This window comes from Dermacentor silvarum, chromosome 7 (genome assembly GCF_013339745.2).
Source record: "Dermacentor silvarum isolate Dsil-2018 chromosome 7, BIME_Dsil_1.4, whole genome shotgun sequence".
NCBI classification, from domain to species: domain Eukaryota; kingdom Metazoa; phylum Arthropoda; class Arachnida; order Ixodida; family Ixodidae; genus Dermacentor; species Dermacentor silvarum.
Window position 1 is genome coordinate 65,886,423 of NC_051160.1, and position 61,471 is coordinate 65,947,893.

The 61,471-nt window shown below is 45.4% G+C and overlaps 1 long non-coding RNA gene across 1 annotated transcript; it reads left to right on the forward strand.

The window, feature by feature from the left end:
* The first annotated feature begins 18,760 nt into the window (after nucleotides 1-18,760).
* On the forward strand, nucleotides 18,761-60,284 carry LOC125946784 (uncharacterized). The gene is made up of 5 exons (XR_007467877.1): nucleotides 18,761-18,971; nucleotides 35,121-35,257; nucleotides 35,321-35,410; nucleotides 59,104-59,190; nucleotides 60,079-60,284. It is a non-coding gene; the product is annotated as an uncharacterized LOC125946784 (long non-coding RNA).
* Nucleotides 60,285-61,471: the final 1,187 nt, after the last annotated feature.

Here is a 61,471-nt window from a genome sequence, read left to right on the forward strand (position 1 = left end):
AAAACAAGCATTAGGCTTCGAGTGCGGTCAATCCCCTGCGCACACAGAGTGGCCGCGTTACTCTTCGATGTGCTGAGTACTCCTACACAGGACCATATTTCTGAAGGGACCATCCTGCTTAACGGGATGTTGCCCATGACGCGTGCACAGAATAGTGGTGAAAGGGTATTTTATTTTTAGATTTGGATAACGCTCGCAGCCAGTAACCCAATTATCTGTATTGAAAGGAGCAAAAGAACTAACCGCAGCTGGTCAAAAATAATCCGGAGTACCCAACTACGACGACGCTCATAACCATGTCATGGTTTTGGCACGCATGGCCCCAGAATTTATTTATTTAAATATACATGCGGCAGTCTCAACCAGACAGAAGCTTTGAAATCTCAGGGATCTTCCGCAGATAGCTACCTGTACGGCTCTTCAATGTCATTGAACGTGCAGTTCATCTAATAAATGTGTCTGTGCGAGGGTTGGAGTGAAGGGGGTAGGCATGCGGTGGGACCACTTTTTGGAGTACGCATTTGTTTCCTCCAAACCAATACTTACCGCAGGCTGTTGACTGCTGACAGGTAAGATTATGCGGTTTGAAGCTTGGATATTGAGCAAAACGTAATTAAGTGTGCAGTCGTGAAGGGCTGCAAAAAGCAAATAGAAAAAACAAGAAAGTGGCTGTAGCCATGTTTGAAGAGCAAAAAAAATTCAGAAATTTTGAACACTGAAAATTTCTATGCTTACTGCATAGGCAAAATTTGCATAAATGATTAGTCGTCATAATTGTCTGTACATTGCGGTATTCCTTTTGACGTGGATTATGTTGACATAACACATAGTATTCTATAAGCTTCGTGGTCTGCTTGTTACAGAAGCAGGGACGCAGCAAAGAAGCTCCACAAATTTAGGTACAGAAAAAAACTCAGTCTTAAAACCTTAGCGGTAAGTTGTCTTGGCCGTCTAGTTCATTAGTAAATAGAAAATCAATCTCGGAGCTCCCTTCTTTACAAGCCTGCTCACGTGTGCATGCTTTACGTGCTTTTTTATGCCTGATTCGTTTGTAGTTTCTTTAAATCACTGATTGAACAGGGTGATTCAAAACAACTGGGACGAGAACATTGGGTCCGAATGGTCGACTGTACAGGCAGCCAGATGACGTATTTTTTTACAAAGTAAAGATTAGAAGTATCTTATAACATTAATTGAGTAACTGTAACTTTCAAATAAGTAGAGAACGTTGTATCTTACCCCTGGAGAGCTGCACTTTAATTTTAATGGTGACAGTGCTGCATTTCATTATCCTATTTTCCCCCATCGTGCAATTTCCGAAATTGGTGTTACCATACAATAAAATCAAGATAGCATGGGCACCTTCAATGGGAAGCCACGCTTGCCTTCAGTAAGCCCTTTTCTTTAGCGAAGAGTTAAACATTGCAATATAAATATGTAGAAGAGAGCAGCCAGTCGTCTCACCACTATTTTGCTGGAATAATAAAATATATATTCATTGGATACTGTCCTGAAATGCCGCCACGTGCCTAACCCTGGCGGAAAATTGAAAACCTACACAAGCGTACTGCAAGAGTATAAGTATAAAAAAAGGTAGAGAAAAAACCAGAAAGAAAAACAGAAATAAAAAATAAAAAAGTAGCATGACTAAAAACTGAACATCTACTTTTTTTACGTTAAGCATAACTCTCTCGTTCTCTCCGTTGTGTTGCATTTTAATTAGAACTCCACTCGCCAAGAGACATGCGAAGGAATTTATGAAGATAAATTGACAAAAATCAGTGCTTGGACTGTATGTGATCATAAAGCCAAGGGACAGAACAGCCACGTAAGCTTTGGCAGAGGCTTCTAGCTCATTATCAAAGTAACTCATTAATTATATTTGTTGAATAACTTACGCTGTTGACAGCAGCATTAATAGAGTAAGTTAGTTGGCAATTAATTATGAATTATACAATAACACGATGAATATTTAAATGAGGGCGTTGCGTTTTGTTTAAAACATACAAGGAAGAAATGTTAGCAATGAATGATCCAATGAGCCCAATTACCGGCTATGTATGCCAGGCTAACCCCGCTTGATTCAACATCATCACCTCCACCACCACCACCTCCAAGGTTTGTAGATGTGTTAATTTTTGTATAAGCCTACCGTAGTTACTGCTGGTATGATTACGTGTGTAATTGCATAAAGCATAATCCTCCTTGTTGCTCTTATCATTAAGTGAACAGGGTAGGCCTTATACCTCCCATGAATTTTAGCCTATGTACGCGACCCTTCTTTTAGGATCTGCTAGGCTTAAAGGAATGATGTTAGTATCACTGTATTCAGCTGTCTGCGTTCTCGTTACTGAACTATAATTATTGTTATATATAGTTTAGTTCTTTTTTGCTCTTGGTTGAGCAGACCCTCCCAATTTTCAAGCTAAAATGGACAATAAGCAGGTTGTCAAACAAAATTGCCTGCTATAATTTCCATAATTCTAGTTCAGTAGCATCTCCCTTGTGTTGTCTTAGTAGTGGGAAAACATAATGTTGCTTTTGTGGTCCCAGAGAAAAAGCGTCAAACGTGCCAAAAATTGACGTTTTGAGATAATTGGCCTTGAAATGATACCAACAGTGTCTAAGAATTTGGCTAAAAATGGAAAGGTAGGCAGCTTTTTGCTGTTGCCAGACGAACAATAACCATTGCTTTAAGCCTAGAGAAAGCATGGGTTCTTCTTTCTGATTTCTTTTTTTTTTTACAAAGGATCGAGAGGTACAGAACACGTATAAGGGGGCGTGGCCGGCGCCACCTATGCTTTGGAAATGGTCGTTTTCTGGCTAAATGTATCGCGCACGCGTAAATGACAGTCCCCCCAGCACTGTTCAGGAAAGACTCAGTATTTCAACTCTCTAACAGACAAAAAATGTATTTCTGGCAAAATTTTGCCCTACTCTGTTCCCTTAAAATCACAGTACAGGTCGACGTGCACTGCTTAAATACCATTTCGTAAACCACGAAGCGCTTGCTTCATGCCAATAAAGACAGTTTACGAGAAAATCGCATCTTAAGCGTTCGAATACGTTTATCGCAATTCAAATCGCCCGCCACACAACCAGGCAGTGGTGACGTTGCATACGCCATTAGCGCCCTTTGCTGCCATCGGTGAATAAATCGGCCCCCGGCAGACGGCGTTACGGTTTTTTGCACAAAACGCAAGCGCCCAGCAATGGAGAAACCTAGCCAAGGCAGCGGTGGATTGCGGCTGCAGCTGCTTTTGGCCAAGTGGCGTGGACCGTTGGGGCATCCCGCGACATCACATAGAAGTGGAATTCTCTGCTACTTGCAGTTTGTGCGAGCTTCGCGAACCAGCAAAACCAGCGCAGCTCTACGCGATAACGAGACTACTGAAACGCGAAAGCGCGTTCGGTGCAGAGTCGAGCGAAAACCAAAGCTTTCGACCACCCGCGTCGTTCTCAAGGACAATGTCAATGAGTTCCTTTTTTCTAAAAATGAAATGGAACCGTACCAGTAGCGTTTTCGTTCGCCTTATAACGACATACTATGGCGTTCTTATAACGAGTGGCTGAGTACTAGTGACCCAATTTAAATAAGGAGTGCCTTCGTCATTGCGCTAGTACTTGAATGTCCCGGGGGAATATATCATCGTGTCCTGCATTTACCTCAATTTCTCGAGGACTAAGGCGCTGTTCGCGATAATATTGATGCATTAAAGATTCTCGAGCACTAATCTATCACTCTATCAATCTGTCACTCTAGCTTAACATATTATTTGCCTTTAAGGTCTCTTTAAGCGCGTGTAAAATATCCGAATTTGCTATTTGCTTTCTATTTCGCTTCAGCGAAGTGAATTAGGTTGCCCAAATAATATCGACAGAATTTCTATCAAACGATAGGTGTGTGGCACAAAGCCTCCTGTCAAAATTTAACAAATGAAAGTGTGGAGGCTCCAGAATGAAATCTCAATCGATTGCACATTTTTTTTTTTTTTTGCTAGCAACTCAAAGAAAGCGTCTTCCAATTGCCTTTATTGCCAGGAGAATTTTCTTCTTATGCTCCACTAAACTTGTCTCGTATGTCACCACCCATTAAGATTCATGACTGACAATCCCCTCCCCACCTTTCCCTGTAGAAAAACGTTTACTGTCTTCACTTCGAGCGCAAAGGTGACCACTCGCCTGCACCGCCGGCCAAGTTGAGATGGTGGAAGCCTTACAAATGTTATTTATTCCATGCATACACAGCTTCCCAATTGTTGGATATGGGCGCACGCCTGAAGAGACCCCAGTCCGCAAAAGAAAATCAAAACGTATGCGCGAACACTATTGAATAAACCTGCTTTTGCTATTCTGACAGGTTAGTGTCATTCGGAGTAAGCTGGTTTGTTCGTATACCGAGAGGAAGACAGCTTGAACGCCTGGTGTGATCTAATTAATATTTCACGTTGTAATGGGCCCTAGCTGCTCAGGTGTGTCTCTCTCCATCTGCAGCGCGCATCCAAGCAATTAACTGCTTTCTTTTTCTTTGAAGTGTGCCGCCAAAATTTCTCGAGAGAATCTCTTATGATATTGCGTTACGTATAATTGAAGTAGTGGTGTTTAGCGTTAGAAACTTCTTCATTCAACATTGTATGCATCGCTTTCACTGGGTTCTTATAGGTTTTTGTTCATTTAGATGTGTCTAGTTTTCGCTTAAGGTCCAAAATGTCTCTCGCTATCCGAGAGTTAGTCTACGCGTTTTCTTTCCTTATTCGGTACAAAGATAGCCAGACTGTGTACATAGGCTCTTAAGTGTGCTTCAAAACGGGGTCATTTGCATCATTCCCATGAAAATTGGCAAGACTAAAATGCAAGTTCTCTGCAATACTTTTGTCCCTAGCCCGCGAGAAGTCTTAGATTAACACAGGAGTGACAGATGTTCTTTGCAACTCGAGCGAGCACGTAAGCCACACAATTTCACGGTCAGAAAGACCCCTTGAATGATTATGCTATAAACTTATATTGAACGACTAATGAAAACAATATCCAGTATTGAAGTAGTATAAATTTAAAAGTGAGTTGACTCAATAACAACGTGCGAAACGTTAACGCTGCACATAATATCTGCCATGAAAGTAACATGGGCACTTGTAACTACGTTCAAGAAGGGACCATCCCAATCAATATTTCCAAGGTTGCAGTCACCAGCTATCTGTCATCAAAACATGTCACGTGATCCCACAGAAGATGCGATAATTAAAGAGGTGAATCTGGAACGCAATACACCGCAAACAGAAAAAAAGCCCACCGACGAATATATGCAGTGGGATACTCCGGTGGTTATCAATTTGACGGATTAGGAAGCAGGAATATTTTATTTTGCTAACTGTAACGGCCCCCTGTTCATGACAGTCTGTCCCTTCGAAGTTATTTATACCATGGAGAAACAAGCGTCTTCATTATTCATAACAATGCGTAGCCATGCCTATGCTATTGCAACAATGCAGGGAGGATTACTTATAATCAAATAATCTATCTGTGGTATTTTGTTACCAAGGCTAAGTGCTTTTATGTTTAAAAGTCCAAAGTCGAAAATACTTGATTGCGCATGTCACGTTTCAGAGGAACTGTAAGTCGTGGCTTTTACTTGGAAATTCTTCGTTTCTTCCCAATAATGCAGCTGACCATCGATTCACACTTTATCATTTGTAAGGGTTACCTTCTTCTCTTGCTTTTTCTCGCTTTTAGCCCTATTCCAGGGAAGCTTCCTTTTCCTCAGGGCATTTGGGGAGTAGTAATTCTGGATAGATAATGTGGTTCCTTTGAGCTTCTGCGCGTTATTTTGTTACCTGTTCTTTCTCACTATAATCCTGAAAATCTACAAGTACAGGTCCTATTTTACCAGGTGAATTTACTTGGCAGTGAATCCTTCCCACTTAACCGCATGACACGTTTAGCTTTTCGTAAGAAAACTAAGTAATAAATGACTGCTTGAGATTCTGTTCTGTCTTATTACGATTTTCAGCTACGCCAAGACAATCAAATTAGAACGTTTGCTTCTGTATAAGAAATCGGTAACCTTGTCGCAAAGGGAATCGCATCTTCGGAGCTCGTCAGCAGGAGCAGCTCGTTTTTCCAATTCAGTGAAACGCCGGTTCAATTCAGTAAATACATTTTAAAAACCAGTTTGCTGGGGTCGCAGAGCTCCAACTTTGCTAACTAATTTATACTGGCCGTCTCGCAACTTTAGGAGCCATTGCAGGAGTGTTAATGCCGAGCTTTAAATCTACGTTCCTAAACAAAAGGAGCCTGCACACGCAAAACACTTCACGAGCAATATGAATACATTTCATGGGGCACGGCGAAACCTCAGGTCCACCGCAGTCACTACAAATGTTGAAACCGCTTTCACCAACCTGCCCGAATCAGAAGAGATGTTCGTAAGGCAACATGCCGAGGCTAGGTCCAACCACCTTCATTGAGGTGAAGATTGCACACTATGTTCTTAATAGCAAGCTGGTACCACGTGTGTGGCCATGTAGATGGCGCCGCAGCGATGACGTCAAACATCAGATGGGAACAGTGATTTGCCATCCCCTGTACTTCCGCATCGCAGGCACACATGTTGTTTCTAATATCGCTGAACGGTGGCTCCAGCTGGGCTGTAGCTCCAACTTAAAAAGAAGGAAAGCCTGCGCGAACCAGAAGAGATGTTCGTAAGACAACATGCCGAGGCTAGGTCCACCGTGCCCACTCTTAAGACGCTTCCTCTGTGATTATAATCGGATTCAAATCAAGGGTCATTGAATTACATTATACGTAGACTTGCAGTCATAAAAAGCTTATTATTTCAAATTTGTGGGATTTCGCCGGAGCTCCCGTTTCAGCAAACGAAAAAATATATTCTGCATTTTACATTACGCTGGTGCACTGTTGCATTCCTTAAGAAAAAAACTAGTGGCAAGGATAAATGTTTCTGTAAAATATCGATTGCACTAGACAATTTTTTCAAACCCACACCACTCATGTTGGTGCATTGGAATGGCACAATTATTTCAGCTGTCACACTGCCGCCTATGTTCATGGCTCTACTTACTGATATACCTAACTCCATACCTAATGGTTCAGAGATTGCGCACGGGCAGCTTATCTGAAATTTTTGTCCAAATATTTGTTTTATGGAAAGATAAAGTATGTCCTTTTCTGAAAACATATTTGTAAGGAATCAAATGCATGATATTTTAACACGAAAGTGTTTTATGCCGGGTTTCACGACTGATTTCCGGCAACGAATGTAACGGATGTGATTGGCTCCGGCGCCGCCATCTAGGAGCGGTGAAGCGAAGTACTGCATCTTGACAAAACGAGCGCCGACAGGGAGCTCTTCTGTAGTCACAGCGCAGCGGAGGTATCGGTAGCTCCAACGCGGTGTGGCCATAGAATTGAAAACGAAGTGTAGCCTCGTGCATAGAGTTTCATGCAATTATTATACAATAAATAATCATACAGTAAAATAGATTATAAATAATCATACAGTAAAACAGATTATTAAATATGTCCGCGGCCCGATTCCAACACAGGAACTCCAGCAGAGAAGCCCGATATTGAAACCATTATGCCACAGACGCATGCACCGACACGCGACATAAAACGCCCTTATGAATTTATCGCGAGCAAACCAGTGCATTGAGACGCTTGCGCATTTTGGTTTGGCCGCCTCGACAAGCTGAACCATTGTAATTAGTAGTGATTGTGCGTGTCCGCAGTGTCTTCTGCAATTTGAAAAGTATATATTTCTGTGAAATTTACGGCAATGAAGGCATATAAATCACAATAAACAAAGCCGCAAGCACTAAGGTCAGACAAATCCATGTACTTCTGTGGCCTCATGAAGGCAGTTAGCGTCGGATTAGCCTGTGTCGCCTCGTCACCTACGGAGTGCGGCTTCAACATGCATCAGCAGTGCATCGCCTACAGCTTCGCTTGAGATGGCAGTACCTAAGACAACTGCTGCGCTAAAGGGCACAGAAAGACAACGACGTCACCGGGTCGAATCTCGCTTTGCTCCGGCGAGACACACGCCAGCGTGAAGCAGAATGCCTTCGCGCGTTCGCGGCGCACGGTGCGAACTCTGCCACTCGCATTGCTAAAGTTTCGAGCATTGCAACTCAACTGGCTACCCAAGACATACGGAGCCGGACCAAAATGCTCGCACCTTCGCCGAAGCGACTCGGCAGCAGGATGGCGCTCGCCAGGCAAACCTGCAACAGGGTCAAAGACCCGCAAATGCTGCGCCTTTCGTTGCAGCGGACCATGAGTTCACGAAGATTAATAAAAAAAATTGTAATGTCACCAGGCCTTCCAACAGGATATAGCTGCAATATGTGTGTATATGCATAATTCTCCTGTTATTTCCACACACTTCTGTTCTCGGGCATATTTCTGAAAGCCTCTATATGCATCAAGAAGCATTTCATCGTTTCATGATGTGCCAAGACCGTAGAAATAAGGCTAAGTAATCCACAAAAACACTACGTCAATGCTTCCAAGAATTAGAGCTTCCATGTTACTGTCTGCCTAATACAAGGGTGTCATCAAATCTATTTACCTTATTGTAAGTGGTCGAATTCCTGACCCGGACATTCGTGGGTGGTCCAATTCCTCACAAACCAGCCTTATCTTAACGCTATAAGGCGTCCTTTTATAAGGATGTGGGAAAGTATGCGGTTGAGAAAAGGCTAAGGTGTGATTAGGAAACGTGCCTTATTGCATGAAAAGGCACCCTTGTGAAAGGTGGCCATATCGTCATAAGAGATGAGCACAGGAGCGAAGCTATGAACTTTACTTGGCCTTAAATCGTTCATTTATTAAAAAAGAAACACATTATATTGCTAAAACTAATAAATATAAAACACGGATAGCGCATTATTACACGTTGTAAAGAAGCAGTGTGAAAAGTGCGAGTTACGGCTGTTATGCGTCTCTCATCTGGCAACATGTGTTGCGATAACGTTTCTTTTTTTTTGCCGTTTTCTTCTTGCGGTGCTGTGGCGTGATTTGTTTACTTTTTCTCTTCGACGTTATCTGGAATTTTGTACTTTGCCCTTCTATATCTGCATTTATTTATTTATTTATTTATTTATTTATTTATTTATTATTTATTTATTTATTTATTTATTTATTTTTACGTGTCTGGAAATTTATTTGCTGATTTGTTGTGCATAATGTCCACTGAGTGAAAAAAATCTACTTTACGGAGGGGGAGCGGCGCATTCCTATAAACCTTGTCACGAGATACAGCAACGTGCTCGAAAACAAACGAACTGATGTGGTGTCCTTTAACGAGAAGAAAAATGTCGCAATTTCGACGGTTCGCCCGAAAGAAGAAGCGTCGATTGCGATAGCAAATTAGTGCATAAGTATACTAACTAAGAATAGTAGCTTTATCGGTGGTATACACTTGTAAACATTCCCTTACTAACTAAATTAAAAAGCACGGTGTCACACGTGCATAGGCAAACATCAACACATCTCGCTCGATGACCGCGGAATCTCGTTGCCAAAACGCTGGAGTGAGGAGGCGCGGCAGCAGCAGCGAGCGAATTGACCTTCGTGCCGTCTCTCGCTTCAACGCTAACTAAATGTAATAAACAAAAACTCCGCGTACTTTGCCCACATTGCAGCTCGCTTTGAAGATGAGGCCCGCGTGGGCGAGCAGTTTTTCCAGGTCGCAGACCGCTTTCATGGTAGGGCATCCGCGCGGGTGTGCCTAAGCAGCCGCAGTTAGAGTAGAAACGCCTCCTCCTCCCTGTTTTGAGCGTCGGCCTCGGAGTCGGCCAACTTTACGTCTTTACGCTTCGAAAAGCGTAACCTGTCCACGAACTCGCCGTCGTTGTACATCTCCACGGGATTGCGACAGACCCTGAGCACACGCCGCGAGCTTTACATATGGATGCGCTTCGCGAACGTTGACTTCCCTTAAAAGGTTGGCGAAATAGACGAACTCTGAAAAGCTGCTTGGAGGGTCGGTCATAAGTAGCGCGTTAAAGTAGCTGCATGCCGGGCTACCTTAAGGAACGCTCTTTTTCTGAAGCGATATGGTTAACGAAAGGTCCGACTTAAGTATAAGGTTTGTCTATAAAACACGTAAAGGCAACGAAAAGGCAAGGAAGGCAAAAGATAAGTATAAGGTTGCTTTGTGAATACGGGCGTATATGAATTGGAATATATTTTGTAGGCAATTTTCAGTCGTTAACGGCTGTTCGGTGATGTTGTGGTGACATTTTTACGATTAATATTTTTCCAGCACTCTCCTCTAGTAGTAGTGTATTCTTGTGCTGGAGCACAGGAATACACTAATATTTTTCTAGGGTCTTGTAGACACTAGAGAAACTATAAAATAGATGTTAAAATAAGATATCTCGTGCACTACACTCCCTTTGAAGCACCTGAACAGAGCTTTAGAGGACCTGTGTTTACCAGACTGCATAAACCAAACTGCCATCATCTTTTAAAGAAAGTCTCTCTTCTAGTCTGCTCTCAGACATGCACATAAAGAACTGCCTTGACCGTCAAAAGAGTTGTGGCACAGAATGTTGGATATAGTTTTCGCAAACCCGAAACCATTGTATTTGCATTGTTTTTCGTTGCGCTGAGAAACATAGGCATTCATAAATGTGACGCCAAACTTCGTGCAACAAATTAAAGTTTTTTCGCAACGGGATCATCCGACAGGCAGGCGAAATTGCAACTAAGGGTCTAGGGAAAACAAGGAACAGTTATTTCCCCAGATGAAGGGGGCTGCTGCACTCAGATGTAATTATAAGATAAGTAAATCGCCATGCTAGCCCATTCTCGACAGCGACATAGCCAGGCAGAAACCCTTCGGTAGAGCTTAGGACACGCATGCGGATACTAAGTGAATCGTTTTTCACTGGATGGTGGACCTAATAGTAGGTACAAATAGTTTATTACAGCAGTTGCTTATTGAAGGACTCGTTAGCTGCTATATACAGGCCTTCGTGACCAGGCGGGAGTGTCAGAAAGAAACGGCGATTCAGAGTAGAAAGAATGCCTTGGTGTAGGCAGCCATAAAAGGGTGTTACTGGAGTTTAATATAGAAAGCGTGCAATAATATGGGAGATTGAAAAAAACAGAGTATGCCATAGGCTAATTTTCAAATTTGCATCAAGACACCACACTAACGCACCCCATAGAATTTTTGATGTAGTCATCAGAACATTATTGTGCGGCATAAGCTGCCAAAAAGTCTTTGTGTAAGTGACTATTGACATACAGGACCACCGTTATAGTTGATGTCATGTTAAACATGGTAATCGGAATGAGAAATTATGTTGAAATACAACAGATGATAATGTTAACCCATATATGTCTAGTATCCTACATGTTGTGCGCTACTTCCATCCGGAGTTACTCCAAGCGGTTTTATAGAAAAGCATGAGGCTCCTAGCTTGCGTTGACAAGGTCATAAACATTTTTTTACAAACTTTCGTTGCTGTGTATCTAGGTCTTTCGACGTAACGACAGCTGCAGCATCGTGCATTTGGGGATATCGAGAAGTGCGCCATCGCACGACAGAAAAAAAATGAACAATATGATCCAAATACAATTCATTGTTGCCACGATTCTGAATGCCAAGCCATAAGAAGCAAAACGCATTTACGACAGGACATCAATGCTCCGTCTTTACAATTGCGTCAGAACATTTCAAACAGCATCCTACATGTAGAATACTGGACAGATTGGGTGCAGTTTCAAGAGTCTATAGTATTGCGTGTGCCGGACATCCTGTCAAAGACAGACTAACGTAATGAGGAATCATAAACTGTTTTGTGCCTTTTTGAGCTTCTTTGGTCACGCTTTCGCAAACAAAGCTTCACAAAGGTGCCCTCATCAGTTTTTTATTCTTCCGCCTGAAACTTGCACTTCGGCAGTAACTGCCTAGGAAAGCAGCGCGGAATAGAGCTCCTAGCCTCAAATTTTCCGGCAGACGCCAGCGCTCCTCCTTCCAGTAGCAGAGAGTGGCGTCACCATATATCACTTCACCAGCACCGCCAGGCGCTTGTGATGCTTCCGTTCTTTGTAAACTTTCCCCACGTTTCGCAGTTATTTTGCGATGGTTCGAAAGCCGGATAGCCAAACGGGCCGCTACTGGTGCGTCGTGAGCTACCGCAACAGTGACAAGAACACCCTGGGCCTGCACCGGCCAGCCAACTTTTATAGTTTGCCGGATAAATCACATGAAAAGGAACGCAGGCAGGCAACGATAACCGCCGTCGGTCGAATCAAGTCGGAATGTCAATGTTTGCTGTTGTTCTGGCTACTTGTTATTATTTGCGCTAGCGCTATTGATGCCCCTTGTAACTCAGCCATGACAGCTTGATCGTGACAACGAGATTATCGGCGCAGCTCTACTTCGATGTGCTTTGAGTGATGCACTGAGAAGCTGGCTGATTTTCGCGCGCGACGCACATTGTTGTTTCTCGTGTTTGACGGCGCACGCGAGCTGTGTGCACGTGCGTCTCTGTCGGTATCATTTCTGTAGTAGCAAGTTGCAAGGAGCTGAGCGTTTTAGGGCATGCTTATGATTAGGTAGCCCATTTGTCAAAAGAATGCTAATTGCACTATGTGAAATCTTGACTACGCGCGCTGTGCTGCGAGAGGAGGATGGCGGTGGTTTGAATCGCTTTTAATTTAATTTTTTTTTACGTGCAACACGGACTCTTTCGATCACGATCAAGAGCGATCCGGATGGAATGATTTGATTATGATCAATAATTGTCACTGCTGCATGGTCCCACATTACCGATCGAATTCGTCAAGCTTACTCAGCATGACGGCGCAGACGACAGCCTACGATCGCGACCTACTAGATACGCATTGTGCAAAATTGTGGTGGAAAGGGCCCGTGCAGAAACACCTCATTCGAATCAGACTCGATCGCGATCAAAAGTGTCTCTGTAACTTGGGTAAATTCGTAAAGGCTAAGCTCGCCGCCGGCGCGCTAGCTAACGTTCTTGCTGGAGATGAACACAGAGAACAAAAACCACGAGCTCAGCCGGTTGCATTTCAATTTTTGCCGATAGTATGTAACAGGAGCCGTTGCAGCGACGGACATGAGCACTACCCACGCCACAAGCTGAACCTACACGAAGCTATCGCTGCTGCCGGCGCTTAGCGGTGGCGGACAGATGAGGCTACGTGCCCCAGTGTTCCTTTCAATAATAGGCCCCAGTTACACGCGAGAGCCCCCTCGACTGACTGCGCGACACGGATAAATGCTTGGCATGCGGAAGGAATAAGCACGACTTACTGGACTCAGCTCGCAACAGCAGTGGTGCAAGCATGACTACTCTCTCTCTCTCTCTCTTTTTTTTTTTTTTGCTCTACCTGCCTGGAAACATGTGAAACTTTCTGGGCTGGTATCCGAGGCCATCTTGTTCTTATAGCGGTCGTGGCTTCTGCGGATAAGTGGGCAGGAGGCACAATTACGAATTCGGTACTGCCGTACACAACGCACCGACGCGACCACACGCACTGGCCAGTTCTTCCTTCGCGTCGGATGCAGCCGGTTGAGCGGCGGCTGTGTTGTGGTCGCCACTCGAGCCTTTGATTTCTCCGCGGCTGGTAACCGAATGAGGTAAACGCCTGCGCCCGGGGCAGCTGATGAGCCGACGAAGAGTTTGTGCTGAAGCAGAGAAGTGCTGACGGACCAGTGTGCGTGGTGTAAGCGTTCCGCCTCTTCCATACGTGGCGCGAGACGTAATGACGCGTGCAGCGTCATATAAGCAGCGGCCTGCACGTGTGGCTTAGAGTTGCTTTTCTGCGTGTCATCATTTTAAACGCGCACCACTGGGCTGCTTATGATAAGCAAAAGCCTCGTAGTAACAGAGATTACAAATGATACACTCGCTCATCTTGCACTTCTGTAAATAAGCGAGTTAGGCCGTCAAACGGGTAGTCCGTTTCGGTTTGGTCACCCTCTCGCTAAAAATTGCACACAAGTGCTCAACGTTGTGCTCCAGAATGCAGAGATGGCTTGAAGGCCAGAAAGCTCGAAGGTTTATGTTCGTTACTAAAACTCTGGAAAATGGCTACTACATTCCCAAAGCTAGAATTGCGGGCTATTGAATGTATGCTCATGTATAAAGGAAAATTTTAACGGGATTAGAGACGTCTGCATTATTGACGACTGAAAATAGGTTATTCAGCTCAGAAACAGAATCAGTTGTTTCATACAATAAGCGCGATAAATCATGTAAAATTACGGACCGGTGTGGAAGCACGGGCTCCCAATTATTTGACTCCTACTGAAATGTACGAAACAAGGTGTTCATGCAGCAGTACTAATCAGTGCTGCATTACCCTCCGTAGTGGCTCAGCGGCTGTGGTGTTGCGCCACTAAGCATGATGCCGTACGATCAAATCTCTGCCGCGGCAGCCGCATTTCTATTGAAGCGAAGAGCAAAAACGCCCGTGTCCCGTGTATTGGGGGCATGTTAAAGAACCCCTGGTGGTCAGAATAAATCTGGAGTCCCCCACTACAGCGTGCCTCATAATCAAATCCAGCTTTTGGCACATAAAACACAAGAATTTATTTCAATTCAGTGCCTCATTCAATGCCTTATACGGCAGCAAACGCTAAATTCAGGAAAAATGTCGCAATGAAAACACCAAATTCAATTCTTTGTAGTGCATAAAAGGTAAACATACTAGAAGTGCTGTGCTGATACGCCGAAGGCACGCGAGAAGCTTACTCGTTTTTGCCATCATTGTCCGCCTTTGATCACTTTGTTTTCGGTACGTATGAACAGACATTCCATTTACGCTGTGCTGAAGGGTAGTAGCATGAAAGTACAGCTGAAACTACGGCATGGGAGAACATATAAATGGTGCAGCGGCAAAGCAGGGCTAAATGAAAACTACGACTGAAAACAGCGCTATCTCTCTGCAGCAAGCCAGCGTGATTAGCACGCGTTGATGCCGTCTCACCAGCGACTCGCGACGTTGCAGACGCAGCAGCGACGAAAGGGTTACAGTGCGAGGAATTCTTTGCGAACTTCGGGCGTTTTTAGTGTGCCTATCAATCTATCCAGTCTCCTAGACTGGCGGAGCCTACCAACATGGGTTGCTGAATATGTGCTAATGTACCCACTGCTGGCGTAGTTGCTGCATCTTTGTCATTGGAACTTCATCATCAGGCTCTTGCCTCTGATTATCGCGTGCGCCGAACCAGCGTGTGCGCGTATGATCCGGTCATGTCGGCTGCGGAACACCGGGTGGTGGTTGTCTCCGTACGAACAGTGTTTCAAAAGTTAGTTTTTCCCCCATGCACGCCAACCAGCTCCCGATGCTCACAAAGAAGCTTTTGGAAGACCGCAGCTTCGTCCAGAAATGCGTCAACTCGGACATAGCGTTCCTCAGAGGTTTACTTGAGCAGCCCAAGGGTGGCGTACTACTGAGGAACTACTTGCCACATAGGAAGGGGAACGACGTGTTCGCACTAATCATTGTAGCTAAGCAACCCCTCGTTCTTCCTGACCCCAAGCTTGTCCGAGCACTGCAATGGGCGCCTGCTCGAAGTCATAGAGAAAATGAAAGAGCCGGTCGAGGCGCGCCACCGCAAGGACGATGCCATAGGCAGCTACCTCAAAAATGCGTCGCACTTACTTCATTCCCACAGTACTTGAAATCTGCATCATATATATATATATATATATATATATATATTTTTTTTTTCCTTGCGTAGCTCTGCGTTGAGCGCTACCCCTTCTTGTCTTGTGATGCCAACAGCACCTCAAGAAGAGAGACAAAAGCGCGGGGCACTGGTCCTCCAGCCATTGTCGGGTTATGGGGGTTCGCACATTTCTGATCTCCACTGTTCACTGCCCGTTTCAAGATAACTGCCCGTTTCATCTGCAGTATGAGATAGGAGGACCAACAGGCCACCTTGCGGAAAAGAGTTGCTCATTGCGTGATCTCTGCTGTATCTGACTTTTGGAAATGTGTACGGTTCCATCACCTTACATCTCCTGCGGAATAATCTCCTGCCTTTAAACGAATGCTGGCGAAATCTTGAACCCCTACGAGTTAGCATTCGTTCGATGTTCCTGCGTGGGCAGCTACTCCACACAAGAACTATCGGGCACTTCATAGACGTGCGGGACTGCCGGCACGATCAATGCATTCGGGAAGCAAATCAGTTGTCTCAATAATTTTCTTAGATGTGGCATTGCCGCTGCTTCTGAAGTGCTACAGTGGGCAGCAAAAATTTTCAGTCGCGAGCGAGAACCCGACAACCAACAGAGTAAGAAGGCAATCAATTTCTGTTTTAACTGCTAACTTTGTACTCGGACCTTGCAGTGCCTAAAGCAGCGCACTGTCTTTAACGCTTACAAAATGTGACATATCAAACTGGCACCATAATGTCTTTATTTTTATTTTTACAGAAATAAATGCCGAAATACAAGGAAAGTAGAAACGTATCCCTTTTAAGTAGTTCACGTTCATTAGACAAAATGTGCTTTAAGAAATATGGAGGCGTGGCCGTAGAAAGAGAAGATAGGAAGGGGGGTGGCAAGCCTAGCCACCGCACCCTGTGCTGGGAAGCCGATTAATGCCACAGGCTGTGCGTAAATGTCAGAAGCACAGGTGCACCTTCAAGGGGTCCTAAACCAGCCCTCGAGCTTGATGAAATAACATAGTGCGCACGTAGCATACGCTGCTGTGAACATATCAGCCAAGTTTTGCTGTCGTACGCGGTGCGTGGAGCTCGCAACCGGAGTGCGAAGTCACCTTTCTCTCAACCGCTCTCTTTTCAAACAGCAACCTGCTCCTCACTTTATGGACGCTTTATTTCGTAATAAAGCGGATTCCCATACGCGGCTGCTATTAGTCGCTGCGGTCAGCTACACAGCGTAGGTACCGCGACCCCCGCTTTGTGCCGCCACGAGTCCACTGGCTAAGCGAACTGCGGCTCGCTGAGCACAAGCGCGTTTGGCTTGTGTTTAGCGTGTCGTAGGCATAAAAATCGGAAGTCGGTGGCATCTACCTTAACAACCCAAATGAAACTGTGTTGCGCGTCAAGTTGAAATTTCGAAGGCGGAGCGCTGGGGCGACATCCCACTCCTCCGTAGCCTTCACAGTGCAATGCATTGAAGAAGGAACGGGAGCACCGTGGCGTCCATGTTTGATTGCCAATAACTCAGCTTCTGCAGAACGCAATGAACTACTTTTTGCGGTAAAGTATTTCTGAAACAGCCTATTTTCACTTAAAATGCCTTTGACTACTTCAATAAAAAGTGGTTCAGGGCCCCTTTCCGACCAATTACGTGGCCGCACCGACAGAAAATATATCAGCCAGGCCTAAATTCCTTCGTTCAGTGGGTCCATGGGTGATGATGTGTATGTGATCCATGGGTCCATAATATGATGTGTAGTAAATTTATGTTATGCTCATAAGGTCTACACAACGTGGTCCATTAAGTTGGGCTGGAAACAACAACGACAGAAAGTAACTGGTGAGGAGCGTCGCGATGACACAAAATAAAAGTATAGTACCATCTTTGCGCAACGACACATGGTTCAGCGCAATTTCTAATACTGGGAGATTTGTTTGCCAAGTTTCATTCGCGGAATTTTTCTTGAATAGAGGCCAATCCAGAATAACACTTCGCAGTGTTGATGAGATAGCGGTGGCTTTTCAAAATATAATAATCACTCTGCTGCTTGTAGAACTGACAAGCCGTAACATAATGTCTAGTATAGCGCATGCTCCAAGCCATAGGTGCATACAGAAACGTCGGTTCCGCTACTTAAAGTAGTGGCACTGACTTGCGCATTCCACAGTTTTCGAATATCCTTGCGCCGAAGTGTCTGCCCGCCGTACCTATTGCATGCACCACATTCGTTCTGCGCGCCCTAAGTGGCAATATCTATACGTGCCCGTAGATCACAACTGTAGTGCACCGCCAGTATAGCCTGGAGGCCGCGGCGTACAAAAATCGTACAATCCGGACATGTAGTATCCACCTGCTGAATACCAGTACCCCACACTTTAACCGCGATCTTGCAAGCAAAACAAATGTGCAAATATACATTCACGAGAGAAGCGCAACCGTCGCGGAGTAGTAGGCAATGCTCCGAGCACCTCGTGACAGATATGTAAAATAAAAGAATATTTTAATAATAAAAAAACAAAATTCTACTCATTGCATTTGGTTGTATAGCATTTAATATCAATTCACATAGACTTCTCCTGTGCATTGTATCAGCACATTTTTCACTTATTTCATTATGTTCGTCCAAGCCTAAAGAATAATGATGCGTTTTCACAAAAGACCAGACGATATCCTAATAAGAAGGCGTACACGGCCCGTAGAGATATATTGCTTTGGGTTTAATTTTTTATAGGCTTTTCTTTTTTTTTTGTACTTACACAAGATTAAACCTTACTTAAAAGGAAGAGGTCCGGAAAGTTCAGGGTTAATTGCCCCCAATGACTTTTTCAAGCATGTTCTACACGTCGAACAAGAAATGTCACACTCAGCGTCAGTTTCTTTGTGTATTAAGTTAACATTTCGGTATACATCCGAATACTTATGTGGCTGAGAAAGGGAATATAGAGAGCAATGACTTTCTGGGAGTTTCGATTATACTTCTGGAGACAAGAAAGAGAAAAATATTTAATGATAGGGCAAAGATTTTGGCCGACTGGACACTCAAGGCGATAACGCCATAAAAGCGCGCACTTTCCGACTCAAGTTAGTAAATCTTCGTTCATCAAAGCAACGCAGGACTAAGCTTTAAACATTGGGTAGGAGATTTTCTGAGAACAATATTCTTAAAGCCTTCTACAGGAAGAAATGCTACGGCAAGGAAGCTACCGAATGATTATTTTTGCTCTACTAATCGCCATAGACTGGGCAAGTTGCAATGAAGATGAAAAAAGACAAGTGGACATAAAAAACGTAAGCATTATACTGTACATTATATACATCCGGTCTTCCATTTAATATCAGTGAAGTTATTCAAAGCGAATATTTTTGTGAGATGGGAACTGTGACATACGTGGAAGAAAGACTTCAGGGGACATTTTTATAAAAAGGAGACAGCGAAGCCGTATTTAATAATATTTTGCAAGAACAAGCGGGATATTCGAGAGGTGCTGAGAGCATATTGATTTGGTTAGAAGGCGCTTGTGTAGTCCTTTTTCTTTTTTTGTGTTCTTGGTGAAGCACTAACTTTTCTTAGCTCGTTGCTAAGTTTTATGCTGTTGGCGGCGTCCAGTGCGAGAGAGGTGCACGAGAGAGAGCACGCGACGCGGCGTTGCCCAGTTTCGCACCGCTCGCCCGCTCACAAGAGAACACCTTGTCAAGGCGAGCGGTGCGAAACAAGACAACACCTTGTCAAGCATGTGCTTCCACACTTCAACATGAAGGCGGACACCAATTAAAAAAGACAGTTTGGTCACGGTGACTAAAGCTCGGTTCCCTTGAACCCCACCAGATGGTCTTGTCCTCCGCGCATCACGGCAGGTGCAGACCAGTCCACCTCAGTGCGTGTGATCCATTCATCAAGGCAATCCCACCTACAAATTAACCGATGGCTATTGAATTATCATGGAATATCACGGAGAAAACAAGACCCTCAGACCTCCAAACGATTGACCAAGCTTGAACTCTCAGGACGTGAACTTCTAGAGTAAAATAATTCATTAAAAACGGTAGCAACGTTAGGCGGCATATTAGTGGCTCAGGATTATCGCAGCTCCGTTATGTGCGTACCCACAGTGTTCCTACTTTAGAATGGGTCAATTTTCACTGTTTCTTTGAATTATTTTCGGCTTCCAAGATCCTTGACTCTTAGATTTTTGCTTGGTATACTTAAGCTCATAATAGGCTTAGTAACGAGCTTTATGTATAACATTAAACGAACACTGACATGTCTGTGTAGGTTATATTTCATGTGCATGCTCTCCAACACGCCATTCGAAAACAAGATATCATCTGAAACAAGAACATGTATTCTCAATTTTACAGTGCAAGTCGAATCGACTATTCATGTTTTATTGAAGAGGCACATTTATCAAAAGCAGCGTTAGCGTCATTTTGAGAACTTGCTCTGGACTAGTGCAATTCGGCAACGCATCTAATGAGCTCGCCCTCCTCATTACCTGTTTTTGTATAATTTTCAGAATCTTTCTGCTTGTGTCAAAGAATTACAAAAAAATAGGATAATGGATAATACTTTTCATTTCTGAGATATCACATTCTATGGAAAACGATTGATAGAACACACATGGTTGAGCACTCTGCGATCAGATCAAGGGGTATATCGGCTCGGAATAGCAATGAGTGATTGAAAGCTGAAACCGAAAATTCAATTGGTGTAATCTATAAAAGGCGTCTTATTATGGTCTACTATTTATCATCATCATCATCATCATCATCATATATTTATGTCCACTGCAGGACGAAGGCCTCTCCCTGTGATCTCCAATTACCCCTGTCTTGCGCTAGCTGATGCCAACGTGCGCCTGAAGATTTCCGAACTTCATCAACCCACCTAGTCTTCTGCCGTCGTCGACTGCGCTTCCCTTCTCTTGGTATCCATTCTGTAACTCTAATGGTCCATCGGTTATCCATCCTACGCATTGCATGGCCTGCCCAGCTTCATTGTAATTGTTGTTATTTTTGGTTTGCTACTCACGTACACTTGCATTTCCTTGTTGTTGTTGTTGTTGTTGTTGTTGTTTTCCTGTACTTCTGCCCCTCCTGCAAGGGTCCCTATAAGGCCTGCAGTATTTTCTAAATAATAAATTTCTTCCGCTCATTGTTAACTAGAATATCGGCTATCCCCGTTTGTTCTCTGATCCACACCGCTCTCTTCACGTCTCTTAACGTTAGGCCTAACGTTTTTCGTTACATCGCTCTTTGTGCGGTCCTTAACTTGTTCTCGAGCTTCTTTGTTAACCTCCAAGTTTCTGCCCCATATGTTAGCACCGGTAGAATGCAATGATTGTACACTTTTTTTTTCAACGACAGTGGTAAGCTGCCAGTCAGGATTTGGCAATGCCTTCCGTATGCACTCCAACCCAATTTTCTCATGATCAGGGTCCCCTGTGAGTAATTGACCTAGACAAACGTACTCCTTTACAGACTCTAGAGGCTGACTGGCGATCCTGAATTCTTGTTCCCTTGCTAAGCTTTTGAACATTATGTTTTTCTTCTGAATAATAATTTTCAACTCCACTCTTAAGCTTTCTCGGTTAAGGTCCTCAATCGTTTGCTGCAATTAGTCCCCATTGTTGCTGAATAGGACAATGTCATCTGCAAACCGAAGGTTGCTGAGATATTCGCCGTCGATCCTCACTCCTAAGCCTTCCCTTTATTCTACAATTATATTACCTAGTATTATATTTTCCTAAAAATAAATTATTTCTTTAAGCGGTAGGTTATACTGGGTTCACTATTTAGTTCAATGCCAAACACTGGCAGTGGTGATGATAGCGATCGATAAACACCACTTATAAGCGTTTTTCACATGGACATCAACACATCATCTAATCAGCAACAGCACATCATCTAATTTAATCCATATCGATTGATTACTTGCACCGAAATCTTAATATCAGCTCAGTTTCTAAAAACGTTGATAGATAGCGGCAGTTGAGAAGCTGGCGGCCGCGCTTAAGGAGCGACGCGGCCCCTCGCTGTCACCCAAAATGTGGCAGTGCTGCGAGTGAGATGAGCCCTGTTCACGTGAGTTGTGCTCCGCGCGTGCTCCACACGTCGTCTGCTCTCGCCAGCATTCCAATGGAATTATATGACACAGCCTTTCGAAGCAGCTTCAGCGCTATTAATTTAGTTAATTGGTGTCTTTTGCGGGTTGAGTGAGTTACTCTGTCGTGAACACCTTTACGGTCTCGCTTTGTAATGTTGAACTATTTTATTTAAGAGCTGAACACGCCGGTACCATTCTGTAGTAGGAGAAGCCATGAGCACTTAGCGATCCCAGTGTTGTTAGCGGTCGTGATGGCAGCTTACCAAAGTGACGTATGGTGTTTTCGGTATACGAGAATTATCGCCAATAACTCGGCCTAAAAATTGTGTGAAATCTTGTAATTACGGGGAAGAATTAAGGTCTCATTAACGTTATTGATAAAATACCCACGCCTGTCTTTGCTACACTCACAGAAGTATCTGTGGCAATCGCTGTATTTTTCCTGAGGCCCTCAAGATGATCTTCAAACAAATCCTTCAATGATCTAATTGGCAGAAGCTTTGTATCTTTAGTGCAGATGTCATCAAATTGTATTCCTACATTATAAGCAAATACATTCGAGAAGACCCCATCACGGAGTAGCAGGCATAAGGGTAACAAGAGGCTCTGCACAAATTACCTGAGAACAACGTAGTAGAGACCACTGAGGCCGCCTCCCGAATGGAGACGCCGTAGAAGCGTCTCTCAGGAGAAACATAGATCTTTAGAAATATTATAACCTTGTGGAGAGTAGCTTGCATTTGTCTTCGCTGCGCTGTTAGCTTTAGTACTGAGTCAGTAATAACTAACCAAGGCTTCTCTACTTTTCAACATAATTTATTCTCAATGTTCTTTATTAAGGTCCAAGTTTCTGTCCCATGTTAGTACTTTTCTTGTCACTGCTAACGACTTGAAAATTAAATTATTGGGTTTTACATGCGAAAACCACCATCTGATTATGAGGCACGCCGTAGTGCGGGACTCCGAAAATTTGGACCACCTGGGGTTCTTTAACGTGCACCTAAATCTAAGTACACGGGTGTTTTCGCATTTGGCCCCCATCGAAATGCGGCCGCCATGGCCGGGATTCTATCCCGCGACCTCGTGCTCTGCAGCCCAACACCATAGCCACTGAGCAACCACGGCGGGTAACGACTTGAAAATGCCTGCCATACAAGTTTTAGAAGCTTTTTAATTGTCTGGAAATAACTGTATTACGGAGGGTCCTATGTGACTATTTTACCTAGGTTAAACAACTTTTGCAATGCTTCTGAGATCTCAGTGCTAATCATAATCTATTCATCTGTTCCGAAATTATTCAATATTCTGCACATTAATTCTCAATTCTGCCCTTAGACATTGCCGGTCAACGTCTTAAATATACTTTTGAATACCACATTATTGGTGCAGAGCAGGACAGCTTTGTCCCAAATCCACTGGGGACTAACATATTCCAAGTTGGTCCTGACAACTTATTCTTAACAGCCTAACACGTTCCAATCATGCCGTGTATAGCATTATAGAACATGTCACCTTACCTGAAACCCTTTTTAATCGGTATTTTTCTGCTTAGCTATCATATGGGGGCCTAAAAGTATTTACGAGCCAGAGGCACATCAAGCAGACGCAGCTATGAACGTAACAAATTAAAAGAGTGGCAGAAATCGGGTGACATTAGGTTTCGTTTCTAATTGTAGCACTCAGCAACTTCTTCTGTAGCGCATGCGGGGTCATCATTGACGACCTTCTCCTTCTGCATGTGCGTCAGACGTGCACTTTTACGAGTGGTGAAAGCAGCTGCCGTTGACATTCGAGAAAACAGTGACTCCGTGAAATAAGGCCCGCAGCCAACAGTGCTCGCTAATTTCAGCGGCCACTATCTGGAACTGTTCACGTGCACTCTAAGAAACGTTTTCACCCTTTGGAGCCTATCTTGCCCCCAAACAATAAGCACCATCTATCTTGCATGCTTTGCTCTCTTTAATGCTGCCTACCCGGTATTTTCTGGCCATGAACGGCATACGCATCTGCGAAGCATACCGTTCTTGGCACGAAAGTGTAGCACACTGAAAGTTAAAAAAACGCGTGCAAGACAGATGATTATCTTATGGGAACAATATTAGCACCGAAGGCTGTAATTATTTAATAACCTCATATGTGCACTCTAAAAACTAGGGACAGTATCGCAGATGTGAAGGGGCCAATTTACTCTTCAAGGTATTATTTTACCCTCGCAAAATGTCCGATGGAGTGTAATGCATTGTTCATTCTATCCGCAGCGAGAAAGTAAAATGTTCTTTATACTCTGCCCTTCTGAGAGAGAGTAGAATGCCCGTTCTACTCTTGTGGCAACACAGAGCAAAAAGTAGCATATAGTGATGCTTAAACTGCAGGAGGCTGGTCTGGAACATGGCGATGTATTGCTCACGCACGCAGAGCAAAGAGCCCGCCGTTTTTCTTGTAAAAGAACAGGCATCCAGAGCGCAAACGGGTGCGGAGATCAGCACACTGCTTTTTGTTTCGGAGTCGCCCCACCGCACGCCCGGGCAACATCGCGGAATAGCACAGAATCGGAGAAAGACGACCCGTCCAGCGGGCAGGCGACAGGCGCCAAGGCCATGTAAGGGAGACCGTGTGTCAGCCATCTTTCGCCACCGCGAAAAGAGGACAGTCGTGCATCGTTCGCTGGATTGCACAAGAAATCCTCCACGGTAAGTGACTACTATAGCTAACGGGGCACATTCTGCGTATTTGACACGATATCACCAGGCGGTCATTGCGAAGTTAAGCCGCCGCGATTGACAACGGACTGCGTGCTGCGTAATTCGATGTCAATCGAAAAGCCAGCTCTCACGAAGACTGCATGTGAATTTATCACTTGCCGCTATCCGTAAGAGCTTTCAAAATCGCGAACGCTGAGTGAATCATGGTGTGTTCAATGAGAACTGAAGCACGGGGTCCTAAAAAGGTTTGTTTACCAACCCATGATTCTTCACCTATGCGGAGCGTGCTTAGCGTGCGTCTTATGTGTTTCTATTTATTCGATTTAACAGTCTACTGTGTGCGGAACACTGTTTAACTAAGTAGTTACATAACAAAAGGCGTCAAAGTGCTCGCGGAATGCTTTCGTTATATTAAGACTCGCGCTTGACAGTGTTTTTCGCCCATGGGTAATCTGCAGCCACTCAAGTTACGTGCAGCGCTTGTGCCAGTTAGAAACTTGCTGCCCCGCAGACATACAGCTGCCCGCTGAGTGAGGTCAGTTGAATGCGTAATCTTGAACTGGCTGAAAACGCATTGCGAATTCATGTTTTGGGCTGAATAATGCTGACTTATTTTTGCTCATGTAATAAAATGGTGTAAATTTATGTCTGAACTTGTGTCTCGTGTTGCGGTTTTCGAGCATGATATGAATGTGAACGGTTGCTTATGTTTATAATTACGGTGACTGGTCAAGCGGCAAGTTAAGCACCGGAATCGAATATAACGGCTACTGGACACGAGCCTAGGAGGGAGTCTCACAAGTGTTGTTTGTGACACATCTGAGTTCGTCATACAGCTGTGCACTGTTTGCTTTTTGGTAGATTATACAAAAACTACACGCTCCACTGTTCACAGTTAAATGACTGCAGATATGAGTACTTCATGTTGTAATGCAGCTTCCAGTGCAGCATAAGCAGGGCATACAGAATTCGGCCTCATAAGCTTGACGGGTTCCTTTAAAGGCGGTGTAAGGAATTATATGTGTTGATAACATCAGAAATGAGATGCACACCATACCACCCTCATCCATCCATACTCAAGCTATCTCCCCTATAAGAGCGGATGCGCTTACGAAGTGTGCCAACACTGACCAATATTCTATTTCTTTAATTGAAGTATTCTAACATTGATGCTGGACTGAGGCCTAACGGCCAGCTTTCTTTTTTTTTCTGTGTAAATCTAAACATTGAAATTGGTTTCGCAGTTACTATTGCAGTCATTTAGATGTTTCACATGCATTTCAATAGAAATACCAAGTGCTAAGTCTTTTTTTTAGTGCAATGACCTTTTTCCTTGACTATATTTATGTGGCTTTATAATATTTCCGTGTGTTAATTTCTGCCCGCAATACTTCTCAGGTACCCGTTTTATAAAACTCAAGAAGGCAGCTGCAAGGAGACAAGGGTGTCAAGGAGCCAGCTAAGCACGACTCCAAATGGAGCAGAGGAGCGCACTCCAAAGCATCAAAATGCGTTGCCGTGCAATTTGGACGAGAAAACTAAAATGTGGGTATACTAGATGTACCATGTAACTAAATGGCACAAAAATTTTCAAAAGACAGTACATCACACTATGAGAAAAATTCTGAAATTCTCTTGGCAGTCATGTTGACTTAGTAAATTTTGTAGCGTCTCTGATGGGCAAGTCAAGATAAAGTATGCTCTCTGGAAACATACAGATATCAACAAGTGTCATTGAAAAGTTGGAAATGCGTTTTGAACAACTGCTGATTAGTTTTCTGACAAGAGAAAACTTTTTGTATGGCCTCTCAACATATACATCCACGTGACAAAAAAGAGTGGTGCAATGAGATTGCAGAGTTGTTTAATGAAATTAAACATACTTGCAATGAGCAGAGTGCCTGTGTTGACCATAAAAAGCAAAAGCTCGTGCTTGGTTTACTGCGGGCATAATTTAACACCACGCAAATATAAGGGAGCAAATATACAAACTTCTGTCATTCTGAATTTTAAATGCTGATATGAAGCTTACATTATTTTTATGTCTTCCTACTCACGGGACCAGTTCATTAAAAGCACTCACGCCTCCGCAAGCAGGAGCAAGACCTTTGACGGTTGCATACACCGTGGTGCGCACCCTACTTCTTAATTAGAAGCCACAGAGTCGCTTTCAATAGAAAAATAAATTTGGCTCATGTAAAATTGTGGTATCTCCTTCTATGACATACTCAACTGTGTGCTTCTGGCGGTTACTTGAGATTTTGATGGAGGTAACTAAATTTACTTGCCAACCAAGTTTGCAAGTGGAAGCAGAGATGTGTCCCATTTAAAGAACTGTGAGGCCATCATCGTGGAACACTTGCTGAGCAATTGGTGGATGTGAACATATAATCGAGGAAAAAGAAAAGCTCCTTACACTGATGGTTACTGCACGCAAAAGTTTTCTAAGGCAAAATATAGTTAAAGCATTTTTGTTCATACTAAATTTCTGGACTTAAGTTAGAGTGCACAGTGAGGTGAGAAATAACGCAAGAGATGTTTTCGTAGGTTAGAGAGCAGTAGCTATCTATATTAACTGCGAAGCACTTTAGGGCCCGGGCTGTCGGCGTGTAATGTCGAGGTCACGCATAAAAACGGTCAAAACAAGTGCAGGATTGATCAAAACCGGTTCGAAGTAAACTAACATGATTCAGAATAATTTTATAGAGGAATGATCAAGCATTAAGTGCATTAATTGGCAGAAACTCGGGAAAATCGTAAAGAGCTTGTACTGTGTTCGCATGTCGTCGTGGTCACGCGCAGCAAAAGCTTTGGCTCCATGTGCATGTTGGTTTGTCTCAATGGACGTGGCAATTTCCCACCAGTAGCGCCTTAGCGCTGGTCTCAGAACGGATGATGGATTGCTAAACACAAGGTGAACACAGGATAAAATAAGTCAAGCACAAGGAAAACACAAGGGAAACACCTGCGAATCACTGCTTGCACTTCCCCAGCTTTCACGTTGAGTGGAACTGCATTGCTGCCGAATTTACCAAGGCCACTATTTTCCATCCAATTCTTCGCCAAGTCTTATGCACTCCGAAATAGCATGGCCGTCACCATCAGTCATAGACTGAGGACCTTTAAAGCTTACATTTCCGTTGCCCAACCAAAAACACTCTTGTTGAGCATTTTAGAAATCTTTAATGACCATTGGAAGAGCTGATTCTCCCATTGCAGAATATAGCTTTGCGCCCACTGAACACTTCCTGCGCTCCCTTGAAGCTGTGCAAGGCTTACAACTTCTGCTCTTAGTATCCCACGAAAGAACAGTAAACGAGATGAAGGAATAAACTAAACTGGAAGGCCAGCTTTAAGCTCTTGTCCAAAAAATGTCACAGTTTCGCCCTAAGGGCGAAGCAATGAATGCGATAGCAACACAGCAATGTCCATACAAAGTAGGGTGAGCGGCTTTGGTAGCAATATAAATTGTAGTAAACATGAGCTGATTAAGTAAGCAGGTGTGCTGCGCCGTAAGTAGACCGACATGAAGAGAGACTCGATCACCAGGAGAAGGCGCCTGTGAAACGGTGGTGTTAATGAGAAGCGCTTCCCGTGGGTAGCGCGTGCGCAGGGACACACCTGTAGCGCTGCACTGCCGATCCGGGCAGCATTGCATGTGTAGCGTGCGTTGGAAAATGTCGCCCGACTATTACTAACTGAATGAACAAGCGTGGTGTGAGCGCGCAAAAACAAACATGAATAGATCACACTGAATGACTGCATACAACGACTGTCAAAACGCTGGCAGCAAGCAGCGGGCGAAGGTACGTGCGGTCTATCGCTTCAACGGAAACTGAGCGGCGAATGCACGGCGCATAAAGGTCAGAGCCGTGTGGAGATAAGCGAACGGTGTGAGCGAGCGACGAGCGCGGTTGCTGGCAGAGTAGAAGTGCGCCCCCCCCCCCCCCCCAGCTCCCTCCTGCGCTGGCTTCCCGCTTCCTTGCTTGCGCGTGGGAGATTGAGTGCGTTCGCTCTCCGTGAAAGCGCGCGTCCCGCACGCTTCCGCTCGGGCATACGGCGCGCGGCGAAGATTTTATCTATAGGGAACCTGACGGCGACGGCGACGGCGACGACGACGCCGACGGCAGAAATCCGGTTGAAGTGTCCATATAATTGCTATCGCAATAAAAAAGAAGAGGTACGTGTCTATTAATACACAAGTTGAAAGTTAGTGCTGTGTGTGACACCATTCCCCAATGTGACCTTAGTTATAGTTGAAATAGCCCAGAGATAAAGGTTATTAACACAGGTAAAATCCCAGTAGCTATAGAACGAAGCTCCGATTTCTCTGTACCTGAATAATTAAATTTCCAAGTGTTAAAAAGCAAAATTGGTTAATATCAGCAAAAAAGGGCAGCATGGTTTACAATGGTATCCATGGTGTCATTTGCATCAACAAATTAATTGTGATTGTCATACATCATTGCCATACAACAGTAGCGTCATAAACTATCACCATGCAGCACAAATATGCCAATTGGTTAGCGCAGTGCTTTGGACACTTAGACGATGAAGTGACCACGCTACCAAAACAAACTGCATTGAGCATTTAAGACAATACAACCAGAATATGAGAAAGGCATTCTTTGTTCCATTATAAATGTCAGTAGAGGATCAGGTTTTTTGCTTGTCAAAGAAAATAAATTGCGCAATGTACAACCTAAGAACTGATTTGCCACTGCAGACCCATTTTTGACAACAGTTATGATGTGGCTTTGGGCACTGTATAAGTCTGCCAAGTCACAAATATGCCTGTTTTAAAGGGGCGACAAGATTCCGTCGCCATAATTTTTTTTTGCCTTCTTTGTCTACATTTACCACATCAGTAGGAAAAAAGCTGTGCTTTTAAGTAGTGGGTTCATTTCGCAAGTATAAGCATGCCGCATGCAAAATCCATGGGTATGGAAGGGATATGTAAAACAGGATGGTGCCCTTCTTGATTTATGATTCGGTTTTTTGTTTGGCTTCTTTGGACAATTCCATGCCTGTGCTTATGCTTCAGTAACATTTGATGCTAAAAAATTCATCACATCTGACTTATGTCACATCACATCTGATTCCGTGCTGAGAATACCAAGTTCTTTCTGTACCTTCCACGACGTCCTTCAAAAAATAGTAGACGCCGTGAACATACTGCACCACTGTCTTCGTTTTACGTGTAGTGACCATAGTGTTGGACGGAGTCCTCACATGTCACACCTTCAACCTTTCTACTTCAACTTCCACTTGAACTCAAAACGGTAATCTGTAACTAAGACTTGCGCAAACTGTATGACCACAGACGATAAACTGTACGACTCAGAAAGCCGAAGAAACGCCTAGAAGGAATTTCTGAAGCACTGCTCAACACGCACCAAACTAGTGAAAAGTGAAATTGCCAAGCCATGAATAGCAACAGCCTCGACAAGATCTCATGCCTTCCTGATGGAATTCAGTGCCATGGAGCAAATCACGAAACTTAAGAAATCCAGATATCCAGAGTAGCTAATAAGTACAGGTTTAGGGACGCTGTTAAAGCAGTTGAAAGTGGTATGTGTGAGCACTCATCTCAACACTATCGTTTCCATGCGTAAAAAACGCAACTGTGTCCTACATTCATGGCCTCTCTAATTATTTGTAGATAGCCGTGGCAAGTTACCGAATGAACTTAGCAAGAACGAAAACGTTGTCCCTCGTGTAAGACCACCATGTTTTTTACCTGCACATGCGACTTCGTCAGTGATATTTCTTTCTCCAGCAGGAGTATCTACATTGGCCAGACGGGAAGGTGTTTTAACAAGTGCCGCAATGAACACCCATGCATTATTAGGGCAGCAATGCACTCTCATTTCGCAGTGCACTGATGTAGATGGAGGTGGTTCATGCGCTTTACCGGCATCGCGACCAAGTAGCACACGAAATTATGGAAGCATTCATCAGACAACAAAAAACAAAGCAAGATGTATAGCAGTCAGCCTCCATTGTCCTCATTCATACCGAAATGACGCGGCTAGAATGAGGATAATCAAGGAATGAGGATAGTGTGTGAATTGCTGTTCTTTGCTGGTGCGGCTTATTCCTTTCCTTTGTTTTCTTGCATTGTACCTTTGTGTTTGGCTACGAACATGTGCCATGAAGTAGCATGTCAGCTATAAAAACGAGCCACAACACAAGTATGTTTGCTTGTTGACAATCGGCACCACGTTCCTCTCATTTCTGCCTTTCCCAATCCTTCTTTCTTGTGCTGTTATGAAAATAAGCATCAGGCATTTAAGTATACAAGAGAGCTTCAAGTTTAGATAACATTCAAAAGAGTATGATAACGTGAAATTAATGCTACTTCATTAGTCTATTATATACCTATGGAAAAATGAAGCAGCGAGACATCTCAAATTGTAGAAAAAGTTCACATAAGGTAGTTCAAATCATGGCATATGCATGAAAGTAAAGAAATGGAAAAGAATATTGTTTTACAAGCAATAATCCGCACTTCCCAGATCAGATCATGAGAATATGTATATATGCGAAATGAACAAACTATCGCCTAATTTCTTAAGAAAAAAAATATATACAACAGACAAGTCTACCACAATAGATGTGCAATGCGGCAGCGTGCTGCGGCAAAAGCTGTCTACGAAATACAGTGTGGGAGAAAGCGTGACCGCACGATCCCGACAGCGCCAGCAACAAAATTTGGTGAGGACGCCAACAGTGAAGTCTAGCTTTCTGCCAAATATTATCAGCTTTGTATCCAACCGAATCGGAGATGTGATACGACTCCGTACCGCGTTGGCCTCGGGCGGATATATTGCTGCACAACCACGGCAAGATGCGCGCTTAGAAAAAAGGGCGTTAAGCCCATACATGTATAACTATGTGAAATATTTATAATCAAAACTAGACGTGCGGTTTTACATAAAAATATTCGATCCATTTCTAAATGTACTGCACTCTCAGTCTAGGGCATACATACGTTACATAGAACGTTACCAAATGAGCTGCTGTCGTATAATATGGCATGAAAAAAACGTTGCTTACACAATTCACCAGCCTCATGCTTAGCAGCTCATCTGGTAAACTCCGGCGTTTAAGTACACGAGTTTTGGTCTTGAGTTGCGTTTTCTGGCCAGTAATGTGGGGCATCTTTCTCTTCAATCATAGTGCCAATACGTCTTTTTTGATTTTCTATTGTATACTTTGATTTATTTGAATGTTGCCAATTGAAAATAAATATTTCTCACTGCATTAGCGATGGAATTTTAGACAACATGTTTATGTATTATTGCAAGATGTGTTGTAAAGTTCATGAGCATCTTTGTAATCGGATTTTATGTGTGTATCACTATGTTTCTCGAAATTTTGCTCAGTTTGTCTTGTGACTGTTTCATCAATAAAACATTTTGACCTTTTAAGAAAAATACGTTTCATTCGAGTGACTCGGCTACTAAATATCAAATCCAATTCACAAAGCATAAGAGCAGGAGCTGCTTAGGAAGGAATGAAATATCCCCAACATGGGAATGTTGGGAATCGCCTCTAACGGGACCATGGCACTACATCGCGAGTGCTTTCACACTATTGGGAGAAGTACTAGCACTCTGTTCTGAAGGAGTACAATCACTCTCTTAGGAGGAGTACAAACACTCCGTTTGGGGGAGCAGAAGCACTCGGTTTGTGGGAGTACTAATACTCTGTCTGGGGGAATTACACTCTCTCTGAGATGGAGGTGTTTTACTCTGAAAAAAGCTGTTAAATATGGGACAAGCAGATACTCCCTCAAAGAGAGTTCCCGGAAGTCTCTTTGTTTTTAGAGTGTGGATAATAACAAATTTAAAGCCTGGACAACTGCCCGTGCCCTCCGAGAAATAAAACTTTTTTTTTTTACAGTTGAACACCTGAGCTCCGAAAAATGAGACATTTTGTTTTTGGAATATTTCCTCAAACACGTAGCATTTCTCTTGCATTTCTTGCTCAATTTTCGCTGCGAGAGCAGTTAGATGCTCGAAATTGGGTTTGCCTTTTTGTCCATGCTTCCTATCCGACGCCTCCCCGTTCATCCTTCGATTATCTTACGCTGACGACAACCGCTGTCGTTATTGACAATATCCAATGATAACAAAAATGGTAGTTAGGCACCTCCTAATCTTCCCCTTCACCATCTCCACACAGTGAAACAAAAAGAACAAAACTCATCTCCAACCGCCAGCACTGGAATTCCAACCCATTTTACTGGCGCAATGTGCATATTGTAGTCGGGCGCGCCAACTACCGGGCCATTGCTCAACTTTTTTCTTTTTTACTCGGACAATAAAACTGGAAATATATAACAGAACATGACTACAAACTCAACCTCAGGTAAACACACACATGCGTCCAACAGGCGCATCCAGTACGGCGGAAGTTCTTGAGAAGCGTACACGCTTCTTAGAAAAGCTGCACTCTCACCAAAAAAAAAGGACCTGATAGATCGGAGTCTTCGGCATGACGATCTCCAGAGGCTGTATGGACCCAGGAGCGTGAGCATGCCATAAGGAGAACCGCCAGTATTGACACGAAGTAGAAACCAAATTCGGTGTGGCATGATGCCTCTATTCTTTCTAAGAGTACGTCGGATAATATGAAAAGGCAAAAGAAAAAGTAACCGTCTCTAGAGAGAATAAAACAGTGATATATGGTCTTGGCATGAGGACAGAGTCGACAGTTCATTTACCGTCGCACAGTGCAGCCACTCGAATTTAATCGGGTTTAACAAGAAATATTTCCGAGTTACAGGATGGCAACACTTTAAACTGCGGTCTTACAACGTCGAACGGCAATTACATCAAAGATTTCATTCCACGCAGACTTTGAGAGTTGTCGAGCCTGTGCATTATTTCGGAGGACAGCACATGAACAATAGGGTAGTGTCCATAAATGATAATAAGTGCATGGCTTATAAATCATTGTTGACTAGATGTCGCTGTGCTGGCATGCACTTCTTCGCTATATGCTCATGAAAACAGTCAGCCGCACAAAGCAGGCATACATGACAAAGATGATGATCAGCGTAAACCGATGGCTGATACCCACAATAAATAAATAAATAAATAAATAAATAAATAAATAAATAAATAAATAAATAAATAAATAAATAAATAAATAAATAAATAAATAAATAAATAGAGGATGCGCCGAGACTGAGACAGTTGGTTTCTTCCACCTACGTCGAAAGAATCGATGGCGCGAATGCCAACAACGATGTCGCAGTGTCAACGGCACGTTGTTTGCACAGCAGCGCACTGAATTCACTAGCGCCAAGTGGCCGATGTAGCAGCCCTGAAATTGTACAGCAGTGAAAAAGGTCGCTCAAATCTCGTAGGTGGCACTGCATCATTTCACTTCTGACATCAGTTGTAGTATAATCTTTTGGCCTCATAGATGACATTGATTCCAGGCGCGACTTTGAGAACGACTTATAGAGCCTGAAAAACAAGAAGGCTTTACTACAGCAGCTTTGTCATTCCCAGCAGCTTAAACATTGAATAACAGAAACGCTGAGCTTAAAAACGGCATCAGTAAACTTCATATTTAAAGCTCATCTCACATGCCACGCTGCCGATACGTCAGTCGCATATGTGCTTGGACGTTGTCCTACTCAATAACAGAAACCCGTAATATGATTGTGTTCACACGTTCACATTCACTGTTGACAATGCAACGTCACCCTAATGAATCACAAAAGAAACTAAAATAAGCACGATGCAACAAGACTGTCTGAATCACATGTGGATCTGTAAAATATTGAATCGCCTTGAAAGAAAACAATTAAAATGTGCCTTTTACTAAACCGCTGCGAACAAATTGCTCCATAAATATTTCTAGCCTACTTAAACATCGCAAATTTGAGGGGTTTTGGCGCGTAAAACCCAAGCAAGAAGAAATAGAAACTTGAGGGTCCATCTCTCCTTGTCCATGGAAGTATTTCTAAGTCCAAAGTGTGTTGTTACACGGCAAAGGTCAAGTCACAACTTATTTATCAAATCCCCACTAATATCTCTGTAATATCGCTGCATTATAAGTCTTATTTATTAGTGCATATCACCTATGTTTTTAAATCGTTATTCTAAAGAAGCACATTTTTATACGATTTCTTCACACCCCCTACCAACCACTCAATAACCTCTGGCTCCTTGACTTTTCCGTTGTGGGAGTGACAGCCAGTAATTTAGGAAAAAGAAAGCAAACAAAAACAGCAAAGTGTTTATATCTTGGGAGAATGCTGCTGCCGCCGCAAATGAGTTCATAGCCGAAGAGTAACCGCTGAAGTCTTTCTTTGTTTAGTTTAAAGTCAACGTTATGCAGCATATTGAACAAAATTCGAGTGCATGGGTTGACTTATGAAATGCAGGTAGAACTAGTGAATAAAATAGAGATTTATGCAATAGAGGTTGAGTATATTTTAGAAAACGTAATTGAAATAAAAAATTCTTATAAGCAGTGGGTGGAGCAACAGGCCCCACCGCTGTGAACAGCTGCTGTAACGCATGGTTCCTTGAAGAAATATTTCATTTTCACCACGTTCTCTCGCTATATTGCGGATGATATCACGTTTTCTTAACCTCTTACTTCCAGTTTCTGAACACATCAGAGCTTATTTGGACCTACAACAGCACAAGAGGCTCAACTTTGCTATGCAGAGTGGACACGATGCTAAGTATTTCAATGAAGAAGATTGTTTTCGAGCGCTCACATTTCCTAAATAAAAGCAGGTATGATTTCGAGAGTTCTGAAGACGTCATACGTAAAATAAACATAATCTTGGATGTTCGCAGGCGGTGGAAACGAGACTATCTTGAAGGAAACTTTTCCTTTTGGCATTTCGAAAACAGGTCCTTATAACACTATCAGAGTTGGCCCTGTAGGTGAGTTAAAATGAATACACACTATATTAATGTTAGATCCAAATGCTTAAACGAATGAAAACTGATTTATTTCGACGTGACACTAAAATACACTTTTGAGAAAGCGATAAAGCACTTGAATTAAATGCCGAGAGTTCTGCATGCGCATATGAAAGCAAGTACAGCCTACTATGTTTACGGAAGCGGATCTGTATCAGAAAGGCCCCAGAAGGAAGATGAATACGAAAGTAAAATGTTTATATTGCGCGAAGCAGACGGGATGGCAACAGAAACACAGACGCACTCACAAAACGCACAAACTGCGCTTTCTGTGTGCGCCTATGTTTCTGTTTCCGTATCGTCTTCGCGCAGTTTAAACATTTTGCAGAATCTATGAACCAACTATAGCCCAGCAACATGTCTTACGACAGTAAAAAATTACAAGAAAATATATGATGTAGAAGTAAGACAAACGTGATGGGTATTTATGTAAATAGGCTAGAGCTTGTGAAATAAACCTATGTTTTGATGGTATCGAAAAAAAAGAGCTATAAACACAGACAGATTCCCGCCTCATGCCCTGAGCGCGTATTTGTGATGGCTGAGTTATCACCTACGAGCACTGTCTTCCTTCCTAGCTGTCTCCGGCATCTTTCAGTCCATTTTCTTCCTTTCTCAGACTGCTGACCAATGTTCAGGCGTAAACTGCGAGTTAGAGAGCTTTGGTGTGCTCAGAAGACTTGCATATTCCAAATCCACCAATCTCTCTCCCTCCTGTCTCTCTGTCTCTCTTTTTCACACACACGCATACAAATCAGCTTCAGAATGCATGAGGGAACGCGCAACGAGCGATATGATGAAAACTGTTATGCGTAAACAAAAGAGCCAAGGACACAGCAGTGCAGATTAGAGACGAAACGGTGGTAGCCGATAATCTAGTCGAGATTCTGGGATAACCCATATCCCGAGGAATGTCGACGTTTAGAATTAACGCAATGGAGTAAGGCAACGCAGACACATGAAGTGGCAAACTCGCTGCCAAGTGATACTACGACACAGTATACTATGACACAGCGTATGTTGTTGTAATAACGGCATCCCATTTGATACTCCGTAGTATTTTTGCTATCCTGCGTGCCACTTCGGTACAATGTCTCTCCACCACGCCGCCACGCTGTACGCAGAGGTATCCGTTGCGAATGGGGTAATATTGCTTTGATGTATTTGAGGCTACATAGACTCTGTTTGACCATATTATGAAAACATTTTGGGGGATAAACAAAGAACTGGCACATACCCTCTCCCCACCCTCTCCCTCCATCCCATGCTTCATCCAACTTTATTGTCCGGTAGGATTGTTGTGCGGATTCACAGGATGTCTTATAAAAGCAGAAACGTCCCTTTGTCGCTGCAGTTGTAACCTGAAAGTCTGATTTTCAAAGAATTATACAAGTTGTCTAAATGGTGGTAATTAGTACAGCTTACAGGTTATGCGGACGCAGGCTCGACGTCTTTAATCACCGTTGGCCTCAATTTATGACTCGATTTGCGCATCTGCGTGAAGGCGCCTGGTCGCGTTATGTTGGCTGCCAAAGAAATCGATCTTGTTCTTTTTTTAATGCCAATAGCATCATTTTCCTACTTCAGCCGTTTTGAGCCTATCTATGTATCAATCTATCTATCTGTATATATAGCCTATTACACCAACCCAGTGCCCCAAGTTGTCTACCTTCTTGGGCGGCTGTAGAAGTATGTGCTCTTGGTCAAGATGCCGTCGTGGTCATCCCATTATTGTCACTCCAGCCGCGTGATCTCACTGTCATCATGTCATCGTCGTCACACCATCATCCCCGACGCAGTCGCCAAAGTTGTCTAATAGCTCGGCTGATAGGTATGGGTGCGTGGACACGATGCAGTTGTGGTCGTTACATCGCCATCATTCCAGCTTTGTCATCCGACACTCTTCATGCCGTCGTCGTCATGTAGTCATCACGCATTCGTTATCATATGGGCATATATAGTGTTACCGTCGTGGTCGTTCAATCGCCGTCATTCCACCTTCGTGGCCTGACTCTCGTCATGCTGTTGTCACGCCTTCTACTACTCCAACCCAGTGGCCCAAATATATCGGGTAACTAGGTATGTGTTCGATGTCGTGATACCGTCGGGGTCATTGCATCGTCATTATCCCAGCTTTGGCCATTCCACTCTCGTCATACCGTCATCATCGTGCAGGCCATCGTCGTCACACAGTCGTCGTCATTGTCACGCTGTCATTTTATCACTGTCATCACTAGAGTAACGCCACTCCATTGCCGCGATGTCATCCTTGTCATCCCGCCTTCCTCCTTCCGTCGACGTCAATCTTTCTTCGTCATTGTATTGTAATCATATTGTCATCATTCAATCGTGATTATGCCACCCTTGTCATGTCGTCATCGTCGGACAGACGCGCCCTTGCCTTTTTGCTGTGAATTGGCGCAACCGTAATGAAACCGACTATAGACTGATGAACACGACCAATTTTAAACTCACAAACCCCAATGCGCTGCCTCAGTGGCTATGATGGCCTGCTGCTTTGTATGAGGTCGTGCAATGAAACACGGCTATCGGGGTCAGTTTGTTTAAGGCAAACTACAGTAACGTGTACATTTATGCTGCAATAATGTTAAGAAAGCCTAGATGATCAACATTATACTACGCCCTGGACTACGGCATCCCCGATTGCCCGTGTGCAGACTCGGATCTTTAAAATCAGTGAATGAGTGCTACCAATGGAGTATGCTCCGAGCAATACAAGTCAAGCACTTGTTTTTCGTGGTGTCTGTTCTTAAGCCGCCTCACAGGCTGTGCACACCACAGCATTACTTGGTACCTAATGAGGGTGTTTGCGCCCTCAGGTGCAAGCTGGAATACGCGTTACTTGGTACCTAATGAGGGTGTTTACACCCTCAGGCGCAAGATGGAATACGCTAGCTGGAGGGCACAAGATGGAATACGCTAGCTGGAGGGCACAAGATGGAATACGCTAGCGCAAGACAGGAGTAATTGGAGATAAACTGCAGTGGACATGAGATAGAGGCTGATGATGATGAGGATGTTTGCAAAGTCGATTACATCAGTGCACCGGTTTGAAAATGGTCGGCCAGCTAGAAGTTTAGCAGTTTGTCTTGCGCCTATAAAATGTATAATAAACCATTAAATACCAGCTGCACGCGTTGGTTATTACGCAATAGACAGTTTGAACTGGTTCGGCTAAATTCACCTGTATTTATATTCATCAAATGCATGTAAATGGCCATTCAATCTGCGAAGAGACTCTTGTTATTCCTCATTACTTTGCCCTGTCTCCAGGAATCGCACAGACGCCTTTGTTAACGTAAGAAACCGTAAAAATGCAGAACAGCCAACGCATCCCAGCTAAAATTTCAGAAAATCAGGCACGAGAGAGAGAGATTCAACTTTTACTTGGGCCAGCAACTCACGAGGGCGGCCGCAGACTCCCTCCACCTAGCAGACGGCCGAGATCCCCTGGGTCTCAGCGGCTGCTTCGGCTAGCTGGATGGCCCAGACCTGTTCTTGCTGGTCTGAGCTGAGCAGCAGGGTCTCCCACTGCAGGCAAGATTACTTTTTTTTCTCCGCACGATTGTGATTTGCTCTGTTTATGTAATGTTATCCGACCCATTCTTCTTGTTCGCTACGAGCTACCTATCCGCAATAGTAAGTAATTTCTAGAAACACTACACAGGGCCGGTATTTTGTAGCGATGCCTTTCCGATGCTAATGCCTTTTCGCGCTTGGTCAGTGGTCAGATTGACGGTCCGCTGATGTTATCAGCGGGATCAGCCGGCCGTGAGTGGTGGATGATAAGACTAGTATAGAATAAAGCATAATGCATCGCTACAAAATACCAGCCCAGGTAGGGCCACACATCCCCAAGCATTTCACGGCGACTTGCAGTAGTACACTAGTAGTACAGTAGTACGACTTGCAGTAGTTTCCTCTACAAATCTGGGGCCTTTTTTACCTTCGTTAAAATGTCCGTGCAAGTCCTAAGACCGAGACAAGAGCTCCTTGCGTTTTAGGAAACCTGATGCAGAAGAATAAATTCACTGATCTGCGAGGCTTATCTGACGGCGAAATTATTTTTCGAGTTTATAAAACAAATTTAATACCCTTAATGAAATCCGTTAACGGTCGCCGGCACGCTTGTTGAGCGTTATATGTATGTGGCTTCAACAACCTGCGTTGCCGCTGTCTGATTTCGTGTTCTATCTGCTGAAAATGGAGCAACCATAAAAATTTGTAACACGCAGCGCTGCACTACCAACTGTTCTATCAGTCATCTGAAACAGAAGCCGTAGCGCGCTAGCAGCCTCTAAATCCATGAAAGGCTGATGCTATATTCCCTATTAATTGGTTTAGGTCATCCAGTGTCTCCATCTCAAAGGTGGCGTCTGTTACGTTTCTTTTACTTCATCCATGTCGCCTCTATTCTTTTGCTTTTTCTGACTGACAACCACTGACCGATTTCATGACCATGTAAAAACTAACGATAATAATAATTGCTACTGATAGTGCTACTTCTAATTTTAACAATGATCCAATGCTATGAGTCTAACTGTCGTCAATCTTCCTTTGCATTTATAGAAATGTTTTCATGGAATAATTAAACGATATATTCTTTCATAGATACTGCAATCTCAAAAAAAAAAAAGCTTTTAGTAGGGCGGTTAATACAACCAAGAGTATTAGAAACAATCTGTAGGACGACAAATGAAATAAACAGTCAACAACTGTTGAAATCTATGCATAACAAAAACTAGGATGAAACACGGAAACAGAACCCCAAATTCTACAAACATAGCGACACAATGAGCAAAGCTAAATGCTGATGTAGGAACTCGTTCGATACGCGAAACACACGTTTCGAGAGATGGCTGCAAAACAACGTCATTGCTAAGTTTGTTCCACTCCCTTACGCTCCTTGTAAAAAAAAAAAAAAAAAAAAAAAAAAAAAAAAAAAAAAAAAAACGAGTAATTCAAGCACTTGCTGCGCGTTCGAAAGGTGTTATGTTTAGACCATGGCCTTGTTTTGTGGCGTAACCTTTAGGGAAAAAATATAAAATTCGCAAGATCTACGGGATAGTGCCCGCTACTTCTTTTATATAAAATTTTTAGACGGTAAACGGTTTCTTTCACTTAGAGAAGGTAAGTTAGCTCTCGCACTGACAGCGCTCATTGATGTTCGCCCAATTTGCCCAAATAAGTCATGGCTCTCGATGTGATGCAGATTGACAGTGGAATAGACATTCTGTCGCTTACTTATATGATTACTATTTTTTTCTACCATACACAAAATCACAAATGTCCTAGGCGACCCAGAGTGTTCTCTGGGGGTGGGCCATGGTGCAAGAAATATAAATTAAGGGTTGACACTCGCCTCCCGCCGGGCGGAGAATGCGCACAATAGTATTCGCTGTAGCCACGGCCCATCGGCCCCTGAGCCGCAGCACCCTCCCCCCCCCCCCCCCCCCCCCCCCACGCAGCTGCCGCTGGCGCATGTGCTACAGCTACACCGAGCTGTACGAGGGAGGAGGAGAAAGGTGCCCCAGCCAATCTCAGCAGCGGCCGAAATGGACAGTCCACTAGGTAGACTCTTACAGAACATCACCACTGGTCGCGCCGTTCGGCGGAGTGTTCTTACACCATGGTGTATACTTACGTATTGTCATGGGTAGTGTCACTGTATATAGGAGGTGCAGGGAATATATCGCAAGGGGAAGAGTTTTCCTCGCGCTACCCGCACCACCGTTAGCCGAACGTCGTCAAGTCGTTGCGTTGAAAAGTGATATCAATAGTTCTACTCAATACAGAGAAGACAACCTAGCGGAAACAACGCCAGCATACCAATTGCTTCCGCTCTTGCGCCATCCGTATATCGGCAAATGTGCGTTCCCACGACGGCAGCATTAGCGCATGCTTACAAAGCACTTTTGACCGCTTCGGCCGGAGCAGTGGTCTTACTTTATCGGACGCACTAGAGCAGTATGTGCGCTCACCCTTATCGAAACGCAATAATATATCTGCAGCATCTCTGAACATGATGCACCATGCACGGGTGCTGCTCGCATCGCACTGAAAGCTAGAAAGCATTTTACTTCCTGCCGTCAAGACAGTTGTCGTCTACAAAAGCTATTGCGTATATGAGCCGCGACAAGACTATCCCCTTTAAACCTCGCCGCGCCTCTATCCGCCATATAATATTGGGAGTAAACCTTCGCTGTAACAAATTGCGGTCACAATTGAACTTTACCCGCCGAGTTTGGCAACGTCATATTGTACAGCTATCGCCTTAAAATCAGGCGTCCTTTAAATCGTCGACGACATTATCTCTGATATCAAAAATTAAGCAAGTTATACACGTTTGTAAAACGTTAAGGCGAGAGCCTTATTGCACACTTGGCACTCGTTTTGTCAAGTTTAAGATCAATCATTGTGGTAACTCTCCATCGAAGCGCACGACAGAACTCACCCAAATCGCCGCCCCTACTGGTAGCGGGCCAGTGCCGTCAGCGCTTTCGCCGAGGAACGGGTAGTATTGGAAGGCTTGGACAGTCTCAGGTTCTCCTTAAATGCGGATGACATCAACCTATGGACTACTAAAGGGCGAGATAGCGGCATAGGAGATACCTTGCGAAGAGCAGATGACATAACAGAACCCCATGTATAAACCTTGAGTCTTAGCTGCTCACAACCTAAATCCGAGCTACTAGTCAAGCGTTACATCCCAAGACGCGAAAAAGCAGCAGACTTCCTCATCCCGGGTCTCCAAATCCTGTTACAATGAGAACCAGTCAAAAGAGTAAGCACACTACGAATCTTAGGCATGCATGTGCAAGAAAGCCGCAGTTATCATCATAAAAAATTAAGACACTCCAGGACACAAACTATCAGGCTCATTAGCAGAATAGCCAACAAGCGAACAGGGGTAAAGCAGAAGGACCTGTGCAAACTGGTTCAAGCCTTTGTAGTCAGCAAAATCACACATGCGCTCTCATACCTCGAATTAACCCAGAAGGAAACACAAGCGATTGACGGACTAATTAGTCAAGCTTATAAAGCAGCCATCAGGCTCCCAATCAACAAGCCCACCGAAAAACTATTCCCGCTAGGAATACACAACACCTTTGACGAGCTTTTCGAGGCCCACCGGAGGACAGAATAGCTCAGAATAACCCGAACGAAAGCCGGCAGAGAAATGCTAAAGGCAATAGGCAAAAACGCTGAAACCTTGGTGGAGGACGTGCAGAAACTCCCCTCAAAGATCAGAAACACCATAACCATCAAACCTCTACCAAAGAACATGCATCCTTCCTACCATTTGGGTAGGATAATAACTAGAGCCAAGATACCAGCGAATAAATACGGCGGAAGGCATATGTGGCGTATGTTGATGCGGCGGCATACCCATGTAATACCGATGACTTCGCAATAGCGGTCTCCAGTGGCAAACGGAGAAGCAATATCAATAGCTACCGTTAGAGTCAAACACTCCGACGTTGCGGAGCAAGCAGCCATAGCACTAGCGTTAACTAATCTTAAAATTTAAACAGTTATAGGTGATTCCGAAACTGCCATTAATAATTATTCGAGAGCAAGAATCTCAAAAACCTCTCTTAACATCCTCCAAAACGACCCTGAAAAACGGGGGGACGCAGAACTGATCTGGGTACCGGCTCACTCTGGCAAACCTGGTAACAAGGCAGCTAGCAATATAGCTCGAGGATCTATCGGCTGAGCCATGAGCAACAACTCCAGCTCGGCACGCAAAGAGGAAAGTGACATCAGCTACCAGGAAATCACCCAATACTTAAAATTAGCTAGACAAACGTTACCGCCACCTCACAATAGTCTCACCAAAGCTCAAGAGTTTAAGTGAATAAGACAAGTCCAAACCAATACTCTTCCAAACCCGGTCAGAATGCACCACATCAATCCAGACTAATTCGAACCGGATTGCTCAAAATGCGGCCAGAGTCACGATAGAACACATCTTTTGGAACTGCCCCGCACACGCAGCTCCCGAAGAACTCCCGAATCTTGTAGGCTTGCCAAAGTGGGAGACCCTGCTGGCCAGCTCTGATCCGGAAGTACAAGTCCGGGTCACAACGTGAGCCCAAGAGGTCACCTTTAGCACCGACTAAGGGTTGAAGATGAATATGCAGAAGACAAAGATAATGTTCAATAGCCTGGCAAGGGAACAAGAATTCAGGATCGCCAGTCAGCCTCTAGAGTCTGTAAAGGAGTACGTTTATCTAGGTCAATTACTCACAGGGGACCCTGATCACGAGAAAGAAGTTTACAGAAGAATAAAATTGGGTTGGAGTGCATACGGCAGGCATTGCCAAATCCTGACAGGGAGCTTACCACTGTCGTTGAAGAGAAAAGTGCACAATCATTGCATTCTACCGGTGCTAACATATGGGGCAGAAACTTGGAGGTTAACAAAGAAGCTCGAGAACAAGTTAAGGACCGCACAAAGAGCGACGGAACGAAAAAATGTCACAGTTTCGCCCTAAGGGCGAAGCAATGAATGCGATAGCAACACAGCAATGTCATACGAAGTAAGGTGAGCGGCTTTGGTAGCAACAACACGCAGAACTGTTGTCGACGCCATCGGCGTTTTGCCCGCGTTAGCTCAAAATGCGTGCGGCGTTGGTGACTGTTGCTGGAGCCTCTGATATAAATAGGCACTTGGTGCCGCAGCTAAACGTCGCCTCCCTTCCCTCCCCCTCCCCCACGGCCTCTCGCGCGTCCGAAGAAGGCGCGTTTGCTCTACATATATGGTGATTGTAAAGGAGAAAAGAGACGCCTACTTCTGCAGCCCTTAAGCGAGCACGGCGCCGAACGCGCGTTTGTTCTCCGCCGTGCGTTCACTCCCCGTGAAAGACGCGCCCCTCGCGCCCTTTCACTCGCACATACAGCGTTCGGCGCGCGGCGACGATTTCATCTCCAAATGACGTCATACGGAACCTCACGGCGACGGCGACGGCGACGGCGACGCCGACGGCGACGGCGACGCCGACGGCAGAAATCTGCTTTTGAGTGTCCATATAATTGCTATCGCAATAAAATCTTAGGGCTAACGTTAAGAGACAGGAAGAGAGCGGTGTGGATCAGAGAACAAACGGGGATAGCCGATATTCTAGTTGACATTAAGCGGAAGAAATGGAGCTGGGCAGGCCATGTAATGCGTAGGATGGATAACCGGTGGACCATAAGGGTTACAGAATGGATACCAAGCGAAGGAAAGCGCAGTCGAGGTCGGCAGAAAACCAGATGGGATGATGAATTTAGTAAATTTGCAGGTGCAAGTTGGAATACGCTAGCGCAAGACAGGGGTAATTGGAGATCGCAGGGAGAGGCCTTCGTCCTGCAGTGGACATAAAATATAGGCTGATGATGATGATTATGAAGGGCCATTTGGTCGGGTCGCAGAACCTATCACTCCCAGTACAGACAATAAAATTTTATCACTGACTAATGATGAGTGGTGTCACAGCCGTGGTGGAAGGCGACGATGAACGCGCGAGCAGTGGAACGAGCGCGAGGGGCAGTATGGGAACGCTGTCGTGATGAGCTGTGTCGGATCCAGCTGTGGAAGAAGGTGACGAACCGTGACACGAGCGCATCTCTGTGACCGCGTAAACCAGCCAGAACCATGGAGCCACCGTGGCTTCCAGGAAGCCTTCTTCACTCACACCCCGAAGGCCTGGGTTCGATTTCCACCCAGACTGAAACGAACCAAATTTTCATTTCAAAGCCACTTATTTACATTGTTTACAGGAACCTCCCTGAGAAATGTGGCGCTTATCCGAGCATTTGTTGACGTGATTTTACTCTTTGCGGTGTCGGTCTTTTTTTGTCACGGCGCAATGCGGGCAAGGTAACCGCCAAGGCCACCGTCAACATACGCACCGAAGGCTTTCCTTAATAACCCTCACATTAAAACGGCAGCCCCCACTGAGCTTCGACCCTTCACTGGAGCAACACCATAGCCATACAGCCATATACTCATAAGATACACATAATGATAGCTACAGCTTTGAAATTCTAGTAAACTTCCGGCACAAATTTACAAAAATTATCAATTTTTAGTGTAAACCATAATCCCACCTCATGTCATGTCCGCATCAGCTCGTTAACTTCTACCGTGTCTTCGCTAAATAAATAATGCCACATGCATTACATGCACCCCTAACCACCACAAAAGCACGTGTAAGTGGGCAATAGAGGAATTCACTTTATAACGTTTGCATTCAGAATTGAGCCTTCACACGGAATAAGCAAAGCATGTGGGATAAAGCAAGACGTAGCAAGGTTAATTCACATGTTCGCGAAGCCATGACAAAACACTAGTTGGTGAAAACTATGCATCCGATACGTCTCCGATGGAAACATTGGAAAAATTACAGACAACTCCATTACAATAGGAAAATGTGAAGTAACAGGCTGCTTGATTTCATCCCCGAATAATTGTGAATACGAGACTGCAGGATTTCTGCAGATTGCTTGAGGCGATGCCTGCTGAAATATGCCGAGGTTGTATTACCGTATTTAACGCTGTAGTTTCGTCAAATCTCTTTTATGCGTAGCCATAAAAATTAATTGCTATAAAGTCGTCATCTTCAGCCTATATTATGCCCACTACAGGACCTCATAAGATTTGATCAGTAACTTTATTTCAACAGCGGAGCTGTTTAAGGCCTTCATTAGGCCGCGTAGTGCGAACAAAAAACTGCGCCTGGCGATGACGTCACCGCTCGCTGCTTAGCAACGCCTCGCACAGCTGGTGCGAAGCGTTGATGGGCCACGCCCGTTACATCATCGCTCGGTGAGGTTACCACCTTATCCCAGGTTACCTCGTCCACGATGAAAGAACAATTTAGGAGGTGCAACTCGACTCCTTCCCGCGTCGTGAATAATATTGGAGCGCGGCGGCGAACGTCGTGACAGCGCCCCCCACCAAACGCGGGACGCCCTACGTATGGTCACGTGACGTTTTGTCGAAACGGTGCAGCGGATCCGTCTGACGCGGGGTACAGTGCCTGGAATAAGTATATTCCAGGCACTGTACGCGGGGCTCGCTCTTGTCGTCTGCTCGCGCGGGGCTGCTTGATGCCAGTGCGCCGCCCTTGCATCAGGTATACCTACAGCTCGAGTACACTAGTTGAACACGATGCCTGTGGCTAAACGAGATGGCAGCTGTTACAACGTGCTCTCGCTAAGCTGGCCGGAGCACCATGAGACAGGGACCGACCAGTACCACCCCAGGGAGCAACAATGACTTTTTCAGCTGGTCAAAGGTGACTGCGCCTCTAAGGTCCACGTAGTATTTACGCCTGCTGACCATTCCGCTGGGGAAATGCTTTTAGCAGACGTAGTCGCTTGTCGTCAGTTCTCGATACTCGCTTTCATATAGCTCTCACTCATTCTTGCAGGCGTTCAATGTCATGTGGAGCTTTGAAAGTTTGATCGTTTTCCGCGCAGTACTTATATTCGCTGTTACAGTTTGGGAAGACGCATCGGCGTCCCATTTGCGATATTCAGTGAACGCCTACACAGCGAACACTTACATCTTGAAGGAGCAGGGGATGAGAGAGAGAGAGAATAAACTTTAACTAATAAAAAGCACGCGAGTGTAGGTAACTCCTCCACTCTGCAGTGGGTGGTCCCCTCAGTCCATGAGTCCAGCGGCCTTAGCTGCCCTTCGCGTTCGGTTGCCCAGGTTGAGCTGGTCCGTCGAGTCGGAGCTGGACAGCGCTGCCTCCCATTGCCGCGTGGTGGGGTGTGTTATGTGTGCGAGCTGTGGTGTGTTTGCGTAAGCCCACACCATGTGGTAAATCGTGGCGCATTGATAGCAGTGTGGACATTTATAGGAATACAGCGCAGGGTGTATGGCGTGGTAAAGACTCAAATGTGGATATGTATTTGTTTGGACTTTTCGCCATATTACGGCTTCCTCTCGCTTCAGAGTATTATGCGGTGGCGGTAGTATTCTTCGTAAAAGGCGATAGTGTTGTAGGATCTTCGTGTAGGTTAATGGTATGGACTCTGTATGGAACTGCTCGGCGAGGTCCTCTCGCGGCTCCCGGTGTGGATGCGCTCGGGCGTAGCGTGTGCCTGCTGATTCCCGCGTAAGGACTCATGCCCTGGAGTCCACGCGATTTGTATGTATGGTCGGAGCTGGTGCGCTCCATTCAGATTGCGATGTGCGGCCCTGGAAATTTTGCCCCTGGAATAATTTCTGCATGCCATCCGAGAGTCCGTCAGAACTATGCCGCAATCCCAGTGCGGTCTCGTCGTGATGGCAAACGCGATCGCAAGTTCCTCTGCCTCCGCAGCGCTCACTCTGGAAACCGACGACGCCTTTAATTCGGTCCCATGATTTTCGACTACGCTGGTGACGAATGCGGTGCTTCTTGCGGTGCTGGCCGCGTCTATGTACCAGACAATGCGGTGGTTTCTGTACTTTCTCGCGAGTGCCTGCGCTCGGGCTTGTCTCCGTCCGATGTGGAAGTTTGGGTAGATGTTCCTGGGAATCGGTGAGACGTGCATAGTTTCTTGTATTCATGTTGGGATTTTTGTCAGTGCACTGGTCTTTCATACTGAATATCCAAGACGTTCCAAAACGCAGCGTGCCGCTATTGTGCGTAGTACTCTTTCCTTCTGGCTTACAATTTGGGCCTCTATGATTTCCAATGCGTTGTTGTACACCCCTGTCACCTCGAGGCGAAAAGTAGCCGTTCCGGGTGGGAGTCCGAGCGCTTGCTTATACGCCTTGCGTACGAGCCGGTCGAGTACCTCCACTTCCGCGTTACTGACATTTAAATATGGTGCCGAGTATGTAATGCGGCTCACAATCAGAGCCTGCACTAGTCGGATAAGGTCCTGTTCCTTGAGTCCCCTCTTCCTGTTGGTAATTCGTTGAATCATGCGCAAGATCTTTGTGGTCGTGTGTTGTAGCTTCTGTATGGCGTATCCTCCGCCCCCGTCCTTTTGTAAGTGTAAGCCGAGGATACCAAGTTAGCCTACCTTGGTAATTTCTCTAGGACCTATTTGCAGGTGGATGGTTGGTGCCGGGGCTGTTGATTGTCCTCGTGAGCGCTTCTAGATTATGAGAAGCTCCGACTTCTCCGGCGCGCATTGCAGTCTGCATGTCTCCGCGTAGCTTGCTACGACGTCTCCTGCCTCCTGTTATGCCTCTTGTTGTTCTCCTATGGGCCCTCCGACCATCCATATCGTGATGTCGTCTGCGTACAAGGCATGTCCGATCCCCGGTATTTTCTCGGGTTGGGCTGCGAGTTTCATCCTGGCCACATTGAAAATTGTCGGCGACAGCATTGCTCCTTGTGGCGTTCCTCTGTTAGGTGTGTCTACCCGCTGTGACCTCACATGTCCCAGCCCTATTGTGGCTGTGCGATCTGTGAAAAAAGCCCTCACGTAGTTGTACGTATACGTCGGCCGCAATTCGTATCACTGAGATTGGTAGTATGGCTTCGTGCCCCACGTTCTCAAAGGCTCCCTTTAGGCCTAGTGCGAGATTTGCTTTTGGGAAGCACGGCGTAGTGCAGTCAGTACTTCCGCATTGAGCTGCAGAAGCACGTCTTGCGTTGACAAGTTGGGCCGAAAACCAAACATCGTGTTCGGCATCAGTTGACGTTCTTCAAGATGCGTCTGTAGGCTGTTTAACACGTTCCATCAATTTACCGAGTCAAGAGGTAAGCGAAATGGGTCTTAGGTTATCCAGGCAGGGCGTTTTTCCTTGCTTTGGTATCAGCGTAATCTCCGCATGCTTGAATTCCGGGGGTAAGGTCCCTCTGCTCCAGTGCACATTTAAGAGTTCCAGTATTGTCTGCCCGCTTGCATCATCCAGGTTACGTAGCAACTTTTTGGTGAATCCGTCCTTGCCAGGAGTGGTGTTTCAAGTGAGTCTTGCGATCGCTTCCGTCAGCTCGGAACGCGTTATGTCCCGGTTGATCTCGCTGTTTTCCAGTCCCACGTAGTCAGCCGCTGGTTTGCACAGAGTATCGGCTGCCCAATGTATCTACTTTGTAAGGCACACAATAGCTGACCATCTGTGCCTCCAAAGTTGTTTATTACTTGGCTCATCGTGTGCTTGCTTTCTCTCTTGCTCTGGGTTGGATCTATGAGATGTCTGAGTATGGTAACGTCTTCGCAGTGCGCACCATTCCTTTGAGAGAGTTACAGAACTGGTCACAGTTCTGTCATGTGAGTTGCTCTGCGTAGCACTTGCCTCGTCCGTTAGTTTCGCGATGCGTATTTTTAGCTTACGGTTGTGCCGCTGCCTTCGCCATCTTCTAAGCAGACGGTGGCGCGCTTCCCACGAGTGTAAGAAGCGCGGATCCACTGCCGGATTGTCCGTGGTGAGTGCAACCTCCTTGGAGTGTTTGGCTACCGATTCCGGCTGTTCTCTAACCCAGCCCTCCAGATCGGTTATCGCTTGGGCTTCTTGAGTTTCTCTTTCGCTCCGGAACTTTGCCCAGTCCGTGATTTTGGTGGAGCGTATCTTTCTTATTGGGAAGTTTCCCACGTGTACCGATATGTCGATTATGAAGTGGTCGCTCTCTAGCGTCTCGCTAGTGTTTTCCCACTCGACGTTCCAAAGTCTGGACGCAAGCGCAAGATCGGGACAGGTGCTGCGGGCCGTGCTGTTGCCTACTCTCGTTGGATACGTCGGATAAGTCACTATCGTAAGTCGGTGGTGTTGTATCACGTTGTACGAGGTTGTTTCCTTTTAGATGCAGAGCATTTCTTTAACTCACATGTAGCGTGCGCCGTCCGTCCGCAACAGCTCGAGCACAGGTGCGCCCTCTCCCCCACTCCTCCTCTCCCGCATCACGCTTGCAGCACATGAATGAATGAATGAATGAATGTTTATTTTCCACAAAACATGTACAATACAGTGTTGTGGTGGGAAAGTGGGAAAAAAGCTGCTCATGGCAGCTTGGCTGGTCCCAAGAACCCAGAAACATCGGAGCAGCAGGGTGGAGCAACATATTTCGTAATGACTATGTAAAAAAAATTGCGATTTTATAAATACAACAACATTTATCATCTAGTCAATAAAGAAAGACATATTTGAATCATAACTGAATCAGACATAGTTTAAACACAAAGAAGGACACAACTGAATCATTTAGAGGCGTGAAAAAAAGTTATAAAGATCAACTGGTGAACACGATAGTACATCAATTTCATTACTCAACAGATCATTGAGTAGCCTAGGCAGTCTAGAACATAGCATTTGCTTGCCGTAATTGGTACGTGAGTGAGGTGTGTACCAGTATTCTGGAAATCTGGTTGTGTAGGTTGCTTTACGCTTGTTGAGTTGGGCTATTGACTGTATAAGGCTTATATTGCTTTTGTGTTCCTTTTTATAGGCTATTGCCAGACGGTACTCCATAAGATTTGTTATTTTCAACGTTCTAAGCTCTTGAAATAAGGAGGCAGATGGGAAGTCGTACGGCTTGTTACATACAGCACGAACTGCTTTCTTTTGTAGTACGTACAACTTCTTAATGTTAGTTGCAGAAGTCGTACCCCATACAAGGCAACAGTAGTTTAAGTGGCTCATAAATAAGGAATTATATATCAACTGTTTGACGGAACGGGGGAGAAAGTTCAGTGAGTAGATAAGACCAGCAATTTGGGACAGTTTGCCTGCAACGAAATCTGTATGATTATTCCAGGTCATGTGTTGGTCAAAGTGTACACCTAGAGATTTTATAGATTCAGCGATTTCAATCGTAGAGGAATTAATCCTCAGGTCTTCTTGCAAAGTGGTCTGCATATTTTTAGCCCGAAATAGCACTCCTTTAGTTTTTGAGGAATTAATACATAGGCCATTTTCTACTGACCACTTATATAACTTCTCCAGTACGATATTAGCCCTTGAGACTAAATCATTTGGATTTGTAGACGAAAGAAATAACGTAGTATCATCAGCATAGATTACAAAATGTGAGTCCCTATCAATGTTCACTAAATCGTTAACATAAATATTAAAGAGAAGGGGCCCTAAAATGCTGCCCTGTGGAACACCAATATTAACTGAACGAGTTTGAGATGCCTTATTGTTTATTTGTACAAACTGTTTTCTGTGATTTAGGTAGGATTTAATGAGGTCAAGGGCACTGCCACGAATTCCATAATATGTCATTTTAGAAAACAAGAGCTCATGGTTAATGGAATCAAAAGCTTTCGAGAAATCTATAAAGACCCCTAGTGTAAACAGACCTTTTTCAATATTATTTAGGATAAATTCTTTTTGCTCTAATAGAGCGAGCTGAGTGGATCTATTCTTGCGAAAAGCATACTGCTGGTTCGTTAACAGATTATGTTTATCCAAGAAGTTAATTATCCTGCAAGATATAATCTTTTCTAGGCCTTTAGAAAAAACTGGCAGAACCGACACCGGCCTGTAATTTGACAACATGGTTCTATCACCCTTTTTAAATATTGCGGTTACTTTCGCCGTCTGCATTTCATGTGGGAATACTCCTGACGAGAGGCAGATATTATAAATATGAACTAATGCTGGCGCAATCATGTCCAGGACAAACTTAACAGGTTTAATTTGAATATCGTCAGCATCACAGGCATGACTGTTATTAAGCTCGGAAAAAAGTGCGCGAAGCGTCGTAGTTGAGTCGCGCTCCGGCGCTGCAAGCACCGTAGCAACAGCAGGTGCTGGCTTGATAGCGCGCCCTCTCTCCACCCCCTCTCCCTCTAACGCGCGCGCTAGGAATATAAAGCGGGTTGGCGCGGGCTCCACTCGTCAACTCCTGCGCTCTCTTCTCTTGCGTTCGTCGGCGGTCGCAGTTGATAAGCGATGGAAGCAAGACCTTCAGCTAGTACCTCGACGCAATCCAACATCAGCGCCGAAGCACCAGTTCAAGACATCGTACCATCGTCTTCGTCCACGGCGGCAGAAGACAAGGCGGCGCGCTGCCGACGCCGAACTTCGTGAACGAGAAACCGCGGCCAGGCGTCAACGTCGACAAGCGGATCCCGAGCAGCGTGTACGAGAAGCCGCGGGCAGGCGTCAGCGTCGGGCCGCGGACCCTTCGAGTCGAGAACGACACGCGGCTGCGACATGTCAGCGTCGGGCCGCGGACCCCCGCGTACGGGAACGAGAGGCGGCAGCGAGCAAGCGTCGTCGTCTGGAGGTCGCCGCCGCCGCCGCGGAGCCCGTCGCCCCGGAGGGCGCTGGCGCGGAAGCCGTCGGGCAACGTCAACGGGACTTTGGGGGTGCCGACGCGCGCTTCAAACGCGAGTTCCTGGACCGGAGCTTCGGGTGCGACCGGGAGCGACCGGCTGTGGTTCGACAATAACTTAACCACGGTCGGGAACATGCGTAACGCGGCGCATCGCACGAACGCCTTGCGGGTTCTTTGGAGCGCGTTCGTCGTCGACGCCGCCAACCACAAGTCCCGACAACACCGGCGATAACGTCAGCGACGGCGTCAACGATAACGACGGGTTCAGCGGCTTCGTCGTCAACGGCGGCGGCGACAACGGCACCGGCAACAACAACGGCGGCGGATGCCTGGACGGCACCGTCGCGTTGGCGCGCGTCATCACCGTCGTCAGCAACATCGACGACGCAGACGCCGCTTCGCTGGAACGGTTAATAATACAATATAATATAATAATAAGAATCGCAGTGATGTCAATCAAATAATAACAACTTTACGTTACCTACTTACGATTCTCTTCTCTCTCAACCCAGACCACCACCACCACACCATCACCACCACCACCACCACACCAACAACACCAACACCACGGAACCCCACTATGCTCCGCATTTACACGTGTCCCTCGCGCGGGGGCATGCGACGGAGCTTTTTGGTATGTCTGACGTACCCCCACGCCTCGTGCGCAGCGTTGAAGCCGCATAATATGAGGAGATCGTTTTGTCCAGCTAGCTGCCTGCCTTGCTGCACCAAGTTGTCTAGGGGTCCCAGCGTTTACTTCGGCGAACTGTATATATTAAGTATAACAAGGCTCGTGTTTCCCCTGCGCTGCGGTGCTATTTCCGTGAACATGTGATCGATTCCCGAGTCCGCATAAGTGTGGTCTATTGCAGTGAGATGTTTGCTCGTTAGTGTGGCTGTACGTGCTTCTGCTGTCGCATGAGTGTGATACCCGGTGATCCTTGGTGACTTCCCTGTTTCCTGTAAGGCTATTGCATCCGGCGGTTTGTCTTGTTCGGCAATGTACTGCAGCAGCGTCACCCTCTTGCGAGTGAAGCTACAATTCCACTGCCAAAAGGTGATGCCTCCATTTTAATTATTCGGTTTTCTGGCCAATTTGATCCTCTTGTAGCATTTGCTGGAGGGCTGCCTCTCTGTGTGGATAGACTCGCGGCTTGTGGCGTTGGTCGTTTACCAGAGCGGTGAAAAGCTTGTGCAGTTGCGTTATCATCTGTCGGATCTCGTCGAAGCCCTTCTCCATTTGCATATGTAGCTCTTGGATGGCTTTCCGGTTTTCCTGAATATCTTTTTCGCAGGCTGTTACGCGCGCATCGATCGGTTGGGCTGTCGGATTCGGCTCGGGTGGCACCTCGGTGTTCATTTCCTGGACCGTCTCCTGCACTACCGAGGCAGTGGACTCGCGCTGCAGCGGCAGTGGCGGTGCTCGGGGTTCGGGCGTACTTTCTTGTGCTGGTGGCTTTTTGCGGGCTTCGTTCCTCCTTTAGCTTCCCTCGCAATTCGGCTAACTCTACGCACAGTTCCTGCACTAGGGCCGCAAGCGCCTGTACAGTGTTGTTGGTGTTTGCGTCTGCGTCTCGTGATGGCTGTATGTGTGGCTTGGTTTTGTCATTTTGTCTCTGTGACTTCGGGAGGCAGCGTTCTGCCCAGCTCACCTGTTGTTCCTTGGAGGTCACGTGACTCAGGGTTTTCGACCTGGTTCTGCTCTCGGACCTGCTGCCGCCTCGTTGTTGCGATGCCGCCCTTGTCTGGACCTGGTGGTGCGGGTACGAGATCGGCATCGCTGTCTGCGACACTTTCTCGGTTGTTCCGTCGGGGTGTTGTCTTTGTGTGCTTGTTCCTTGCGTGGCCTGTGCGACGAGCATGGCGCTGGTAGCAGTCTCTTGGGGCATTGTTTCGACGCCGTCGCGTGATCGCTGTCGCACAACAAACATTTCAGTTTGCAGTGATGTCCATCACTAGGCTCTGCTGCACCGCAACTTTCGCAGGTGGGTTTGTCCGGGTGCGAGCATACGTCGGTTCAATGTCCCATTTGATGGCACGCGTTGCATACCTTCCCCGTGTGTCGATAGGGTAGGCAGCGTAGCTCCCCTCTGCCGAAGGTGACGTACCTCGGGACCGTTCTTCCCTCGAAATGTATCAATGCGGTCGCACATGGCCCTCACATCCGCGCTTGTCTTTTGTGTGCATACAGCCCGCGCATGAGCTCCGCGTCCGTCGTTTCCTGAGAGATGCGATGGGCCACTCCACAAGCTGAATTCGTCGGTGGTGCGATATATGTTGCCACTGCATACTCCTCGGCACCGAGATGCACAGTGCTGATGTCTCGTATCCTATAGCTGCCATGTCTTCGCTTGAGGTGCTCACTACAGCGATGTTCTGCTTGATTTCTATCCGCACGATGAGGTTCTGAGTCGGGGTGGTGCGTGGGTATCCACCCCCCGTGAGTACTGCTCGGCCGATGACCGGGGTCGGCCACTTCGAAAAGACCGAGACCTTCCCTTGGCCTTAGTATTACTTTCAGGTGCTGCTGCGGGAGCGGTGGTGGTCTGCTGTTCCTCGGAAGCCAGGTTGAAGTTCTTGGGTGCTTCCTTGCTGCGTTGTTTGCGCCTTTTGACTGTCAGCCAGTCACCGGCGCAGTCGGTTGATTCTTCTTGCGGTTGCGAAGGTGAAGAATCAACCTCGATGGTTGTTTTTATAAGCTTCGAGTGCCGGGGTGAGAATCTCACTCCTGGCTAGGCCTAGAGGAGCGGTCTCCGCTTGCGAACCTCGAGGCTCCACAAAACCGATAAATGTGACTCACAGCCTGGATCTTGGTCGCTACGGAGGTAATACAACTTGCTGCGTCGAACGGCACTATTTTTAAGGGAACTGAGACGACTTACCCCGCAGATAGCGTTTCTTGAACCGGGAGCCCATGCAAGCACTGGCCGCTCCTCGCTTACTTCTTCCTCTCTCCGAGCAGGGGAGGAACTGCAGAACTTATGAAGGAATGATTCTGACTGCTCGAAGCTGAGCGGCAGAGTCTGCTGTGCTCTGCTGTTCCGTCTGTCCACGTTTCCCCAAATGTGCTGCAGAAAAATGAAATCTTCTTTCCCCGCACAGTAGCTATGTATCGCATACTTGATCGGCACTTCTTATAGCGCATGACTTTATTGCGGAACAAATTCTAGTTTTTCGTTACGTCAGAAAATTTGAAAAGCACCAAGGGCCGTTTTCTAAACGAGCATGGTTAGGGTTGCAGATCGTCTGATCTCTCAAGTGCGCTAGCTTCTTGCTCTTATTGCCGCATAAAAAGCATCGGATCCCAAATATTATTCTTGAAAAAAATATTTATATTTATTTAGTTATTTCCTCAATAATTCAAAGTGTGATTTTTCATGACGACATGTTCAATGGAAGCTGGTGGCCCTTCTCTAGCTTCAACCTTAGTTTCGTTTGCTTAACTTGGTTTGGCTTGGCTGGTTCTTCGCCAACTTAGCCAACCTCGAGTATCGGGACGATACTAGGGGTCCGCGTGCAGTATTCTCAAGGCCACTTCATCTTCCGACGTATAGCGTCGACGTGCGAGCGCGCTCGGTACGGGATCGCCACGCCAGCGAAAGCGCACCACTCTATAGACCGGCGACAGGCGTGGCCGACGTATCCGGCGTTCATCCGCGTGCCCCGGCTGCAGCCGACGTCGAGATGCGTCAGGCTGCATTTCGCGCCGGCCTCGTCACCCAGAATGAACCGCATCTGCGTCTCGTCGAGCAAAATGGGCTGGTGAATAGCCGTGATTAAGGAAGGCGCGAAAACCGACCCTTCTATATAGTCCAGCATGTGCGCCGCACCGCCTAGACACGTGCGCATTTTATACGAAACTAGGAGTTTCAGGATGATACTAAAGTGCGTACTCGCTGCACGTTCCGCCACCAGTATCCATCAGCCCATCTTGCTCGACGAGACGCGGATGCAGCCCATTCTTGGTGACGAGGCCGGCGCGTAATGCAGCATGTCTCATCTCGACGCCGGCTGCAGCCGGAGCACGCCGACGAAGACCGGGTACGTCGGCCACGCTTCGCGCGGTACTATAGAGGGCTCCGCTTTCGCTGGCGTGGCGTCCCCGTGCTGAGCGCGCTCGCACGTCAACACTACGTCGGATTATAAAGTGGCCTTGGAGTGGCCTTTGCAGTAGTAGGAGTTCAATATAACCAGTGCTCACTCGAACAGGACCGCTCTTCACCGTAGACTCATTGTGCGAATTCCCTGACTTATTACGGGCAACTATAATGTCGGCGCACATTCTCGATCCAAAATCAGAGCAGCTCCGGCAAGTAGCACAAGGTGCTATATCCGACTGCGCCAACTTGTAACAGAACAAGTGAGCAAGTCACAAAGGCCGCCGTCACTGTTTATTTCTGGCATATCAGTTCTACGGAATTCCGCAAGGTTAAGGATGATTCAGGAAGGGAAACATTACCATCCACCCGTATGTAGCATTAAGTTACCTAAGAAAAACCCTGCGGGTTTCTCAGAAACAAAGCTTCGTAGTCGAACAAGAATTTGTTCTGGTCCGGGACTCGAACTCGAAACTAACGCACTTCCGGGGTACTCGCTCTACCATCTGAGCTGACCAGGAAGATAGTAGATCGTAACGCGAAGGCGAATTAATCGACAAATCTAAGCACACGGACACTGAATATGGCAGATGAGTTCTGCGGAATTCCGCAAGGTGGACGAAGGGTCATGAAAAAAAAAAAAGCTCCCCACTTCTTCCTGTTGCGCACCTTCCTCGCTTCTTCTTCTTCGGTTCGTTTACAATAAACCTACAAAATGGGGACCAAGAGAAGGAAAGCGCAGTCTGGGACGCCTGAGAATTAGTAGGAGTAAGTGCTGTGATAAATTTATAGAATATGCAGGCATAAGAAGAAGCAAGACGGCGCAAGATAGTAGTAATTGAATATTTCTAAGTGGGGCCTTTGTCTTGCAGTGAGCATAAATAAGCTGCTGCTGGCTGTTGATGATGATGATGATGACGATGCATTTTCTTTAGTAGAGATGCAACCGCAGCGCATGCAACCATTCAAGCAATGCATTTCTCACTGCGATCAGCCCCTATTGGTAATAATTCAATTGCAAACGGAGCGTAGCGCAAAACGAGATATATAACTGTGAGGTCCAATTTTGTGGAAGCTCGACCGTCTGTTGATGCCAGTAATGTGAACTTTCCAGTGTTAACTGTCTGCAGTGTAGGTTCTCTTCTTGCACTCACATAGTACCGTTGCACTTTTCCTTCGCGCACACATTGGGTGGTCATTGCTGACTTCTGACAGGCGACACCCATTGACAGGCGATGCCCATTTCTTTTCCAGGCTCCCTTTGCCAGGATAAGTCGGGGGAAAAAACGCTGCGACAAATTTAAATGACCCCATGGGCTTGAGTACCAACGAGCTTGTTCAAACCACACATCATAATTGTTGGCAGGCGGTGCGGGCGACAATCAATTTGAACACTTCGCTTCATTTGAGGACAGTGACCTCGACTGCTCGCATGAGCGAGAGCCCCATTAAGTGAATAATTAAGCCTTTATAGCTCTCATTCGTTCGCCAATCGTTCAAGCAAGTTCTCAAAGCCCTCATGTGCATTTTCTGTGGCGTGCAATGGCTTACAAAAAAATGCGCGTTTGAGTAAAACGTAAACATTAGAGTGAAAGATGGATTTATTACAACACTTGTGCGTTTAGGGATGCTTGACCAGTGACCTATCGAATTCCAAAGGTCTGAAGATGCTTTAATTGCTTCCTCTAACACCTTTACATTTTATTATACTGATAAACTTCGAAGAAAAGCACCTTCGAAGTGAATGCTTCGTGCACGTACGCCTACTGCCAAAGAATATTATTTATTCACATTTGCTTTGACAGAATAAAGCAGTGTTGGGCAATAACTGGCAGCGCCGGTAATTCATAGAACATCGTAAGGAGAGTTCTGCAGATGCAAAGGAGGAAGGCTTATGAATCAGAAAATTTTGGTCCACCAGGCTGCAGCATGGCGCTATGTTTGGGTGGACGACATCCTGCTTCTCTTTAACTAGGTAATAATTCGTGCTCGCGTCCTGGTTAGCTCAGATACTAGCGTACCCACCCCGGAAAGCCATTGGTCTCTCATTAGGTCCCTTCTACTGCCAAGCTTCCTTTCAAAAAACCGAAATGAGTCTCCTTTGAAGCGTCTTCCTACAATCCGGTGGCAAACAATTTTGTCTTTCATAAGCAGCAACAGTGTTTGTGCAACTGTCCAGAACAGTCATATGCAACAGTCACTTTGACCGTGCTGATAACGAGATCGTCACAAAAGCCTCTTAGTTTTCACAACTAAAATGAGCAATGGCAACTTCGTACTTTTGTTGTTGTTGTTTGTTTATCTCATATAGGCTTCAAATGGAGGAACGAAGAGCTGCTAGTCTATCAAAGTGAAGATAACAAGTGTGCAGTCTTCAAGTCATTCACACTGGGCAGAAGTGAGTATTTAGACCTCCTATCTAGAAAGACAGAAATAAAGTAACTTCTTCCTGTGTTTTTTTTAATACTTTGTACAATTAATATTTTACAAATTAACTGTTTTTGATGATGAACCCGTGAAGGTAGAAGCTGTTGCAAAAAACTTGCCGGTAATCAAAAGCGAAATTATTGGGCTCAAGTTAGACCACCCCCGCTACCCCCCCCCCCCCCCCGCGCGAATGGCCACTCGACAGTTTGCATGTGTTCGCTGGCATCTTTCACACTCGGAAAATACTTTTACGCAAAACGTATTGAGCAGCAAAAATCTGTATCTGGAGTTTCCCATGCTGCTCTACTATCTTCTCATTGACACTTTTCATCTAACTATAATAATTGAGAAGTTGATTGTTTATTAGGACTAATTATCTAATCAGGCGGAATGCAAAAAAAAAAAAACCTGAGTATCTCCAAGCTTCGGCAAACATTACCTTGGTTCTGTCCAGGTACGTGGCATTTGCATATATTTAAAGTTTGGCTAAAGTTAAGTGAAACACCCTTTATATATATTTTTTTATTCTAGTGCAAACATGACTTATCTTTGTCGTGTTCACGATTGCTGAACGCGCGCGCTTATTTATTTTCTCATAAAGAGTAGTGAGAACGTCAAAAAGTTGGGCTCACAGAGAAGAAATATTAACTCCACAGGAAAAGGAGGGGAACAAGAAGGAAGGAAAGGCAGGGAGGTCAACCAGGCGCACGTCCGATTTGCTACCCTACACGGGGGAACTGAATTATCAGGCGCCATTTATGTGTCGGGACTATCATATATCTGTGCTGGCAAAATAAAGCTGATATGTGGGATGCATATTTTCTTCATTGTGATGCGTTCTTTTTTCTTCAATATACAGCTCTTGATTACTTCTCCGTTGACCTTCGACTGAAGAATTCTTCGGTAGCTCAAGGCCCAAGTGAAGAGTGTCGGCGAGAATACAAGAAAAAGCTAAGAAAACGGAAAAGTTACACATTGTATTCTTCAGAATGTCAAAACAACTTAAAAGAAGATCGAGAATACGTTTACCATTACCTCTGAATAAAGACGGTTGATTTCACGTTTCATACAGCTTCAAGTATACCGGGTGTCTCGGCAAAGTCGACCAAGCTGTTAAAAAAATCGTGCACCATGTGATTACGAGACCTGCGATGTTAACTAATTAGTTCTTGGGTGCCACCAGCCCAATTTTTGTATGCTATACACCTAGCGAATTATAAAATGACAATCAGTTTCCTTATTTTTGAAATATTACCGTAACTACATGTATGGTACAGCTCTCATTGCATCCTAAAGCATCCCACTCTGTCGTTTTCAGCACGCTATGCCCTGCGCATTTAATTTTCCTTGCGTCGCTCGTAGTGCGTGTAATACAAAAAGTGTAGTGTGATTACCCGCGCGCGTGCCGTTACGCCAGTGGCGTAAAAAGAGATTCGAGAGAACAAACTCTACTGATTGCCTGACTCGGCAATTGCCTGCAAGAGGCCAGCTCTTGCTGCTGGCGTTGGCTTCCGCTGATCGCGAGTTCCGTCTTCCGCGTGACAATTGCAGCCTGCGCGATGATCAGGCGGTTGCGGAATAAGGCAATACGCACTGGTTCTTTTTCGCAATGTTCTTGTTCCTCACATTTTTTTGGCACAATGTATTCTCATATCCAGCAACGCCAAGAGAGAGAGAGAGAAACATTTATTTAGACCATCGAGATGGTTGATCTTGAGAACGAGTGGGTGGTGTCCTCATTCCAGGACTCCACTAGCCATGGCTGCTCGACGTACTTGCTGGACGAGAGTTTCTTGTCCCGCCAGGGTATCACCGGTCAGCTGTACCTCCCACCGCTCAAATGACGTGTTAGGCGTCTTTAAAAGTTGAGGTTTGCCCCCGCACCCCCACGAGCAACGCCAACAATTTCCTGATCGCTACTCTATGGGATGACATCCCGAAGTGCAGGTGACATTGCGCCGGCTTTCTCTTTTCTTCTACCGATCTGGACTTCTCTTTGTATGTACCCACGCTAGCTGGGCATGGTACAAAGAATGCACACACAGTTTAAAAAGTCATGGTGTTTTACTGTGCACATGTCAAGAACTCTTTATATGAGTACGTTTGTGAGGTCAACATTTTTTGGCACCATCTTTTTTCCTGCCTTTACTTTTCTGCGCTCTTTGAGCCTATATTTTTTTTTAATTTTGCTCTCGTATGCTTCTACCTTGCGCTACCTACAAGGTTGCTCTGGGCCGGGATTCAGATGTGCA